The following is a 72,089-nucleotide window of genomic DNA, read 5'->3' as shown; positions in this document are numbered from 1 at the left end:
TTTATTTTGGAAGATTTGTCTTCACTTCAGAATGTCAGTAACTTGGTATATTTCTCTTATAGCCACCACTCTAGGTAAGAATCTGTAATGAATTGCTGAGGCATTTTACATGATAGTATTAATTCTAAGTACCACTGATCAACATCCTGTTTATGACTAGGTGACTCTACAATATTGAGAATTATGTATCCACATTTCAGGAATATTTAGATCTTAACAAAAGATGATGTTTTCAATGTCCAGATCAGAATGTATACTGTACTCTTAAAATTTAAGAGTTGCAGAAGATCTCTTAAAGAGATTATTTCTGAAAGCATGAATCCATGTGTTACAAGAAAATCTTCAGGGACAGGATTTAGTTATTCAAATAATAAAATGTTTATTTTCATAAATTTTCACAAAATTCTATAAATATATTTTTAGGGTGTAGAAGAGTCAGACCATATGTACTTAGCTGTCAACATTTATGTAACTTCCTATTAAGGGTTTAAGGAGTTGAAAATATTGTATTTATATTAGAAAACAAACAGAAGTAGAGAATTAAGTAGAGAGAAAACAAGCCACTTTAAAGTGGGAAAAAGTCAGCTCCTAAATTGTAAAGCACTAGTGAAATGTATTAACTGCTCACAGTGTTTATCATGTTAATTAAAAACTTGGAATCATTAATTCTACAATGGTAAGTCAGTTCATCAAGTTGTAACAGAAAACCAAGCATAAAGCTGACCAAGCATTAAGTGACGCTTTGAAGGCACTATTTATGTTTCCCCAGTCTCTGAATTTGTGAATTTTAGTCATTAATTCTATTAATTTCTGATGATGGTTTGCTGAAACAGGGACTAATGCATTCTACGATAAATGTTTAATTTTGGTAACCAATAATTATTCTTTAAGACTTTTTTCAATTAACAAGTAATTTTATAAGTCTCAAGCAAATCAGATATGTTTGTAGTGAAGAAATACTAGACTTATATTTTTAAAAGTAAATTACTACAGACACCAAAATTTTCAGTGTTAAAATAGGAACCAATTCAATTAAAACACTGAGTACTTTCAGTATTTTAACACCTTTATAAATTTATAAATATGTTTATAGTGTTGAGCCATATTCATATATCTGAATTGCTCATAGGATGTTGAGTCAGGATTAGTGCCAAGAATTCAAAGACAGTTTGGGCTACAATAGTGAGCTCCATGATACATTGTCTCAAAGAGGACAATAAAGGTGAACATCTACTAAAATGCTATTTAGCTCTGCTGAATATCTACCCGAGAATTTTCTTACCATAAGATAGCAATGTGAATCTCCTTCCTTTACTCTGATGTAACTGTGTGTATATCAACTCTGCATCAATACCTTCAGGGAAGTTCTATTTCAGCAAAACAAATGTTTGAAAATAAATCCCAATGTCATATCATTTTATTCTAGCTATGGGCAACTATATAGGGAAGATATTTTAACTGGTTAAGATATAAACTATCTCAGATTCTCTATTGTCACACACGTTACATTAAAAGCATGAAAAATGTCACTTAAAGTAATGCTCAGGGGTAAATGGCACATTCCCTTTCTCCTGACATGATCAACAATTCTTTCTCTGTCTGTGTGCTTGTTTGTGTGTGTTTATGTATGTTATCACACAGTTTCCTCCACAAAAGAGAAAATCAAAAGGGGCTGAGAGCTTCTAAAATCACTTACAATATGGATGTACCAATATAGTTTCCGTTTATATCTTCCCCAAGGCAATGAGCCTGTGCAGATGTTGTGGGAACTAACTTCCCTCAGTGTTTGAAACACAAATCACTAACTTGTTACCAGTCTTCATTGAAAGTCAGAATACAAAACAGTTTAAACACCTTAGCAGAGATGTAGTATAGCTTCTTCTACATTCCTTTAAACTATTGAGTTTAATAGTACAACATCCTTAAGCCTGCTATGCTTTTGGGAGGGGTACTTTTTTCTTCCAATATGCTGCTGAAGGATTTTTGAGCCAGTTGTGTTGAGAACCCTAGAAAAACACAGCAAACAAAATTAAGTAGGGCTCACAGAGACTGAATCAACAATCACAGAGCCTGTCAGGGCCGGAGCTAGGTCTTCTGCATATGTGTTACAGTTGTGCAACGTGGTGGTTTTGTGTGCCTACTAACACTGGAAGTGGGGAGGGCTGTCTCTGTTTTGTCTGCTCTTGGGACCCTTTTCTTCCCATTGGTTTGCCCTGACCAACCTCTCTATGAAGTGTTTTGCCTATCCTTATTGTATCTTGTTAGCGCTTGTTCAGTTGTTTTCCCAGGGAAGACTACTCTTATTTTGAAGGGAAATAAAGGAAGATTGGATCTGGGGGAGAGGGAAAGTAACGGGAAAATCAGAAGGAGTGAATGGAGGGGAAACTAAGGTTGTTATGTAATGTATGAGAAAAGAAGAAGAAGAAGAAACAGAAGATAGAGAGGAAAAACAGAAGAATCCGAAGATACAGAAGCAGAAGAAAATGAAGATAGACAGCAGAAACAGAAGAAGAAGAAAAAAAGAAAAGAAGGAGAAGGAAGAGAAGCTGGTATATTTTTAGATATCTTCCAGATATGTATACAATTAAACAATGTGTCACATGCATACTCAGTAAGATAAACCGACAGACACATAAATAGACAGGCAGACAGATAGAAAGGTAGATAGATGGCATATAGATGTTACATAATATTAGATATGTAGATAGATAGATAGATAGATAGATTTTAGATAAATAGAAGTTTAAAGTAAAAAACAAAAAGAATGTGGACTTTTAATGGATATACCTTGACTGCCTATGACTATTTAACTAATCACTGTATGAATGTGTCTGTCAAAGTGAGCCAGAAAGTTCTAATGCTTTTAATCATTCATTACCTATTGTTGACATGATTCATCGTAGTTAGGATGACATCATTCATTAAACTAATATTTTTTAATATCTAATATTTCAATACAGTGTTAAAAGACTCTGAGTTTGCATCAGAGGAGCATGTAAAGTCCTCCTTTATTTCAGTTTCAAGAGAAAAACCACAAATGATAGTAAAATCATTAAAATCTATAAATTCTTAAATGGTAATAAAACAATGGAGATGAATGACACATAAAAGTGAGATAGAAATTTGTAAGAATGTTACCATTTAAAAAGAGTATTGGCCAAGGCCAGGTATGACGAAGCACTTTTGAATCAAGCACTCTGAAGACAAAGGCACACACATCTCTTTGAATTTAAGGCCAGCCAATCCTACATAGAAATTTCTAGGAAGCCAGTCCTAAATATAGAGACCCTGTTTCAAAACAATAGGAAAATAAATGAAGAAAGAATACTGGAGTAAATCTCATTGAGTGGGAGTACTTGAGAAGAGATCTCAATAAGATGCAAGCCCATGGACTATGGAAAAGAAAATTTACCAGGAGAGAAAGAAAAAAAAACTTGGGAGAATTCCTGTGACTGCACAACAGGAATTTCTTTAAAAAAAATATTTTTATTTTACATATTTGACATCTTGCCCTTATGTATGTTCGTGTGAGCATGTTGGATCACCAGTAAATGGAGTTACAGAAGTTGTGAACTGCCATGTTGGTGCTGGGAATTGTACCCACATCTTCCAGGGAAGCAGTTAGTGCTCTTAGCCACTGAGATATCAGATGCAAGCCATGGACTATAGAAACCAAAATTTACCATAAGAGAAAAAGAGTTTAGTAAAATTCCCGTGACTGCACAGTAGCAATTTCTTAATTGATGTATAGTTCATTAATTACTGAACATCAATTAGAGTTCCTGTGACTAGGGATACCATATGGAAGCTGAGTAAATAAATGGGAAATGCCTGTAAAGATCTTGACTAGAACCTCAAAAACACTGACAGCTCTTACAATTTAGAATTCATTATCATCTGGAGTTATGCTGTACTAATCTTTCTACTTTCAGTAAGGATATCCTGACTATGAATGATCACTTATCAAGTAAAAGTACATGGTAGAGAACCACACTGTGAGGTATAGGTCACAAATTCTAGGAGTCATATCTCATGGAAATGACAAGAAATTGACTTGTCATCGATATACATGGAATTGAGAGATAAAAACAGAATACTTGATTAATGCTCTGAATATTTGCATGTAGTCTTCCAAACACGCCTGAGGATGTCTTCTCCTTTTAATATTCTTTAATTTGATGCAGTTAGTTTTGTGACTCATGACAACCCTGAACTTCCTTTCTGTCTTCGATCTTTGTGTTATTATGTCAATTTAGATTCTGAAAATGTCTAAATACCAGTTCTCATGTTGAAATTTTACCAGAATACTTCCTTTCTGTTTATAGAAATTTTTCATTGTTTCTATTTTTTTTATCACGCAATCATAACTGAAGGCTTTGATTCCTCACTCTAGACTAATGGGGACTAAAATAAATATCCATATTGTCAATTGGAGCTTGGTGGTCAAATATAAGATCAATATTCGTTGCAGACATTGCTTGATTAGTGTAGAAACAAAGAATAAAGGTACTCAAGTACATACTGACCCACCATTCCAGGTTATTGAGTTACTATTGGTTTGAGAGGCACTGATTACTGTTGAAAAAATGCTAAGCTCTTTCTTCACTTCAAATCTAGCACCTAAAAGTATGTGCTTGAATTACAGTGTAACTACCAACGACTACTTTATTACATTGAATGTGAAGCATATTCACCTTCAAAGGAGGAACAGACATACAATTTTGCTCTCAGTATTTAGAAGGAAGGGATAAACCACAGAGACGTCCTCACGAGCTTTAAAATGTTCAGAATTATGCAGTATTACTTCGTCATGAGTCATGAATGTTAGTGAACACAGAGAAGTATTTATGAAATTAGCACAAAATCATTTCTCTTAAATGGTAGTAGACTTATGCCGAGTTTTCCATGAAGAATTTTTGCGTGATCTAGCATATTTTAAAATTTAAGCCTTAAAATATGATTGTCATCCTTATTAATATTGGAGCATGTCATTGAGAATACCATAGCTACAACGTCATTTTATCTCCAGGCCTAGGAATGTAGCTAACTCTTAGACCTTGCCTGAAATGTGTGAGGCTGTTTAAATTCTCAGCACCACCAGGAAAAACAAATAAAAAGGAACAATTTTCTTTCGCATAGCAGATCCATGATCAAGATGAAAGTAGTAGTTTCTCCTTTCTTCTCTGTGGAAATTCTTTCCTTTAACAGGTGTATCCATGAACACACGTATGCTGTCTGTCATCTGCCTCACAATTCTTTAATAGAGGAAGAAGAAGAATCATCAGATTAATGGGTTTGGGAAGAATTGACTAGGCTGAGCTTCTAAGCTTCATATTTCTCATTCTTCTGGAGAGTTCTCCTACAGATAAAATAATTCAGTGCTCCATTAAGGCAGGTTCTGTTTTACAAGTCAATAAGAACTGGGCTTTCTCTCCATCTGACAAACTTTTGCTTTTCATGTTGTTTGAAAGCTGTATAGGAAAGATACGGGATATCATAGTATTGACTTGTGCCTTCAAATATCTTTATCTTACACGTCTAGCCAGCTATGGGCAATAGCCCTGAGAGGACAAATTTTGTGGAGAGAAACATTGACAGGAATGGAGGAGGAATATTTTAATGCTGAGTGACCCAGTGTGTTGCCATGGTAACAACAATGAGCCACTATTTATTAAAAGCTATCTTTGTGAGAAGAATTGCTTAAAATCCAGTAATTTTAGAAATCTATTTGTTTCCATGATAACCGTGTTATAGAGATGAGTCTGAAACACAGGGAAGGTGAGTGACTTACAAAAACGGAGTTAGAAATATGGCATCAGGAACTGGATCCAGAAATTCTTGCTGCAGTATGTTATGTACCATCACTGTGCTATAAAACTAGAAACCGCTAAAAGTAAAATAAAGAACCTGATTACAGGGAACAAGGGTAGGAAACACAATGTCAAGTTTCTGTGATAAACTTGCGAGGTTGACCTGCTCAGATGGGCTATCTAAAATCTCCTGAAAATAATCAGGTGATTGCCATTGATGGAAGTTGATTCAATGGGAGACTGGAAAATGATAGGGAACTTGATAAAGAGTTCAAAAATCTCTCTCCACTCATCCTTGTTTTACATATTTATAATATGCACAGCACAGGTCTCAGGATGCCTAAGATGACTGATTCTTTCATAAAGAGAACTTGTCAAGCTGATTAGCTGAGAAAGGCTCTCTTGACTGTTCAGCTGAGAAAAATTGAAGAAATTTTCTTTGATCCTGGAGGATATCATAATGGCCCGCTATGATGTGAATGTGTCTCCCCACTCTCCCAGAATTCAACCATGACCAGCATAATAATATATAAAACAAAGACATTTTTAAAAGTGATTGAGCCATGTTTCCACTCAGTTCATCATCGAGAGTAGGTATCCTCACCCTAAATGTGTTTGATCAGGAAGAAAATTCCCTATTTTTCCTTCTGTCTTTGGCCATTTAAGGAGTACTTAACAGCAATACCCTCATCAGATATTATCTTGATTTTTGAGACCCTAGCTTTATTTAGTGAGCTAAATAAGTCTGCATTCTTGGTACATTACTGAGTTGGTGTTCTATTGTTTTAGTCTCAGAGACAAGAAGGAAATTGCCACTATAGAACTGAGTGTTTCTGTAACATATTCTTGATATGTGCATGTGGTTGTAGAGTGGAGTATTAGGTAGCGTTGAGGAAACTCTTTTGTTTTTAGGGCAGATCACTGAGAATGAGTGTTGATAAAATTAAAAGCTATAAAGATTGTCCTCCATATTAGATTACTTAAGTTCCAATAAACAGCATGCTAGTGGAAATATGAACAATAAAAACAACATCTGATGAGCTTCCAGAAAAAATGGGAGACTGAAAACAGAAGCCACAGGAAGGTCATCTATTCCATAATTTCTGAAACACAGCTTACACACACACACACACACACACACACACACATTTTCCTGGAATTTATGGAAATCAAAAACCAAAGCTATGAATTAGGATACTTGATGGAAAAATTCTAAGCAGAAAAATGTCCAGAGCACTGTGTAGAGCTTCCCTCACTTAGCTGTAGTAAAGTAGAAGATGAAAGTAAAAGACTTTAAGAAAGAGGTCATAATCAATAGAGAAAGAGAGGATAAAGTGTTGGAAAATCAGCATCCAGGTTGTGTGAGAAATAAGTGTATTCAGAATAGTTATCCAATGCTGTGGCTAAGGAACTCATTGGTTAGGAGTTTTACAAGGAAAGAAAGAAACTAGGTACCATTCCCTAAAACAAGAGGAGAATGATCTCACAACATTTTGGAGATATTCTTGATACACGAGGAAGTAGGAGTTAGAAGCTTGTGGTCTCTGGACACTGATCACTGAGTTCACAAATGTCTTAGAACCTTTTCTTTAAGTCATTCTCTTGCACTCCGGATATGAGATGAGTGTGGAAGCATATATGTACATATGTGTGTGTGTGTGTGTGTGTGTGTGTGTGTGTGTGTGTTATTGGTTTAGTCAGAAATTAGTGCTATACAGTTGTCTATGCAGAGTAAGCATTTCAATGGAACATGATTAACCCCCTAGAGGTCATAGTCCTGACTGAAAATTTCCAGTCAAGATCTCCTTTGTTAGTGATGGGGGCTTGTAAGTCCCCAGATTACCCATGCTGACAACAACAGTTGAGTCCCAGAATGTAAAAGTCTTGCTGTTTCTAGGACACAGCATTTTACAGCAGCCATTGCTAACCTCTGAATCTTACAACCCTTTAGACATTATCATTATACCCAAATCTTAACTATCAATTTTCTGCATCACTCAGACTTTCTTCTGACTAATACCCCAGAGGAGCAATGGTTTAAAGATGGTTATGTTTTGCATCATGATTTTAGACGATTTCGTTCTATTGCAGCTGGATCTATTTGCATTGAGCTTGAAGAAAGCAAGAGACTCTGATGATGGTGAAAACATGTGACTGACTCTGTTCATTTCCTGGAAGCCAAGAAATAGAGCGAGAAAGAACAGCAAGATCAGGTGAGGATAACCTTCACTGACACAATGCCTTTGACCTAATTCTTCCAGATAGAAACCACAAAGAATCTTTAAGTTTTGTCCAAAAGAGTAATAGATGGTTTGCAAGTACTCAACATGTGAGCCAGTAGAAAGCATCTACCATCTACATTTGTAAGGTGAAGGATGAGCATAACCCAGTGGTTCCACTAAAATGTAGAGAGAATTCTCTAAAGAAACTCTTCTTGGAGTTTGGAGGGTTTGTGCTTTTTTTTGACTTGTGACAGTAGTCACACTATTATAAATTATAGATATGCAGTAGTAGCACTATGATCACCCCAAATCTCACCATCTGTGGTTCCTGCACCAGTGGCCAGAGTTGACCTAAGTTCACTTGAGCAATGTGTGGTAGACTTTAAAGGATATAGTCTCTTTAGTAAGAAATCTCTCAAGTCTGATCAATATTCTGACTATTAAATAGTTATTGCTAGCTATTCTTTGTTGCACACACAGTGGGGATTAGCAGCAAAAGCAGAACAATAGGAGAGATGCTTTGCACACCTTTTAAGAACCAGCCAGGTCCTACCCATTACATGCTCAAGATTTTGAAAGATTTTGTTCATAGATGAAAGCTTAAAAGCATGTTTATAATTGATGCCATAGTCGTCAATCACATAAATACTTAGAAGTTTCTTTGACTATGGTCAAAAGGTTATCATATGGCTGAAAATTTACTCAATGGTTAAGAGCCCTTGTTCTCGCAGTGGACCTGGGTTCACTACCCAAGACCCACCTAGCAGCACACAACTGCCTGGTACTCTTGTCCCCAAGGATGTGATGCCCTCTTCTGACCCCTGAAAGTATGAGACAAACATGTCATGTACATACACTTGCAGCCAAAACACATTTGAGTCTGAAATAGTAAAATAAATGCATCTTTTAAAAATTAAAGAAAAAGGATAGGCTGGGTGATTGTTTGAACTGATGGTAAACACTATTGCGCTCATGGATATGGTTTTGTAGAAACATGAAATGAAAGTGTTTAGAGACATGGAAGCTTACAATTAGATTTTTTTCAAATATGTGTGGGAGACCAGGGTATATGCAGTAGTGTCAGAATGGCTATGGGGAGCACATAAGAGGACAATTCTTCAAGCTATGAAAGTGGGGCCAAAGATGCAACTTAGAATCTTGACTGGTAGAGACAATAAGAACCTCAATTGTCTTCCAGAGAAAGCCACGTGCAGTGGACAAAGCCTGCTCAAGATAGAATACAGTGTACAGTTTGTAGAGCTTCAGGGGTTAGAATTCCCAAGTCCTTGGGATCTTACATCATCTTACTATGTGTGGTAGATCCTGGGCATTTACTGTTTGGGCTGAAATTTTCAATCTTTCTTTTACTTGTTGTTTTATTATCATGCCAGCATCGCCCTTTTGGGGAGTTTGAGTGCTTTTTCAGTATCATTGCATATTAATGGCTTGTGAGTGTCTTTGCAAATAACAGGGTCTTACGCTAAAACTGCAGCTGAAACTTACAGGTAATTTTGAGCTAACATTCTCCAGACTGATTGCAGTTTGTTAAGATAAAAATTACTGGGAAGGGGCTATATGCATTTTACAGTATCACAGAGAGTTTTATGAAGTAAACGTTAAATGTCCTCATAGGCTTACATGTTGAAGATTTAATGTGCCTGCCATGAGTGAGAAGTTCACTGGCAGCTGCATTTGAAGGATTGTGTCTTTCTGCCCTCTGTCTCATTCCTGTTTCCTGTCTCCCATGAGGTGAGTAGTCATTGTAACACACAGCTGCTGCCATGGTCTTCTGACTTTCTGCACATCTAGAACAATAGATCCAGCTGACTATGGACGAACTCCACTGAAACCTTAAGGAAAATCAATCCTTCATTCTCTTAATTGTTCTCCTCGGGTCTGTGTCTCAGTGATGACAAGTCCAGTAACTTGTACTATTAGGCAAGAAATGCTGCAAGTACCAAATGCATGGAAACTGAAACATTCCCCTGTGTCCAGAAAAGACACGGGAATTAGGCTACCTAAAACCCTGAGACCTCAGTGCTGGCACTGGTGCATCTGCAGAAGAGGAATAGACTCACAAAGGAGCATCCCGAAAGCTCAAATTTTACTATTTCCCTTGCTGGGTTTTGTAATTACTTTAGAACTGGTATTTTATTGTTTTAGCGCTCACTTTGGAATAACTAGACATCATTTTCCACCATTGTATTTGAAGATACATAACTTACTCAATTTTACAAGTTCCCAGCTGGAGAGAATTTGCATCAGGATGAATCAGACCTGAAATGGCAATCCTATAGATGAGTATTTGGGCTATAAATTTCAAATATGATTTTAGAATAAGTTAGGACTTTCCCAGTATATTTAGATTTTTTAAAAATGTATTTTATATGTGAAGAGCATGTGCTTTTTTGTGGCACAAGTACAGAAGTCTAGACTTTGAAGAAGTCCCTTTTAAAACTCTTCTGCTGTGCTCAGAGGATGACGTCTCAGTAGTGACTAGACATGATGATTTCTCCCGATTGTATGATATGGAATTGGGTGTCCTCATACAAAGGAGTGATGGGAATAATGGGGTGTATAGGGTTGTTTTCCTATGTCCAAATACCTCCCATCATGGAAATAAAATGTCGTTATCATTCACTAGTGCCTTGGTCCTTGATTTTTTTCATTCTAAAAGAAGGAAGAGCTACTTTTCTGTTCCCTAGTTTGTTACGTTTCCCTAGTTTGTTATAAAGACCATGACCAAAAGCAACAGGCAGGAAAGCGTCTATTGGCTTCCAATCACAGTTCTCCACTGACAAAAGTCAAACTCATAATTCAAGACAGAAACCAAGAAGTAGGAATGCTGTTTGTTGACTTCCTCCTCGTTGCACGCTTAATTTTTTTTTTCACGCTTAATTTTTATACAGTGCATAACTGCCTGACCAGATGGGGCATTTCCTGCAGTAAGCTGTACCTTCTATTAATGATTAACATCATTTAGCAAGAAAACACCTCTCAACACACACACACACACACACACACACACACAGAGAGAGAGAGAGAGAGAGAGAGAGAGAGAGAGAGATTTGCCTCCAGGCCAATAAGTAGTTTTTCAGTTAGAGTTCCCACTTTCCAAATGACCCTAATTTATGTCAATTGACAAAAAAGACAAAAAATAAAAAAAAAAAAACCTAACCACCATGGTGCTATTTGATTATAACTACACAAAGCAGACTGAAAAAGGCCCCTGTTTGTTGTCAAGCTCAGACTGATATGTTAAGTAAATATAGTAAGCTTTAGCATTTTTCCAGTAAATATATGATTTTCTATGGGAAAGTTCAGCTGTAATGGAGGGTTGCTGAAGGATAAAATACTCTAATGCAATAAAGCGTAATGCACAAAGGAGCCTAACTAATTTTCAGTATTATTTTATAAAAATTCAATGTGATATTTTGCTTTCTTATTTCAGTAAAATACATTGTGCATGATATATTTGTGTGTTTGTGTGCATGTGTATGTATGTATGTATGCATGTACGTACATATATTTCTAATCCTGGCAAACATTCGTAGTTAAATGTTTAGAGAAAGTAAAGTATTATTGCTTATATTCAAAATAATTGAAAACTGCATATAAAAGTGTTTATTTTATATGAGTGTTAGTGAAGCAATTTTTATAAATATAAAAAAATCCAGATACAATTATGCCCTGTTTACATCAGGACCCACTTTATGGTCACCAAGCTACAGAAATTTATGGGTTCTAATATGTTGAACTGTATGACCAGAATACTTTTTATTAGGAACATGGAGGATTTGAAGTGATACCACTTGATTTTTAAGAAAAATAAAAACAATAAAGGAATCATATCGATGATAAGCAACCTCATTGTACACATCGTGGAGAGTGTGGCTACTCTCCGACTTATCTCCTAAGAGAATGAACTGACTGAGAATTAAAGAATAGTCTCTCTGAGTTATCTCAAGAAGGCAAAAGTACACAGACATCTTGCACTTCCTATTAAGGTTCCTTTCTCCTCTTTCACCTTTACAAGCTGAAATTAAAATGAAAAAGAGCCCCTGCATGATGGTCTTTGTAACCCTTCTCATTCAATGTTGGATATCAGGTGAATAGCATGCAAAGAGGCTATGCTGTTGTCTTCGTCTTTAGTCATACACTGAGGTAACAGGAGAAGATTGCTATAACTACATCTATTTGTCCAGTTTGCAAGCCTATGTGATTAAAGAGGAGACAATTTAATGATGAGATTGAATGGCAGGTCAAGACACTTGCCACCAAGACTGAATTTGAACTCCTGGAGCCCGTATGGTTGATGGAGGTGAGTGAGACCTTCAAGTTGTCCTGTGTCTCCACTCTCCCTCAGCACACAATAAGTAAATGCAAGTTAAAATAAATCTAAGTAAAAGGTGTAACAAATTTAGACAGATGATTCCAGGTTAATATTGTTAAGTAATCAAATCTCAGATGACAAAGTACATACGAATACTTATGATGTGAGGCTCAAAATAATAACTCACAAAAATTTCTATAATAAAGATGCATTATGATGATACAGATAAACACAAAATTAACAGAATACAAGGCGAAGTGATATTTCATCAACCTCTGAATTGAATCCCTTGCAAAATTGTATTTCACATATTTTCTTTATTCTTTTTCTTTATTTTACTCTTCCTTTGATTTTACAAGGATCTTGCAAATTAACATGTCTACTGGCTTTATCTGTTCACTAAATGCTTTTTTCCCTTTGTCTTCTACCCACCTATATTTAGTGCACTTTATTAAAAGCCGTAGTGTTGAATAAGAATAAATAAACTTGTCCTTATTATCATATTTCACACCACCTAAAGTGATGCCAATCATCTGATCAGTGGGCCCATTATCTTCAGAGTTTTAAAAACAATATGACTTAGTTCTAGCCAAAACTTGAGTGTGTTTCAGAATTTATTCATGATGGATCTTTCAGGAAGCAGTATAAAGAGTTTTTAAAAAATTAAAAATCACTGAGATTGTAACACAAGAATTCATCTGGAAATACGGAGTATTAAAAAATTAACTTTCTCAAAATATCTCTTATTGGAAAACTTATTTCAATAAAAGTCAGTTCTAAAATCTAGCTAAATTTTAAAAGTATTATCAAATCCACAAAATATGGGTACAAAACCAAAACCTAGGCCTCAAGTGAAGCATGTGAATTTACATACATAAGAGAAAAATCATGTTCCTCCAAAACTGAGTAAATTACATTTGCATGCATAACACACACACACACACACACACACACACACACACACACACACCATACACACCACACAGAGAGAGAGAGCATGCACGAGAGAGAGTTAAGATATTATTGTAAGATACAGCAAGGTCTTGTGTTCCCAGACACTATATGCCAATAGAGATTCCCACTGAGCAAATTTTTTAAATTATTGGTCTCTAAAATCTATTCCTATTTGATGTTGAAGTAGCATTTTCTCAGTATCAAATTCCATGCCTTTTCTGCTTCCTAAAATTGCATTCAATGATGTAACTAGAGAAATTTTCTTTGATGAAAGATTAATCTTGCTAATGCATTTATTTTATAATGGCATTTTTTCTCAAAATAAATTAATCATATTCTATTTACCATATTTAAAGCTTTTAGGGGTTTTATTCAAGCTAGGCTCTGATTAAAATAATTTGCACTCCTAAATTGTTTAATTTTCACAACAGTTTTGCAAAAATATCACCTATTTTATGAATACCCAATTAGATGCTAAAAGTAGAGGTTTATAAAACATTATTCTTGGTATCAGTCTCCAGGAAGTTGTACAGCTTGTTGAATTCTAGTTGTCTCATGTTCCTAAGTGTCCATATTCTTAAGTCCTAGGAGATCCAGTCTTCAAGGGTTACTAAATTCCTCAGTTTAATTTCTAAGGCACTCAATAATCTTTTCTGCAAATTAATACTCTAACATTATCTTGCATGTCTCTTTGCTATCACTTTTGTTGGTGGTCTCTAAAGATGTTATTTGCTCTACACACACAAAAAAATGTTGATTAACAAAAAAGTATGAGAAGGTTCTTTATATATTAAAGCTAAAGAAAGGCCTACAGTTGTGCATTCGTTTGTCTAAAACAGTCTTTCAACTTACACTGTTTTCAGAAAGTTTTACCCATCTTATCAGAAAAAATAAATAAAAGAATATACTATTTAACAGAGTCGTCTGGAAAAGAACAGTCTGTAAAATTACGGTCTTCCAACACAATAAGTATCCTGTGGTTTCACTGACAAATTAAGGTTTTATATCTTTAGTACTTTCAGCTTCATAACCTACTATTCTTCTGTATTCTTTATTTTCTTCTTAATTACAACATAGCATATTTACCTGTTAGCTTAAATCACACCAGATCACTGATATTTTTCTATGTTAAATTCTCACACCAAAAGCCTAATGATACTTTTTGTTGAATTTATTTATTGGATAATTATAGTGTCAGCTGTCTTACTAGTTAATGCTGGAATTTCTCACTTTCTTATTTATACATTATTTCTTTCCCAACCTCACAGAAGGACTGATGTATTAAATAAATTTGGAATCCTAGGGATCATTCACTCCATTAGATTTTCCAAACCATTCTCAGACGGAATATCTGCAACAGCGTGAAGAATGTAATAACAATAAAATTCAAAATAATCATGTTTGAAAGTAGAGTGCTGGATGTTTAGAACTGAAAGATATCTGAGCTTATAGTCATTACATATATTTTTGAAAACTGTGTCCGGAGTATCTTATTCTTATTTGCTCCAAATATACTTCAAACATTTCAACAGGGAGCAAAAAACTGAAATAATAAGTGAGTAAGCTAAAAAGAAGTTGCAAGGATAAGGCAGGTGATTATAAAATCAATAGTAATCCAAAAATTAAGAGATAAGACACAAAATTACATTTCTTGACGATTAGGTTAAAAGTCAAAAGTGGTAGAATGAATGGACCTCTGTCTGATGAAAGAAGCACCAAACCAAATTCTTGCAAATGAATAAATAAAACAGTGTTACTAATGAGTCATGTGACACTTAGATCATAAAATGGAAGTCAATGTGGGTATTTTACTTCAATATTATGAGTCTTATGAAATAAACATCATTTCTCCTTTCTATTTATCTCTCCTGATCAATACTTTTTTTTTTCTCTGTAAGGTCACAGAAAAAGGAAAATTTGGTTTTATTTATAAAGCAAAGCCAGGTCCTCAATGTGTGCATGTCTACTTTGAAAATAGAACAGATTTTGTGTGTAGTGAAACTCATTGTTCCAGTTCTGAGTTTAATTCTGAAAATCAAAAGACAGGAAAAGGAAAAGAAGGAGTACTGTGAAGGCAGGGATGTGAAAAAAGGAAGGAAAGAGAAGAGAACATGAAGAAAGGAGAAAGAAACAGAGGGAGCGATGGTTTTCTAAGAAATATTTCATCTTGAGTTGCCAGTCTCCTACTCTAAACATTAGAGAACTCAATATGACTGTTGTGAAAATAAAATTATGAGCAGACTGCTTCCCAGTGGGTTTGCCAGGATAAATCATCTGCAAAATGTACCCCTAGACAAATAAATTAGTTAACCTGTTGAATAGAGTGTCTTACTGTTATCCATCTGGATGATAAATAGAGCCAAAATTATGTTTGGGATAATATAAATTTAGACCTTTCTTTGTTAAAAGAAATAAGCTAGAAATTTCAACTGAATCTTAGAGTCAGCAGTGTAATATATTCCAGGTCCTTTTAGGAACCTAAGAATGTAGTTTGTCTATTTACAATGCTATAAGGATAATCATCCACATAATTTGGAAATTGTATGGTGTGTTAGTAATACCACATCCTTTGAAATGTATTTTGTAGAAGCATCAATTCCCAGTTTCTCTACTTTTCCAAGCAGTACTTTCGGTGTTTTTTGTGTTGATTGATACTTGTTGGCTCATGTATTCAGCAGTAGTTTTGTGGTAAGAATATGGCATGCCCCCCCAAAGGCTCACCAGGTTATAAACACTTGGCCTCAAAGTTATTTGACTCTTGGGAAGTGGATGGAGCCTCATGGCAGAAGGTGATTACTGGCCACCAAGCCTGAGGTTTCATCGCCTGGTCTTATTTGATTTTCTTCCTCTGTTTTCTGAGTGTGATGTAAATGTGACCAGCATGTTTCTTGCTCCTTCTGCTATGTCTTCACAGATGATTGGCATGGCTCTCTGCCATGTCATGATAGAGAATGGTCAGTCAAAATAACCCTTTGTTCTCTAAGCTGTATTTAGCCAGCTATCTTATCATTTCATTGAGAAAATAATGAAAGTCCCTGTGTTTCTGCATGAACTGATGTGATGGTAGTTACATGCTATGAGATAAAGATCAGCAGATGAGATCCTTCACCAGCCTGTAGATTTATTTTATAAGCAGGATAATGTAAGAGAGAAGAAGCATTTCTTTCCCTAGGAACCTATGATGCTCTAACTCAAGATCTATATCTAAGACTCCTCTAAATTCAATGAAATATATGTATATTTAAGGTATGAAATGCTTTATTTTCTTTGATTTTCCCCATTTGTGATTCAACAGATTTGAAAAATATGGTAACGCGCATAAAAACATACACAAAATTTGGTGAATAAATATTTATTTAGTTTTTCCAAAATACCTATTGCTCTTAATAGGATACCTCTGAAGAAGAATGAGACCAAACAGACCCATGAGATTCACAAATGATATAAGATAAGAAGTCTTTTTCTGCTGTATACGCACACCACAAAAGCTAAAGTCTTGCTGGAGTCCCAACCCTAGATTGACACATAATTCAGGGAAGACAAGGATTATTGTGTTTCATATAGAGAAGACAGAAGTAGAGGGGAGTGAAAAGAGCTAATGACTCTGGTTACTTCAAAGCTGTCTTAAGAATTCACATTTTTTCCCTGATCAACTGTTACTTTCCAAAAGGGAATAAGAAAGTCCAATATTATTTCCTTCATTAATATACAGATTTTACAAGGGAGAATTTAAAGTCTTTGGTTTTGTATGACTAATTTTCATAAATCACAAGAGAATAATACCAGTGATCAATAGTACCAGGAACTCTCCTCCAAACCCATTCCAACTGCTTTTTACCCCCACCTCCTGCTCTCCACAGCCACTCACAGTATCAAATTCGAAAACACGAAGTGTGGAACCAGAAGGAAACCATTACTCAGGTAATGTTTCCTAACTGATCCACATTCCACTGTCGTTGTCAATAGAATCAAGAGGCTGACAAGCAGTGAGCAAGAAATCTAGGATCAATAGACTACCATATGCTTCGGGGAGAGGGTGCAATTACTGTCTTGGAAAGCACTCTAGCAAAATTTCAATATTAAGTCAATGGTCTAAAGGCCTCTGTTTTGATGCCTGCTACACTAGCTAAAATGAGGAAAGATATTTTAAATTGATTCTTGTGACAGGTTAATGTGTATGTATAGGGCAGGCAACTTTAAAAGATGTAAAATCCGAGGAAGTAAACCAGACAGCTCTCAAACCACTCCTCAGGAACCAACATTTATAACATGCAAATGAAGTGAAATAAGCCATCCTATCCGAGGAAAGGATTATTTTGTATTTGTCTTGTCCACCCATCCTATGATGTATAAAGTGACTATAATTAAACCCTTTTAAATTCTACTTATTGAATAATGCAAGAGAAATCATATGCTATATTTCTGGTTGGAGGAAATAGTCTATCTTCATAGCAAGTGTTGGAAATCACTATATTGATGAAGTCTATTCCTGCTTCAAAATCCCTCCTATTTTTAAAAGAGGACCAATCAATCCTGTTAAAATGATAATCTGATGTGCCTGCCTAGATTATCACTTCCAAGAGTCCTGAATGGCATAATCTTACTCATTTCAAACTAACAATAAAATGCTTCAAGTTATCATATGTGTGTTTATTAAAAAAACCACTGAGATACATTTGGGGGAGTTTTATTTTGAGCTGAAGTGTCAGCTGCACTCTAAGGAGTGTCCTGCTCAGTAATCTTTGCTCCTTGAGGAAAGGTGTTCTCGTTGTTCACAGAAAATAGAATCAGGCTGAGTTAACATTCATGCTCCTGATGACAGAGATCATGGCAATTTCTTTTCAGTCCTCTGTGATAGGAAAATTAACAATTTGATATTTCGGCTGAGGAAAGTACAGTAATTGGCAAAGCAGGAGGAAGCTTCCAAAAATGAAATACTTTGACCGACATAGTAAAGTAGATGGTAGAAAAGGGAAGAAACTTCAAAAAAATAACACTGATGTCCTCTAACCCCCAAGAAGTTATTAGTTCGTGATTATTTGTGCATAGGCAGGCGATCACTTCTAATGAGCTTAAGGTACAGATTAAAAATTGAGAAGAAGAAAAGGCCTCTCCCTTCGGTAAAGGAAAATATGGCCCTTTCCTACAACTTATTAGTGGCATTATATTCGTGTAAGTTTTTTAATGGTTTAGTCTTCTCTATGAATTTATAAAATTAAAAATAAACCATTCTTACAAAATACTGTCTTATGAGAGAACAAGCAACAACCACATTCTCATCACTAAATATGGAAGATAATTAGAGGAAAGGAAGAAAGGAACATGAGACTTTTCTGGCTGGGGTATGATTGTAGTTTTTCTTTTGTCTTATTGCGTAAAAAAATAGAATGACAATAACATAATATATTGTGTTCAAGTAGTGATGGGAATGTCTAGACATTCCAAACGCCTTTTATTAATCACTCATTTCTGGTAATGTTTTCAATGAGCAATGGCCATGTATTAACAGTTGCTCGGCTTTTTCATAGAGATGTTGCCCAGAAACTCCAAAACAGGTTATGCTGTAAGAGTCTTTGCAAGACTGCTGATCTAAAGTAAGTTGGAAGAGGGGATATGAATAAATAAATAGATGGGATACTATGTTTAATGAATATTTATCATATTTGGGGGTATGCCCAAGAGAGAAACGCTTGTGGGGAAATGAAAATACCACGTGATTCCTGATGATACAGTTTAATTATGCAAAAAGATGTGACTGAATTCATGGTGGAACACTACCTCATAGACTACTTGCCAACCATTCGTATCTGGATAATTAAGATATTGGCTGATAAACCAAGCAAATGTATAGATAATAAGAAGAAAACTTTAATCTTTGGAAATCATCGCACTCTTTCTCATGATTGAAGGTGAATGGTTGCCATAGGAAGCCATATTTCCAGTTGTTTAGGAGGGATTAGGAGGTGAGGAGCCTTTAGAGGAGGTGTGTTACTGGAACACTAAACTTGGACGAATTTCATCTTGCTCTCTCTGTGCCTGCTGTCTGTGAATCTGGATGGAAACTCTCAGCTATTTTCCAGTGTTGTGCCTGCCTTCTTGTCATGCTCACCACCACAATGGCTATAAATTAACCTCTAAAGCTGCATTCAAGCCCCAGCTAAACGTGTTTTTTAAAAAACGTTGCCTTGGTCATGACCCAAGGAAAAGAACACTAGCTTAAACACTTAGCTAATAGATAAAGCAGGATGTAGTAACACTACAGGTGGGAAGCAGCAAACACTGACCTGGATAAATGACCATTTCTTTTCTTGTGTTGGTTTCACTATATGGCTTGCTAACTATAGGACATATGTCTCAAGACGTCTAGACATTCCCATCACTACTTGAACACAGTAGTGTGTTCTGTTATTGCCATTCTATTTTTACACAATAAGATAAAAGAAAAACTACAATCATACTCCAGCAAGAAAAGGCTCATGTCCCTTTCTTCCTTTCCTCTAATTCTCTTCCATATTTAGTGATGAGAATGCAGTTGTTGCTTGTTCTCTCGTATAACAACAATAAAACATTATATGATACATAACATAAAATACTTGACATGTGATCATGTAAATTATCGATGGATTTAACAGAACTGAAAAACATGTTGAAAAGTGGAGAAAACAGTGATTGAAAAGTAAATCACAAATTAAATATATTTTATTATTTTGACAAATGTTAAGCATATAATGAATCTAATTTGAAAATATCACTAGTTTAAAATCAGTTAATACAAAATTTTAACTAAAACTTTCTAATCTTAATTTTAAAAGTCATTCTATTAAATGTGTTACCAATGAAACAAAACTATCTAGCATTTAAAAAATAATTTTAGCTTTTCATAGCTGAGTTATAATACTTTTTGTTTCAAATATTAATTTTTGGATTAATCAACTTATTCATGTTTGACTTATAGCTTTTGGGCTGGTTTTCTTCATCTAATTTATTGGTTTTGTTAAGTGAGCATAGAGGCCAGTAGATCACGGAATTTTAAAAAATGGTATGGGGTGAAAATAAATAAAATAAAGAATACTCTGTGTAATTTGGAGCTAATCCATTTTCACAGTGTTTCAAACTTGAAATGTTAATTTTCTCTGTTGTTAAATATTTACTATGTAGCTGAAAATAAGATTACTGAACAAAAAACTAATTAGATGAGTAAAACAAACCAAGTATGTGCAAACCTTATCATTAGTCATTTGGAATGAATTTAATATAGCTCTAGATCATAAGACCCTTTACACAATATGAGAAAACCTATTAGGCTACTCCATTTTTACTCACGGTATCAGAATATATACATGATTCTCTTACATTAACTACGTAGTGACAAACATTCAGTTCCTGCGGTGTGAATAATCCAATGGACTTTAGGTAATGCTGACCTTTCAAGTTTATATAGCATCTCATAGTTGCTTAGGCTCACATTTGAAGTTCTAAAATTAATTCCAAACTTTTACACAATTTAAATTAAAGATATTGAAATTAATTCTTTTTTATAAGCTTGACTTTGACACCCCCCAGACACAAAAGTAATTACTGGACCAAATTACATATTTAGTGCTTTAAGTGTAATACATTTTTGTAACAAATATCATGAACAGTTATAATATGCATCCAAAGTTTTTTACATATGAGATTCCATATGATCAAATCAAGGTATATTACTATCCCTTTATCATTTGTTTGTTATAGGATCCTTAAAAATCATTAATGATTATTTTATTAGAGTTATTATTTTCATCATGCACCATTTAATTTATATGAATTGATCTATGTTATACTTTACTGGTAAAAGGAAGCATTTTTATTTCCTTAATGAGGCACATCACAAACATTATTACAGTGTCAAGAAACTTTCTGGAGATTCACTTTGGTTTTTCTCTAAAGCAAATAAGTCATTATGATTCCATTGAAAATCTCTAAAGAGGATTCAGAAATGAAAAAGCTAACTAATGGCCTTACAAAAGTATAAATTGCTTTAGATTCTGATTTCATCTCATTTTACAAAATAAGTTGAAAAAGAGAATCTGGATTTCACAAAACTTAGATGATTTATATGATCAAATGCTCTTTAACCCCTGGAAATTTAACCTGAGAATGCTAATATTCCCCAAGACATCACTTATCCCTGTCACTTTGTGAAATATAATACTAAGGCAGTCAAGCATTGCTTCCTCCCAACAAACAAAAAATTGGGAAGAAAAATTAAAATCCTGACAGTATTATAGAAAATAGAATAATAAGTAATCTTAAATTCAGAGTAGGGTGCAATTGAGAATGGTTTTGTTGTCTGAAAAAAAGGGTTATAATTCTTAAGCACAGGTACAATGCAGGATTAATAATGAGGATCCCGGGGATGAATGCATGTTTTCATTGTTAAGCAATCCAATTATACATCGCATGGCACCTCTGCACATATACCCTAATAGTAAAGGAGGGATTAATTCTGATTGTGACTGATCTGGTTTGAAATTACAAATGTATAATATCAAGTAGAAAACCGAAGGAATTGGTTAATATCTAGAGATAGGTATGCCATTCTGATTTTATTTGCATATTCATTCTAAGGTAGTAGTTTTGTTCAATATTTAAAAGAAAAGTAGCTAGCTACTTTGAAAACAACATTATATCATAGTAAATCATTCTGTAGGTAAGCTGAGGAATCCTGGATTTCTTCACTTGCAAATTTAACCTAAAATTTAGTTATTGAGGAATCAGGTGATAATTAGTTAAGAAAGGAAGATGTGGTGGGCTTAATCTCTGTATATATCCAATGGTCATGAAATCCAACTTGAAACAATGAGTATAAGCAGACTTTCCTACATTTGGGAGAGGGAAAGACATAGGCTGCTTGGTCACTAGTGTCCATTGCCTCATGTTCCTCTATGTTACGTTTTCAACCAAAAGTATCCTAATTCTACATGGTACCTAGATGTCTTCCTATACAAGAGTTACCATGGGCATGGTGTCTCTTTAGAGCAATAGAACATGGACCAACACACAATCCTTTTCATGTTATAAATAATGCCAAGGATCTGAGTAAAAGAAAGCTTTCAGGTAGAAATATTCACAAAAACAAAACCACTTGAATTATAATGCAGAACCTGACATTTAATTACCATTTTCAAGATAAAACCTTAGTGCCTATTAATTAGATTTTTCCTCTCCTGTTAACTGCTCACCCTGTTAAAACAACCAGAATATAAAGAAATATGAATTATATTTAGTCAGCTTTTAGAACATCTGATGTTAAAACAGAGACCTTATCTCTTTATTTATATGTATGTCTACTTCTATGTCTACCTCTATGTCTATATTTATATCTATGTCTATATATCTTTATCCAAATCTCTCTATATATGTATCTTTATATACACACACACACTCACATACACACACATAAATATACATTTGTCAACTTTTGTCATGACTCCAAACGTTCTGCATATTCTCCCCATTCTCTAAACCTCCAATTTCTTTTCTTGCCAAACTCTCTCTCAAACTAACTGAGCACTGCTACAGTTCCTTACAGCCAAGCCACTCTCCAAGATTTCAAGGTCTTTCCTTCTCAGCTTTCTGCTAGCGAAGCTCTGTTCTACCCTCAGCTTATTCCGGTATTATTTTTTTTTCTTTTCACTCTCAGTTTTGAAGTTAAATATGAGGTTCCTGAGGTCTCCCGCTTTGAATGCATACCAAGACCTATGTAACTATTTTCTTTAAAGGCACTCATACAGTTTTCAGTGAAGAAAAATTGTGTGCTTGTTGTTTTATCTAGGAACTAATCATCCAGTGGAAGTGCCATGTATAAGGAAGCCATTTTGGTTTGCTCACATTTGACTCCCTCTCTCTCTCTCTGCTTCTCTCATTGTCTCTCTGTCTACCTCTGTTTCTCTGTCTCTGTCTTTCTGCCTCTCTCTATATATCTCTCCCCACCTCCTTAAAGAATTTTCTGCTTATGTTGTCTTATTGCTATTGCTAGAACTTCAAGCACTATATTGAAGAGGTATGGAGAGAGTGGACAGCCTTGTCGTGTTCCTGATTTTAGTGGAAAGGCTTTGAGTTTCTCTCCATTCAGTTTGATGTTAGCTGTCGGCTTGCTGTATATTGCTTTTATTATATTTAGGTATGATCCTTGTATCCCCAGTCTCTCCAACACCTTTATCATAAATGGGTGTTGAATTTTGTCAAATGCTTTTTCCGCATCACCAGATGATCATATGGTTTTTTCACTCATCCATTGTTGGTGGGAATGCAAACTCGTGCAGCCACTGTGGAAATCAGTGTGGTGGTTTCTCAGGAAACTGGGAGTCAACCTCCCTCAGGACCCAGCAATTCCACTCTTGGGAATATACCCTAGAGATTCCCTAACATACTACAAAAGCATTTGTTCTACTATGTTCATAGCAGCACTATTTGTAATAGCCAGAACCTGAAACAGCCTAGGTGCCCCTCAATAGAAGAATGGTTAAAAAAAGGTGTGGAACATATACACATTAGAGTTTTACTCAGCGGTAAAAAACAATGACATCTTGAATTTTGCATGCAAATGGATGGAAATAGAAAACGCTTTACTGAGTGAGGTAAGCCAGACCCAAAAAGAGGAACACAGTATGTATTCACTCATAAGTGGATTCTAACCATAATTAAAGGTCTTTGAGCCTATTATTCGTGATTCTAGAGAAGCTAAATAAGAAGATGAACCTGATGAAGATTATTTAGCTATCCGCCAGGAGGTAGGAAATAGACAAGAGTCCCAGGTAACCTCGGGTGCATGGGGGGGGGGGAGGGTTGATAGAAGGGGAGAGGGTTAGAGAAAAGGGAGTAGGGGAGGAATGGGGAAAGCTCGGTGGCCTGGGATGTGGTGGGGGAGGATGAATATGGGATCAGGGAAGAATATATTTCAACTAAGGGAGTCATTTTAGGGTTTACAGGAGACTTGATTATATATGGGATCCCAAGTCCAAGGAGAGATCCCCCAGATTGTTCTCTGGACAGAGGAGAGGGTGCCTGAACCGGCCGTGGCCCATAACCATACTGATGTATATTTTGCTTATCACCATAGATCCTTCATCGGACGAAGGACCGCGATACAGACGGAGACCCACATTGGAGCACCGGACTGAGCCCCCCAAGGTCCAAATGAGGAGCAGAAGGAGGAAGAACATGAAAAAGGAAATCAGGACTGCGAGGGATGCTATCACCCACTGATACAAGGGAACGGATCTAATGAGAGTTTACCAAGGCCAGTTGGACTGGGACTGAACGAGGACGTGATCTAACCAGATTCTCTGAATGTGGCCGGATTCTCTGAATGTGGCTGGCCCAAAGTCTTTCTGAAAAGCCATTGACTATGATACTGGGACTTGTTTCCTCTGCATATACTGGATTTTGGGGATCCAGTCTGTTTGGATACTCACCTTCCTGGACCTGGAGGGAGGGCGGAGGAACTGGAACTTCCCACAGGGCAGGAAACCCTGACTGCCCTAAGGGATGAAGAGGGAGGAGGAGAGGGAGTGGGGGGAGTGGGAGGGTGTTGGGAAGAGGGGCGGAAATGGAAACTTTTATAATTTAATAAAATTTACTTTAAAAAAAAAAGAATTTTCTGTATAGACCAGGCTACCTTTGAACTCAAGAGCCTGCAGCCTTAGCCTCAGAAGTGTCTGGATTACAGTTACACACCATGGTAATCTGTATTTGTCTAATTGTGGATTAAACACAAAGTTGGTCTGTGCATATGCTAAGTAAGCATGCTACCATTGATTTACATGCCCAGTTATTTGAATTTTGAATTTCTAAATTCTGACTAGGTCATGTGATCAGTAGGACAGAGTCAATACTGTGCCTCCAAAAGTTCTCTGTTTATTTAAACTGGTACAAATAATCCATGTCCGAAACAGGACATGTTAAAGGGTTTTCCCAGTAGATAGCTTCTCTGAATTGGGTGAATAAGTAATTTTAATCAGTTCCTTTAGCATTATGGAATTTAGTTGATACAAAGACACTAGTTAAAAAAACTTTACTTGAGATAAAGGGTTATTTATTCTTAAGTATGTCCTGAAGGTATATGATATTTTATTTTTTTCAGATAAATTTCTAAAGAAGGATCGCTTAGCAGTGATATACTATGTCCTTTGAAATCATTAATACATGTCAGATCTCCCAGGAGTGACTCTCAAACCATTTTCACAAATTCTGATTCATGTGGTCAGGACCAATTCTATTCCTCGGATATTGCTGTAACTGCTTCTGCTTGTGCAGAAACTGCACATTGAAATATGTGGACAGGACAAAAAAATTAAGTCATGTATTTGGAAATAAATCTTATTGCAGAGTATAACTTTTGGCTAATGCCTGCATTTTAGTCCTAGTCGCTACTAGACCATGCTCTTTTGTGATATAATATGAACTTGAGACCCGTTAGACATTTAAATTGCTCAATAGGTCAGCTGAAGCTTTTCTTTACCTTGGGGAATTCTAAAACTCTGTGGTTAAGTGTATAAAATATCTGACATGATCTCTTAGAAAACAGAGATCAAATTATAATTAAAATAACTTGTGGTTTACTTTCTTCTTGCTATTAATGTTTCTCTCTGGTGACTTGATAACCTCCATACTTAGCAATTAGCAATAATTAGATAAAATATATTTTAGAGTGGGAATTTTTTGATTAAATACTTATTCAGCAAGGTTTATTGACAAAAAAATTATGTGAGTCTTCAAAACAGTACCTTGCAATTTTAACATACTCATGTGCACACAGAAGGAATATTGCCAAGTATTCATTCTCACTGAAAGAATTTTATATATGTGTTGTGAGTGGTATAGGCAGTTATGAGAGCATGGGCATACAAAGAAAGCTTGTTTTATTAAGAAAATAAAGACCTTATAGCTAATCTGCCTTATAAGTGAAAGAATAGAGTTCAGGGAATAAGTGCCTATAACTTTGCCATCTCTAACTGAGAGTGAGGCCAACCAAAGGATACACAGATGGGGGAATGTACAGGAAGATGTGGTCTAGAAGGCAAGATAAACAGATTAAAGTAGGCATGAAGAAGATGAGTCTGAGCAATGATATGATTAGATTTCTAGAAAATTGTAAGTGTCAGCCCTCTTCCCCATAAAACAGCTAAAGAGCAATACACTAGGAAGACAAACTAAAGATATGTTAAATTGGTGTGTTGGGATGAAACAAAAAGCAAAAAGAAATTGGAATGAACAAATACTAGAGAAGATGCCCTGTGATAACAGGTATTTCTTTAAGGCAAGATAAAGATGAATACATGGGCATTAAAATGAAAAAGTGAACAGATTTGTGTGTTTGTCTGTCTGTCTATGTGTATTATTCACTATGAAGTCAACCTCTTTAATCATGAAAGGTAATCTTGATGGAATGATCAGAACAGAAGCTGTGGTTTGAGAGCTGTGCTGCATTCACACGTGTCGCTGAGGTTTGTAAGGATATTTAATTAGAAAAGGCACAAATGATTTTAAAGTTCCACCTCCAGATACCAAAGGAAATGATTCAGCAAACTAAACTAGAAACATGGTTAATAGACCAGTGTTCTCCATCCCATCCCAGTATTATCATTTCCAAACTAATAGGTGCATCAGGCTTCAATGAACATAAATTAAAATTTGTTAATTTTAATTGCCAATTAAGGAAATACAAAGATAAAGAGAATGATTACATTCAGAGGAACTCAAGATTGCAAGGATATAGAGATTTTTGGTTGAGACACTGGGGATCTGATTTTAGGGTATTAGAACTTGAGTCCCATGAAGGCAGTAATCTTAAGGGAAAAGATGTGAGAGTTGTTGGTGGGAAATGACTGTGTTGTAGAAATTCCAGGAAATACAGATAAAATAAACAGAAAACCAGATCACTGCTTACTGAGTCCTCTATGTAGAACTATAATGGTATAATAAATTTAGATCATAAAGTCCAAAGCAACAAACAGAAGTTCTTAAAAGCAAAGAGAGAGGATTTTGAAAAGGAGCCAACTCCAAAGTTGAAAATAAAATTGTGTAGTTTTGAAAGTAGAACTCTGTTAGACAATTTTAACTGACCTATGACACGGAACACTCAAGGATAGGTCATGTCAAAGAGCAGAATCATCCCTCTGATCTTGTGATCTCTGATATCATAAAAACATAAGGGAAAGCCTTATGATACCTGGAAAGAACTGAGTTATAACAGAGTTATGGACTGAACTTTCTATCAGTCTTAGGGAGATTTTCCATACTAGAAGGGAAGTGCCATGATATGGAATCACTGACAACAAGCATCATAACTGCTGTGTTTGTCTACTGTGGGTGAATAAAATATATCCTTTACAATGATGAATAACATAAGAAATAATAAGGAATAAAATAAAAAAAAACAACACTCAGGAAGTTGATTTTAAACTACCCTGGTAGTTTGAATATAATTTACATTTTATTTACATATAAATTTATAATTTATATATAAATATAAGCAATATAATTGCTTAAGAAACTCAAAATCCAATCCTAATAGCCCAATTTCCTGTGTGTTTTTTTAGTGGATAAAAGGTCGAAGGAAGAAAGAGAGAGAGTGAGTCAAGAGAGAGACAGAGAGAGGAAGCGAGAAAGTAAGGAGGGAGGGAAAGAAAGAAGAAAGGGAGGAAGGAAGGGGACGATGTGTCTTCCTTCTGTTTAATTTAATCCATATGAGTAACTTTGTTCAGTCAGCCATAGGTGTAGATGCAATGAAGGTTTCTAGAAGATTATTTTCCTTTATCCTGTCCCTTAACTGCCCTTCCTCCAATATTACTTTCTCCAGGTTAAAAAAAAATACAAACATCAAGGGATGCAACATTCACATTGTCCTTGTAAGGCAATAAATCTAAGAACATAAATGTAGCAGTAAAAAATAACTAATGGAGAGAAAGAGCACCCACTAATACACCTTCCCAAGACACTGAACTAATGATACTCTCTTTAATGAAAAATCCGTGAACATGCTAAGCCTCAGGTATTGAAGACTCCTTTTTCCATTTCTTCAATCGTACAAAGCTTTACTGATGAAGATGGCGCCGAGAAGCACCAAACCTAGAATGACAGCTTCAGCTTGAGGAATCCAGGAAGTAGGCAGAAGGCAAAAACAGAACACTAAACACCCAGTCTCCTGCTCAATGAGAGGAGTGATGATTTCACTCCAGCGAATGCACAGAATGCTGGCCTGATGAGCGGTGCCTCATCTCTGCTGGGGTGAAGCAAATCTCCAGTTGATGTTTTCATTAAGGAATTAGTCATTTCAGTGATCATGGGAAGAAGTTGATCACTTTGCTATCTGGAGATTTTCGATGTTTTACTTTCCAGACAAACTAGAAACAAAGGGATCTTTAAGAAGGGGTAGTGTTATTAGTGATGCTGTCTTCAAGTGAATCATAATCAGACAGAGAAACACGGGAAGGTAAGGTTCTGATGCTTTCCTCTTAATTCTAAAGTAGCAATTTCTTATTGGAACTCAAAATAATTAAATGACTGTTTTGTAATTAAGGAAAAATATATTTCCTGCTTATTCTTCATTAAAATAAAATGTTAGAATACAGCAAGGAAGTGAGCATCAAATAATAGGTGTTATTTGTTAACTAGTCTTATATAAACTTTCCCCTGACTCATTATGCATACAGCAGGAGAATAAAAGGTTACATAATTTGCAATGCTATTTAAATGATACCATTTCCCCATATGCAAAATTCGCTTTAAATGATTCTTAATTTCATGTGCAAAATACAACTGATGTCTTTGTACTCATGTGCATGTTCAATACAATATATGATATTACATACATTAAAGACCTGTAATAACACAGCAGTCAGTTTGTCTTTGAGGTTGACTAAAAATATATGCATATATCTTAGATAAGGAGACTCATGTAACTTTACAGATAGAAATTAACCATTTCCAGGACTATTTTAAGTACTGTAGTATATTACTTTCCATAATGAGGTTTTTGAGCTTTGCGGATTCAAAGAAGCAAAAGTGAGTGTCACATCTGTGAGGATGACGGTCTGATGTTCTGGGTTCTATCAACCTAACATCCTGGAGGGGGTGTGAGACAAGTAAAATGCTTCCTTCAAGTAAGTTTCAACCTTTCAAATACATTCTGAATTTGCCATAGGCATATTTCAAAAGTGTCTCTTAGAATCCACATTGAACTATAATCAACTTATAAGCAATATCTCCCCCATAATGCCACAGATGATAGAAGTGATGAGCTGCTGAGGGCAGTGTGACTCGAGGGAGAAGAAAATGTGTCATGAGTTTACCCTTTGCACAAGTCAGAAAAACAAATTGGGAGATTGCGCTGCAGTATTTCAGCTGGAGAAAACAACTTGAGCTGGGAAATCGTTTTCAGTTAATGTGCTGCACGTTTTCTTCATGTAAGTGTTTACTAATAGGCCTGAGTATTTTCTGCAAAGTGAGGCGGAGAGTCTCTGCTCTCTCCTGGTTCATATGCAGGTGCTTCAGCAGACGTCGGAGACTGAGTTCATCTAAGATCTAGTCAATATGAAGAAAGGTATAGTGACAGTAATTTGATATAGGTATGGGACTGTTCTAAGACACTGGAATTAAAAGATATTCTAATTCTATAGCATGACGCTTCTCTATGTTTCACATGAAAACGTGATAAATCTGTGAATATCTTAGAAAGTAAATGGAGATCTTCATTAGGACTGTAGCCACGAGAGACAATGTCTCTGAATGCTACGAGGACGCGATGCACAGAATTCTCTAATGGAGCACCAGGGTCTTCAGTCTTATTTATTTAGCTTCTTTCTGGCCTCAGTTAACAGTGTCTGATGTTCTGTTCTGGTTCCCAGCCTTGATATGCAAAAATATCTCTCTCCAAAGAATCTTTCAGGCTTGCTGTATATAGGAAAATTCAGGCCAAATGTTTTCTTGAAGTTACAGTTCCTCAGGCAATATTAGCTTTATATAATCAATACACTAGTTTGGCGTATTTGCTATAGCCCATTCTTTAACCTCTTCTGTGATTTTTTATCTTTTGTTGTCTTAGTTCAAAGTCCAGATGTCCCTAACCATTTTTCTTTTAGATATGAATATCAAATAATTGCCCACTGAATTATCTTTTGCTACATGATGACCTTTTTGATTTTTCTTGTTATCTTCAGTATGAATTATACAGCTTGGAACACATCTTACAGAGTACCATAGTCCGTTACAGATATAGGTTATATTTCTATTTAATTTTACATGTATATATACGTCATTTTTGTTTCGGAGTCTAGTTAAGGTTTGGGTTTTAAAATGATTTTGAGAAGAAGAATAAGTTTTGGAGAGTTAAGATTGACACATGGAGGCTTAACTTTTCAAGGGAAATAAACATGGCCGTCTGTCCTCCAGTCACCCTGTCTCACCGGGGCACCGAAGCGTGGATTGTAAATGGAAGATCCCCCACTGTTTTAGGATCTCAGCTGTACACAGTTGCAATATTTGAAGAGATGACAGCCTCAGCTTCCACCGTGAACTCCCTAGGACTTTCTTTTGAGTTCTCAGGTTTTATTGCTACTCTATTTTTAATTGAGTTCCTCAAATATTACAGCTATGACAGAAAAATAAAAGCATTGGTTTTTTACAATGTAACTTAAACATTTTACTCTTAAATAGACTTAAGGGTACTTACTCATCATGCCTTAATAGAAAAGAATTAAGGGAAGAGCTAGAAAATTGAGAAATAGAAAAAAGAATTATTTTAATAACTGTTTGTAAATAGTTCAATCATCAATTAATGCCACAAAATGGAAAGCAATGTGGAAAGTGTAAATTCAGAATCTTCACCGCAAATTGAGAGAAGTTTGCATTGCAAAATCATTACATCACTTGTTTTTAATTTTCACCTTAGCTTACAAGGACATTATCAAACAAAAACATTCCAGCTTAAACATAATAATCAATAAAAATATAACTTTGTTCAACCTTGATTCAATTTCTTTCATTTCACACAAATAATTGCTTGTATTTTTCTAATGGTTTCAGAGAGCAAATATTTTAACAGCTTGTATACATACATGGCTTTGGTTTTTAACATTCTGAGCCCTTTGAAATAATGAGACAAGAGAAGGGAAGAGAAGAAAACCACCCAAGGTGAAGGGTTAGGAGGGAAGAGCTATGGAAACCATGAAACAGCGTCAAAAGAGATGATGTGACCGCTGAGGTCACAGGAATGTAACCCACACTGAAGAATCAATTCCAGATTTATTATCTCGCTGACTGTATGCTGAATCTTTAATTAAAGTCGTAATTTTCAAAGTTTAAAGTGATGTCTGAATACACCGTGCCAAATTTGGGTTTGCATTATGGCTTGAAGTCAAAAAGACTGCTTGTATTCACAGTAAAAAATATCATGCAATAACTTAGTAAGAACAAGCCACAGGAGAGGCAAAAATTGTGGCCTAGAGGGGGTTGTAAAGAGTGTGAACTGTCCCCTTATCTACCTGAAAAACAGCTCCCAAGTCTTGTCATCATAAAATTGCACTTTTGTTATTACTGACATTATTTCTCAGATTTTCCCTTGCATTTAAAACTATATGCTCTTTTCTTATGTTTGTCCAAACTTTTTAATATAAGAAGTTTTGCATGATCTCCCACAGTTTCTAAAGAGTATCGGAGAGAGGATGTTTTATCACCATGTAGAGAAGTATTAGGAAAGAGAAGATAATGATAATATGCTACAGGATTAGATAATAATTTATCTGAAAGTAAAAATGTACACTGAAAATTGTATACTTCATTACCACACACACGCACACGCACATGCACACTAACAATTATAAGAGAGGTAGAATTTCTTGGAATAACAAAGTATTTGCTATAATTATTATGAAAATTGCTGTCTTTTACAACTTTAAATATATTTATTTTTAAATATCTCATTGAACATGATGTCTGACTATAAAGATCAAAGTGCCCTCATGTAACATGCCAGTTAATCCCATCACAATTTGAAAAGAGTCAAGTTTAGTGTCCACAAGGTTAAAAAAATTGAGCAAATGCTGTATGCTTTCACCTTCAGTTTTCTCATCTGTACTGAGGAAATTACTAATGTTACATGTAGATTATAACTATTCATTAAACCAGTTTACTTTAAACTTCATATTATTCTCAATTACTAAACTCCTCAAACTGAAAGATTTACCAACCTAACTGATTAGAATAGCAAAGGTAGTTTCTGTTAAAAGCAAAGGGAACTATGGATCGTCTTTGAAGACTCCTCTCAGCTTACCACCACAAAGTTAAAAGCTCTCTAAATATGATATGTTCAATCTTTCATTCTGACTTATGTACGTCAAGAATTAAAAATCTTTTATTCTTCGGCACCAGAAAGATGTTTAAAATTAAATGCCACTCTGTTGAAATTTTTACTTTCGTCATTATCAAACTTACCTGATTTTAGGAAGATGCGCCCGTAGAAAGAAGACCTCTTAGATCAAAGTTTGAAGCAAAACTTATTCTTAATATATTTTTCCATTTCTTCTTTTTAGCTGTATAACGTCAGCTCTTCTCCAGTCCCATTACAGAGGCCTCTTAAGGACAGTGAGTCCTGAACTGCGAGTCAGCCCTTCTCACACCTAGAAATAGCTCTGACTTAGTCCTGTAAACCGGGATAATTTGTTCAACCTGTCTCTAGTTCCTCATCTACGGAATTAAGTCCAGGACAAGCGGGGTTGAAAATCTTTTCATATCTAATAGGCAATCGTCTGTTCCATTAATGTGCACGTAATTTTTAGGAGAGCTTCAAATTTGATGTGAAACTTCAATTTGAGTGGGGAGCGAGGGAGTAATAGCTTGAGGACTCTTAATGCGGTTTTAACATGTTCCTGTCACTTTAAATTATTAAAACAAACCCCGTGTAAAGATTAAGGCTGAGCCCGATATCAAGTTCGGCCGCTTCTGTGGTTAACAAAAGCTCATGACCCGGAGTGCCAGAAGGGATGTGAGTGGGCACTTTAACTTCTCCATCGACCTTTGTGCTTGGGGTCTGAGATACAGGCGATTCGCTCTAGGATCATTGTCTCTCCCTTTCTGTTTCTCCTCTGAATTCTGTCCATAGAGTGGAAAACTGCTGCAATGGAGTGTGTGCTGGGCCGAATAGGACTTCTGGGAGCCGGGCCTGGAAGGGGTCCTGCTTCCACCACTGTTCCTTGTGGGATCAACACCCGGAACACTGTCAAGGAGTGAGACTCTGGTGTAGCAACAATTAATATGCATTTGGTGTTTATTTTGAGAAGTGGTAAGACCTTAGTAACTGTAACTGATACAATCTGAAACTGTTTCCCTTAGAGAGAGAGAGAGAGAGACAGAGAGAGAGAGAGAGAGAGAGAGACAGAGACAGAGAGAGAGAAAGAGAGACAGAGAGACACAGAGAGAGAGAATAAATGAAACCTGCAGCGTCGCTTGCTGTTATTTCTAGAAAACGGCCATCTAGCCTAGGAACATTTACACCAGCTGAGCAGAAAGACAAAGGTGTGAGTTTGTTTCTGCCTTAGCATTACTAGCACGCAGCTCATTTTCCAGCACAACCGCCTTTTACCCCCGTTCTTTGAAGACATATCAGAGAATTTCAGCTTGAAAGCACACTGCTCTGCCAGAGAAGGTCACGTGGCTTGAGATACTGATTTGTATATGAGATTTAAGTAATTCTTAAAATCCAAACGTTGCTAAATTAAGCATAAGGTATCATTCATTGATCTGACAGTTATATTTGAATCTCTGTCTTCCTAAGGTCTTTTTCTCATTGAGACACACTATTGCAGTTATTGCTTTTGAAATGCTTTTCTTAAAAGTTGCAAGCTTTCCCTTTAATCTGGGCCAGAACAGTACGATTTCCACAATTAATGTGGAAAATTAAGAACTCACAGGTTTCCAAATGGAATAATGTTCCTGAACAATAAGGCTGTACTTTAGTTACTTGGCTGTTAAGTCTTAAAATCAAAAGACCATTTCTTTGGATGTGATTATTAGAATATGTCACAGTTGACTTTATGTTGTTGTTGTCTTTTTATATTGTTTTTTTTCATGGATTCACTTGAAGAAACATTTAGATTCACTTATTGTCGAATCTAGCCATTGATTCTATTTAGCTATGCTATTCCACACAGTTTAAATGGCCAAGGCTGTTAATATCAAGAAAAATAAGACTTAAGAGATTTTACTCAACAAAATTATCTTTTGCTTTTCAGACTGTATAGGGCAACAACTGAAACGGGGTAAATAATAAACAACAACATGTATTTCTCTCAACCTCACAGGTTGGGAAGTCCAGGATAAGTGGACAGGCACCCATGTTTGCTATCTGGAGAGGAACCATTAATCAAATGACAAAGAAGTGGCAGAGAGTCATGTGCTTAGAAATGGTAAAAAGGGCAAGCTTGATATCTGTGATCAACTCTATCGTCACCCCAACCCTGAAGATACAACCCCCAAGACTCAGTTCGCTGCTTAGGCACCATCTTCTAGTCATATTACTTCAGAGGTTAAGAAAGACTAGCAAGCACAGGGATTTAAGGAAAAACCAAATACTACCACTCTAAAAAGGAAGAAAGAAAGAATTTTAGCAACAAAATGACTCATGAAACATTCTACTTTTGAGTACCTTGCTCAACTGTTATCAGCTGTTGGCCTGTGACAGATGAGAAAAAGAGATAGAGACCCAGAGATAGTCATTATACTGAGAGTGACAAACCTTGAAATGCTCGTCTCTTAAAGGAATGTCTCCATCAAAACCCCTCCTCCTAGGGTCCAGGGAAAGAGAGAATGTACAAGCAACAGAGCATGGAGGACACCAGACAAACAAGGCCCTCTAAATCAATATGATTGACACACATGACCTCCCAGACTGAAGCAGCATGCACGGGGCCTCCATGTGTCTGCAGATTTGGAGTTCTAGAGCTGAAAGTAGAGGTGGGTAAGTGCCCTGTTCAGTTTCCTCCAAGCAAGTCCCACTGGGGAGCCAGTTTGTTGCTACTCTACTCTTGCCCAGCAGTAGAAGGCCAACAGAATATGAACTCAGGAACATCTTTGTAGGTGTTCCTGTCTTATTACGTCCTTCAAGGGCTTTTCCTTTTTATTTTTTTTTAAATTTTATCCTATTATGTCCCACATTTATTTTTTCCTCTCTCTTCTAACCATAAATATTCTTTTCATACATATTGCAGCTTTCCGGTTAGTGTTTTTATGGGATTTCTGAGAGTGTGAACTAATATGTCTTTGTTTCTTGTGCCTTCTTTTAGGCTCTTTTATGTCATTTTTTTTCAATTCTGATGTTGTTAGCTTTGGCTTTGTTTCTATTTTTTATTTTTTATATTGTTCATTTCTATTTTATTTCTTTCCTATCCCATAGAAGCCTGTTTGCTTTCTGAGAGACAGAAAGGGACTAGATCAATTGGGAGGGGAGACAGGGAGGAACTAGTTGGAATAGAAGGAAGGGACCGCCTTAACTAATGTAGGGGAACATATATCTATTTCCAAGAAAAGAAAATAATCAGTATATGAACTTGAGCTCTTCACATACTCTTAGGCCCCAGAAAATATTATCCTAATCCCACTATTTTAAGTTCTACGTGTGGAAAAGATTTAAAAGTAACCATTGGAATAGATATTTTGTCTTAATTGCCCCAATATATCTTTCAAGTACCCAGTGTCACTGAAATCCTCAGAGCACAGTGTGACTCCTGTTTTTCCATAGGGAAGTGGATAGCACTGGTGCCTTCATTCCCATCCGCCAGTATTGATTCAGTGTTAAAACAAATGGAAGTAGAGCAATGATATGGTTAGGTCAGTCTTAGGAGACTTTGAAGTATCACATTTCAATTTGCATTCATTTTCAAACCCTTAAACAGTTATCAACTAGATATAAGAACTGAGAAGTCTTGCTGCTGTTTACAGTCATAAAGCCAATTTCGGGGCTGTTTCTAGGAATTGTGGCCTCTGGTTCCAGCTGAGTTGACAATCTTGTCTCATAGAGACATTTAGTGGGCAAAACATTCTGAACCTTAACAAGTCCCTAATGCACACATAAAAAAGACCGATGCCTGAGCAGCAACAATAGCACACCATTATGCTCTTTTTTTAACACATTTACAGCATATGATATTGACAGATAAGAGCTTTATGGCTTACAGTGCACTTCTTGGGGTTCGTATTATTCAAACTACCTGCCCCTTGGGACTCCACCACTTCTAAAAGGAAATATTAGACACTGTGGTAACAAGGACAGATATTTGTTTACCAGTTCGGTATCACAAAGCTTTCAAAAATAGTATACAATCTGTCTCTCAGTGTTAGGTCAGTGTATACTGGATAGTTCAGTGTTTCAGCTAAAGCAGATGTCTGCTAACAACATACAACTGCTATAAATTATTTCCTTGACTGTCATGTATATAAACCTCACAGCATTGACTTCACCCAGCACATCTGTCCAACTCCTTTTCTTTATATTATTTTTTTCTTGGTGTTTGAGATGAACTATTATATGGGGAAATGTCATTACCTTTTATATCTATGAGTGGGACAGCTTCTCTCAATGAATCTTACCAAGAGTTTGCACTAGTTAAATGTAGCTTTTATTCCAACATCTAAAACCACTGACAATATAGAATGAAAAATAATCATTTTTCAGAAATAAAAACCAAGGAATCAGCTCTCATAAACTGAGGATTATTTGAATTCAGCATTTAAACATAAATATTTCTTGTCTAAGACATACAAGAGCTCAACACACTCTAGGGCAATAATATTCAGAAAATTATAATTTAGTATTCTACAATGAAATATAGAAACATAATCATATATAAAATGCAGAAAACTAAATATTTCAAAATAAAAATAATATAAATTAACCACTATTACAAATCAATTAGACATCTTAGCAGCTGTAAAAAGAATATTGAAATAGATTATGGTCTTATTTCTTGGTATTACTAACTCACATATTTTTGAAAAAGTTGATGAGCATAGATAGATCCTTATATGCAAACATTATTCACAACAATTATAAAGATTAATTAAATAGTGCTAGTTTCACATGTTCTTGCATTACTAACCACTCTGAACCTATATAATATTATTAACCTCTTTGTTGAATTTACCTGCATTGTTTAAATTGCAACACCATACACCTCCATGTACAAAGTCTGGTAAGTTATTTGTGTCTCAGACAAAATAAACTTAAATCTAGCAGCAACTCAATTATTTAAGAATAAAGTGGTTTACATTACCTCCAGAAAAACACAGCAGAGCCAACTAGAAATTTCAGTACCTAAAAAAAAAAATCAATCTTTCAAATCTAATTTAAAGACCTGAAAGTTTCCTAATAGCTTAGTTATTAATGTTAATGAAATATGAGATTGAGATATGTATTCAGTAAGAATATTCTTTTATAATGATAAATATTAATAGGTCTAAGGCAACAAATTGATTCACAAAGGGCTAATCATAATTGGATAAAATTGGACTTAAATTGGGTAAAATTAGACAATAGGCTATGAATGTAAAATTTATTACCTATGGTAGAGAAAGAAAAAACAGTGAAATACCTGAGAGTAGAAGATGAACTAGAGTTCACTTGTAGTCAGGAAAGATAATGAAACACTGAAAATCACAAATATGGTGTCTTGATTGTATCGGAGACAAAGTATCTACCAGAAAATAAGGTGATTATGAAATACATTTTCTTAATAGTCTGATGAAAGTATTACTTTGACACCATAAATCTGGAAATGAAATGAAATGGGCTTTATCTAAGTTTAAAATAGGTTTCTTACTCCCCTACAATCTATGGAAACTATTCAGTTCTCTTCCTGTAATTCTCCTTTTAAGAAATAATCTAGAATAAAAATTGATATTCCTAATTAGGCAGTGAGTGTGCAATGGGAGTTTAGTCAATCAATTAATCAATAAACATTTTTTGGACATAAAAACTCAACATATCCATGAAGAAGAACAGGCTAGAGAATATACTAGATTGTACTTTGTAATACACTATTCAAATTTAAACAGAGAATATAAGTACTGTCCTCTCAAAACTTGCTATAATGTGTTTCTGACAAAATACATATCATAAGTATATTTATGTATTTCTGTGCATATAAAACGCAACAGTCAATAAGAGGAAACAAGCAACTCTAGACATCATAAAACACTATTGGTTTTCTTTGCATGAGTGACAATGATGTGAGACCGTGCAGTGTGAACTGACATTTTATAGACTAATCAATGCCAGGCAAACTAGGAAATCCGAAGTGATGTAGAATGAAGCTGGCATTCTTTATTCACTAATTTGACAGTGTGACTTTAGCACTCTTTCCCTTTAGGAGCTGACTCTCATAATGGTGGGGAGCTAGCTAAGCAGAAAAGAGGCCTGGCTGTGTCTAACAGAATGTGTCTCATTTTCCTTATGTCTCAGGGTGTAAGTGATTTCTTTGACATGGGTTAGATAGGAACTGATGGCATGCAGGTATATAGAGAAGAATGAAGGACTGAGGCTATGGCTAGAATGGAGGGAAGGTGCTCTCTTAGGAAGCTGTATGGGAAGACTTCCCTGGTAGGGGTCTGTTTAAGGAGAAACACAAAAGTAACCGGAGAGTTGCTGTGCAGCAGTTAAGGGAGTGATGAGAAGCAAACACACTGGAAACAACAGGAGTTGTTGAGAGTGTCGAAAAATACTCTGTGTATAGAGAGAGGTTCATGGAACAAGAAGATGACAAGTCAAGTACCTTGGAATGGCTGGAGTAGCGTGCGTGGAGCTAACTGGAAGGAGAACAAGTCTAGCTTGTCTAAACTCTGTGTTTACAGATAATGCCTGGATATGGTTATTAATCATTTCCCCTTCTACTGCTAAAAGAGTAACAGTTTGGATGATAAATGGTCAGCCTAAGAATAGTCCATTAAATAGGTTTTACTATGAATGGAGTAAGAAACCATGGAGAGCTTGTATTTTATACATACAAATGTTAACAGATTTTCTCTGGCCTGTGAACTAACTGGTGACGATAGGAACACAAAATGTAACATAGAAAATGACTAAAGAGTATTGTAATTATGTAGATAAATTTTGCAGTAAGTCAGACAATTGAAAAGAGGATTTGTCTTAAATATATAGAGCGTGTCAGTAGGACTCAGGCTATAGTTGGATGTAAGAAGAAACATTTGTTAATTCTTATCTTGTTGTGAAATTCTAGTGAGAAGGAGAATTTATGGGCAACTTTAAAGTAAGGAGTAATTCTTTAAGTAAGAAGAATTAACATGGATCAGGTTCACTGGGCAACAGAAACCAGGAACTCGGTTTATTTATGTATGCCAGTTTTGATGTATACAAAACTGGATCATGGAGATGGTGACGTGGGCCTTTAATTACAGTACTCAGGAGGTAGAAGCCAGATGATCTCTATGAGTCTGAGGCCAGCCTGGTCTAAATGAACTAGTTCCAGAGGCACCAAAACTACAGAGAAACCCTGTCTTGAAAAACAAACAAACAAACAAATATAAAAATAAACAAGCAGAAAGAAAGAAAGAAAGAAGAAAGAAAGAAAGAAAGAAAGAAAGAAAGAAAGAAAGAACAAAAAGTCCAGTCACACACAAGTAGATGTATGAGTCTAGTACAAGAGAAAGGGGTACAAATATAAATGCAGACATAAACCCCGGTGGAAACACAACTAGGTTACCCTGGTAGTATAGAAAAGACACTTCATGAGAAGTTAAGAATACATGAACAAGTGAAGCTGAAAGCAAGAGTCCAGTAAGGATGGAGAGCGATATGATCACAGGATTAGGGTGGACTTTTTAAGAAATGATGGTTTTGATCCCGGAATCGTCCGGAATCCCTGTGGTAGGGAAACAGGATCATGAGAAACTGGAGTGAAGATTCTCTTAGAATAGTAGTTAGCATTCACATCTCTCTTCTTAAATGAGGGAAAAGGACAGAGTGAGTGAGAGAGGGGGAGAGAGGATAGATAGATAGATAGATAGATAGATAGATAGATAGATAGATAGATAGATAGATAGATATAGATAGATATAGATAGAAATAGAAATATTGGTCCTTAACCCTAGGAATGATATCCCATCTGAAACAACAACATGAAATGAAGCCAGTAATGTCATTTGAACAGTTGATAGTTCACACAGTGAGAATTTATCTAACTCAAACATTTTCAAAGTGTGTTCTCCGGAATCTTAGAGAAATGTTAAGGTTTCTTTAAAGCACCTTGTAAATGAAGATGAATGAAAGCTATTTTGGTATGTGTATCACTCTCATTTTCTCTACAGTGAGATTGAGCTCAAAATAAGAAAACATAGCACAATAGATATACTGAGATCAAATACCAAATTTAATAATTGTGCTGGAAGGCAAACAATTTAAAAGAAAAACAGAAAAAGTTTTGAAAACCATTGTTTCATTCCTGAACCATATAGTTAGTACAGCCTTGATATCGTACTGTTGCAACATGGCAAAACTTTGAATTGAAAACACACACACAAATATTTCTACTGTTAACACATATTATTGATGTGGGATGTCCTTATGTATATGTGTTTCTTTTATTGGCTGATGAATAAAGCTTTTTCAGCCAATGATTTAGCAGAAGATATCCAGGCTGGAAGAGATGGCAAGAGTAGGCAGAGTCAGGTAGACAAAATGTAGCTGCCTAAGGAGAAGGACACACCTCATGGTGATATGCAGATTGAAAGAAATGGGCGAATTTAAGATGTAAAAGCTAGGCAAGAATTTGCTAGAGTCATTGGCCAGTGCTGCAATTGATATCATTTCTGTGTGATTATTCAGGTCTGGGTGGCCAGGAAAGGAACAAGCAGTCTTCTCCCACACGATTCTTCATGTTTCCCTGCACGCAGATCCTGTGCTATCGATTCCTCCTCTGTTCTACTCCACAGGTTATCACAGGCTCTGTGTCTTTCGTGTGATGAAGATGGGTATGTATTACTAACAGCTGTAGAGTTGTATATGATAGGTACAATTTCAGGACGTCAGTTTTTCCAAGTTAACTTTTGAAAGAACTTGCATTCTTGGGTGACTTAGAAACTGTTTATTTTTGCCTTCCCAATATTTTAGGCTCTGAGTGTTTGTGTCACGAAATCTGCACACAGGATTTGTGAGAAATATAATATTGTCCCCTGGAGAGTTTTGAGTCTTAGAAGAATGCTCCTCAATTCTTAAAGAACATGGAACATAAAACTACCAAAATCACAATGAGAAGAATCTGCTTCATATCTGTATTCTAAACACTACTCTTGAGAATAGGGCCTCAGAGTAATGAAAACGTAACAGATTACTATGCCAGCCCACACAAGGAGCATGAAGACTGTAAAATGTAAATAGTAAGGGATACAACTTTTCTTTAAGGTAACCACCTTCAGGTAACAGAACAAAGTCTGAAAGGCATAGATGTTTAACAAGTCACTGGGGGGAACAACTCAGAATTAACGTGCTAACATCACAACCACTAGACAGTGTATATTTATATAATCATCTTTCAGATGTTGCTTTAGTTTTCCCAGTAGCCATAATGGGGAACATATTTCACCCTTGACCAGTTAAAATAGAAATTGCAAATAAATGTCTTCTAGATTAAGCATTTTTTAAAGGAGTAAAAAATATTTCTTTGTATTGGGTCATGCAAAAATAGTGTCAGCATAGTGAAGACAGTATAGGGTAGAAAATGAAATAAAAATGTAAGGAAATATCAGTGGGAGTTGGTGATAAAACCAGCGGGACAGCCATGGTGCTCTAGACAACAGTATCACCAGCTGACTGCAGAGCAACAGGCAGGGAAAAGCCTAGTGGAGTGATAAAAACAGCAGGAGACATGGGAAGCATCACCAGGAAAGCAGGGAGGCCCCCAGGGGAGTCCACTGAAACGTTAATTGAAGTAACAAGCTTAGAGCCCAGGGGTTCAAAGAGCAGACTCCCAGAGACAGATGGAGAACCCTAGCAAGTAGGAAATGAAGAAAAACCAAAAAGAAAAAGAAAGGAAAAGAAAAAAGAAAAGAAAAAAAGAAAGAAAAGAAAGGAAAGAAGTGAGCATACTGTTGAAGGGATTGAGAAATATCAATGTGTATAATTATTGACCATCCTTGAAGAAAGTCTACCCGCTACCACGAATAGTCTAATAGTCACATGCTTGAAATATTGTAAAGTAGCTGAATTATATGAAAAATACTTCTATTTTTCCAATTCCATGTTAACTTTTGTGACCTCTATACTTTCAATCTCCTGTGGAGTGCTGCTCGCCTCCCCCACATGGCTCCCCGACCGCGCCTTAAAAATGGCGCTGGCTCTTGGCCTCTCTAATGGCCACCTTGGAGTGGGCAACTCCTTGTTTGGCATCGGACCACAACTCCTCTGTGGAATGATTCTGCGTCATACTCTGACGAGTTTCTGCAGTTGCCAGGGAGCCTATGAGCTATGCCCACGTAGCTAACAATCATTGGAGAACAGAGGCTTATAAGCTGCTCACACGGAGGGCTCGGGGAAGAAGATGTTACTTTGTAACGGAGATCCTGCAATAAAGCCGCTTGCTGGAAGACTCTTGGTGTTCCGTCAGTCCTTGCTGGTCGAGGTCGGGCGTGACAGTCTCCCAATAAAAACAAAACTCAGCCCAAAACCCCAAAAATGAACACTGTAAAGGGGAATGTAGAAAAAATAATTTATAGTTCTGTCGTGGTGTTCCATACAATGATTAAAGTGTGACCTCTGAAACTTTCGAAATTGGGTTTAGAAAAGAAGACTATGTCGAATAAAAAGGAAGATACACTGTTATTGTTGTTGTTGTTTGCTCATAGGATTTGGATTTGGAGCACGGCTAAATTATTATTAGTATTAGTATTAGTATTAGTAGTAGTAGTAGTAGTAGTAGTAGTAGTAGTAGTAGTGGTATCTCAGGACTTGGAGCACAGCTAAAGTCTGTAATAGCAGCTCTAGTTTTCTATGCGCAAGGCACGGACAAGGTATTTGCAGCACACATTTGTCAGAACAGGAAGAAGAAAGCTTTCCATTTCCTTTCTGAAATTGACAATAGGCAGATCAATAGGTAGAACAAACACACTTACGTGTGCGTGTGCGCCTGCACACACTTACACACACACACACACAAGCACACACAAAGAGAGATGAAAAGTCTGGTAGATTCTCAACTAAAATGTAAAGGGGACAACGGAAGAATAATAAAGAAGACAAACTCCTGGCATCTTTTTCACTCTCCTGACCTGAAACAAGACAGGCAATTTAAGTCAGAGGTCAGTAGGAGGAGTCTGTGGGCTGAGCCACCCTTACCAGTCAGATAAATCAGGTCTGAACCAGAATAGATATACCCAAGATTGTGGGTCTATCAACTTCCCTTACTTTGTTTAAATTGACCAATTCTAATTTAGGAAAAATTCCACTTCAAGAAACATCCTTGAAACTTCAGCACTCACTCCTGTAGAGACCAGGGACAGGATTTCCAGGGCTGCTTTCTGTACCTAACTTTCTGTGTGCTTTTTCACCATTAAGAGTAGTTTTCATTGGCTGATTCTGGGAAATTGTCTAGATTTTCCCAGCAGCTACCTGTTACACTCAGCATATGCCCCACTTTCTAACTGTTTAATTGGCTTAGGAAATGAGCCCTATCATGACGTGTGCATCATTAATTCAGTCTTCAGTAAGTATGAACTGAAGTTATCAGAAAAGAAAAATATCCACGTGCTTGGTAAACATTCTGCAAAGGCTAATTGACTGATTGGGATTTTTTAGTTTTAGACAGTTGAAAAATCATAGCTCCATAGCCACTTGAATCCTCTAAATGTGACCTAGTGCTTGTGACTACGAGGTGGACCTCTAGGATGTATTTCCTTAAGTGACCTATCTTCTGTTAACCCAAAATCTAAGAATAGCATCAAATTGTGTCTGAGAACTTCAGCAGAGACTCTGCCACTTTGCTGGAACCTTATGTCCTCATCTATAAGGTATGAAGATTAATGATCTCATTTTTGTTCAGTAACCAAAAAGAGTCCATATATTCACGTCCGTGGCAACACATATTATTTCTGGCAACATTTATCCATGTCCTTGGGCCATGACAACTTATATTTTGCTTAGAATAAATTTGTAATGACTCTGGATAAGCAATTTTATGCTAAAGTCTGCTAAATCATGAATATCTGTGTCAAACATAGCTGGCCAATACAGTTATGATACAGTCATATGGCACGGTACTTTTGGAAGGAAGAAAGAATAGTTAGAGTAAGACTTCATGGCTAGCCCTTTGAAAAAGAGCCTCTGGCTTCTATGACCCATATTGTAGAGGAGAGATTTTAATTTCTGAGGTTGGCCTTGTTGGAGATTCAAAGGGTAGAAGGCATGCAAGATCAGGGAGAAATTTCATTCTGGGGACATCATTTGGGCTTGGACTGCTTTCTGAACTGTAACATTCTACCAGAGGTCAGCATACAGAAGAGTTAGAAGTTTGCTCGTGCATATTAGACATGCCAATGAGACATTAAGCGAAAGACATGTGGATTGGAAATTTGTCTAATATAGTAGAGCAACTTCCTAGTTTGCGTGAGGCCCTGGTTTCAATTCCCTAGTACCTAAAATAAATGATACTTAAATATTATTTTTAACTATAGAAATCATGACATAATCAGACAGAGATGATCAGAAAGGATTATCTCAGATTTCCAAATTGTCACAGGTTAAATAATATCTGATTTTCTGAATTTGAAGGAGAAATGATTATAAAATACACTGAGAGATATAGAAGACATGTTCCCTTTGTCTAGAAACTATGCAGAACTGAGGGTTTTAGCTTTTTAAGTGTCTTATATGCTCAGAAAACAAGACCCAATCTTATTATCATGATCAGTATCAAGTAAACAAATTGATGAGTTATGTATAAGTATTATTTGATTACATGAGGTTGTTCTATACTGAACATTCATTACAGAAAGAAAGCACCAGTGTGATTTTCAAAACATATTTATGAAAAATTTATCAAGTTCTCAAAATGTTGTGTATTTTCTTTGTACAAAGAAAAGAAATTAAGAAAGAGACAAAGCTAATTAGGTGAAGTTAACTAAACTTGAATAAATGACATTTTGAGCTATGAAGGAGAATAAAATATTTTAGTTGACTGTAGAACAATAGGCAAGTAGGTGTGGAAAGACTTTTCATTCTCAAAGAGTTTTCATTTTATCAATATGAATCAATTTGGGAAAATCCTGAAAATTTTAAGTACAAAGTAACATGTTAATTTTATCCAAAAGTCTAATGAGAAGTTAGTTTTTTGTTCTATTCAATTTTTTCAAATACCATAGCACTATTCTCTGATATCATTTAAGTAGTAAGATCTATGGGATGCGTGGATAAAAGAAGAACAGTGTGTAAAATGTTATCCTTTCTTCTTTCTTTTTGAAAATTTAGATTTATTTTATGTGAATGGCTTTGCTCTCACTGTATATCTATGGACATGCCTGTTACCATGGGCATCAGTCAGAAGATGTTGAATTCCTGAGACCTGGAGTTACCAGTGTCTGTGAACACTCATGTATGTACAGTGTGAACACAAGTGGCCTTAACCACTGAACAACCACCCCAGCCCCATGTTATACTTTCAAAGAGCAAATTAAACCCCCATATTGTAAGCAGTTTGCTTATATGATCAGAAATAAATATGCTATTTATTTGTGATTATATTTACTTTCTATTTATATGAATCTGATTTAAGTAAAACCAAGTAAAACTGGAATACCCAATTCAATTTAACTTTTCTAACATATCTTTTCATAAAAATGCATAATGTTAATGACCCTAAAAATTTATAACTTTATATCAGTACTATTTTCTTTTATGATTGTCATACTTTTCTAAATTGCCATTAATTCCATGTTGAATTTTAATCAATATCTGTTACTTATATGTAAAAATACAATCATGTTTTTTTCTTAACACAGATATTATTTTCTTAATTTTATCAATGCAAAAGACATTGTTCTAGGACTTTCTTTCTTTTGTTAAGTATACATTTATTTAAAAATGTCTAATTAGCCAGGCGGTGGTGTTCCACGCCTTTAATCCCAGCACCAGTGGGACAGAGGCAGGAGGATCTCAGTGACTTCAAGGCCAGCCTTGTCTACAAAGCGAGTTACAAGACAGTCAGGGTTGTTACACAGAAAAATCCTGTCCCAAAAAAGACAAAAACAAAAAAAGAATTTTAAAAATGTCTAATTAGATCTTGCTCAGGTATTTGAATATGAGACGTCCCTCAATGATTTCTGTGGAGAAGGTTTTATTCCTGGCTGCTAGATTCAATCAAGAATCCTGGCAAATCATTGGATTAGTCTACTGACTGATTTATAGCTAGAAGGCAATATTGAAACTTATGAAAACTAGAAGAAGTGGGGACTTGGAGTACCTTGTGGCTAGACAGAGGTTGTCCCCAGCTTCCTCCTCTCTTCGGTTCCTGTTTGTCTTGGATTGTTTAGCACTATTACAGCCGAGAACTTCCTTGACACTCTGCCTCATGTCAGGCCTGCATCAGCACATACTGATCTGCACGGTTACCCTTGAAATCATGATCCAAAGTGTACCATGTGCTCCTTTAAAATGTTTATTCTCAGCTCTTTGTCACAACGACAAAGCATCTGATTAACCCAAAATTGGTGATGGAAGACAGGCACGCGTCAATAATTCACATCATAAGGTCAAAACAATTCCAACCTATAGGTCAATTTCATTTTTTACCAATTTTCTTTGTCTTCCACTATGCATATTTTCACACTTAGCTTGCTTTTTAGTTTACTAAGTACATAACCATTAAATGCATATTTTAATGCATGGCAAGAATATTTGGAACAAACCGAAAATGCCATTGTAGAGTGAATAAAAATAGCTTTTATTTTGATTTCAACTTCTAAGCTAAGAAATTGAGCAGTGAACAACATGAGAGAAAAATACAAAAGCGTTTAAGCCTCCTGTGGAATGAAAAGTGCTTGAAGAAAGGGGCTTTGAATATGTACAAAATATAAAGCCCTGTGCTCCCTGCTCCCAGCTCTCTCTCTAGCAATGGCCATAGATGTAAAAGCGCCAGGAGAATTTGGAATGAACTTTTTTTTTTTATTTTTAACTCTCAAGTATGTATTCATCCAGCATATGAAAAATTAAATGAATGAATGCAGACTATAAGCAACAAAGAAGACACTTCTATCAGAACTCGATACAAACATAGAGGAATACTTTTTAAAACTCAAGCAGAGTTCATCAGGTGTCATTACAGGAAGTGACACAAACCAATGGATCAAGGCTGTTTTCTAAATTGCTGCTGCTGATTTCCATTTTGACCTTCTCTACTTGTGTCTGCTGACTCTGGAGAGCATACCTTTCTCTCTTCCTCCCCGCATGGCTCTTAGTTTTTGTATATCATCTAAAGAACCTATCTCTCACTTACATTCCTGAGTTCTTAAGCTCACATCCCACTCTATATTAACCTGTAGAAGTAAAGAACGTCTGAAAACATAGCAAGGCACAATGTGCAATTAATACAATTTAGTTTGGAAAATTTATTTTTCCCTCCTTCTTTTTAATCTATTCTTTGTGCCTTTCACATCGTGGATCTTCATGCTATTCATTTCCCTGCCCTTTATATTCACCCTCTGCCCTTGCAAACTACCCCACGAAATAAAATAAAATTTAACAGAAAACAGGAAAAGAAGAGAGAGGGGAAAAACAAATCTCATGTATGCTGTGGTGTGACACAGTGAGTCACACAGAAAACTTTTAAATTCATATATCTTTTATGTGTTTATTGCCGAGAGTCACTCACTGGTCTAGTTCAAGGCCTCTGATTTCTGCTACACTATTGATTCTGCGCCCTTACCAGAACTATTGCTGTTTATGGTGCCCTTGCTCTCTGGTGTGGAGATCCAGTAGCTTTGGGTCTGGAGGGGCTGGTCCCTTTCCATGATCCTGGAAATCACATATGTGATAGATGTTGGAGTGGGCCAACACATAACCCTGGTTCCAGGCCTGGGTGGTCCCGGTTGGTCAGACCACCAGCTCTCCCTTGTTCTCACTACGAGGGTGAGCTCTCCTGCAGTGTACCTTTGCTCATTGCAGTGATGGGCAAGGAGTGGGACCACTTCTCCCGCCTTCATGTCCTGACGGTCAGAACTTCCACACCTACACCTACAGGGTACAGGGCGAGCTCTATTGTGCATCGCAGGCATGACATAGGGGCTACTCTCCCAAGTGCTGCCGTTGATGGGGGCAGGGCTAGTTTTCTGCTCTTATGATGCCAGGGTCAGCTCTCCCACCGGGCTCAGGGGTTGAGGGGTGGTAGTAAGGGCTGTAAAGGACTAGGATGGGATAGGGGCCATCTCTCCCTTGTGACCATGCCACCACGTGAAAGATGACGATTGCAGACAGCTCTCCCATGTTCACAACTACAGGGTTGGATTATCCTCATCTCCAGAAACCGGAATGGCTCTATTTTGCTGCCCAGGTAAGGTACAGGACCTGTTTAGGGAGAAATTCTTAATAACATATTTATAAATATACAACCGACAACAAATATATTGATCACCTTTTACAAAATGTTAGGTTGGAATGACCTCACCAAATACACAGTTTTATGCTCCCTAAATATGATAAAATTTGAATGTATGACTTGGAAACAAGTAAAATGTACTTTTAAAGGGGTTGGTTAGTCTCCATCATGAAATGAAACATAATTGAATGCACTAATAAAACAATTATTTTTATTTTGGTTAATTAAATCAAAATATGGTTTTGAGGTGGGTGTGGTGGCACACACCTTTAATCTTAGCACTTGGAAGGCAAGATAGGTGGATATCTATGATTTTGAGAGACCCTGCAGGTCTACAAAGTGAGTTCCAGGGCATTCAGAGCTGTTTCACAGAGAACCTCATCAAAAAGGAAAAAAAGAAAGAAAGAAAAAAAGAAAAGAAAATAGGGTTTTGTAATTTTAAAAATCAACTATTTGTCTGCTCTTTCAGTATCTCTATAATTGTATGCAATTCAAGATCGATTTAAAAATTAGGAGTTGGTTTACTTAGCAATGACATGGCATTCATTGTTAATGAACAAAAGAGTAAGAGTCAAGAGACAAACTCAGAGCTCTCTTGTATTAAAGATGTAGCTTAGCCTGAGCATTTAGATAATTCTGAAATGTCCTGTGCTTAAGGACTGAGGAGGGCATAGGTGAGAGACGAATACATTAATCAATACACAGAAAGTAATGGGCATCCTCTGAGGACTGAGGAGGACAGGAAGCTGTGTTCTCTGAGAGTCAGGAAATAGAGGTGGAGAAGCTTGGGATGTCCGTAGATGGTGCCCTTGAGGAGGCTGAACAGACCAGATGAGAGGGTTTTGCTGGTTAGAAATTAGGATTTACTAGGACAAGAGAAAATCAACATACTGAAAGACCCCAACCCTAGTCTCCCTCTTAAGATGTTTTGATCAACTAGGCCAGGGCAAGACAGGATATCTGTGGGCAGCAGAAGCAGTCTTGAGGAAAACACCCAATCCTTTGTGCATCAAAACCCAAGGGGGCAGAAACTGGCTGAAACTAGCTTAATTTAGACTTGTTTTTGTAGACTTGTTTTTGTTCAAATGTTGATCCACCCCATATGTTACTTTAATTTGAGTTGACCAATGGCATTGTTGTTGCTATGCTTCCCCATTATGTAACCCTGAGATCCTATAAATACTGGCTGGAAAAATACAAGGGGGGCTCAGTCACACTGGAGTACTGAGTTTCCCATTGGCGCCTCCGACAATAAAGAATCCTCTAGCTGTTTGCATCCATTGGTGCGGCTTATTGAGTCTGGGGGATCCTTCCAGAACCCTAGAAATTAGGGTCTTTCAATACAAAGCTGTGGCAAGGTAGGGCTGAGAGAAATCATAATACTCATTATATTCTATAACCAACTGGTGATTAGGATGCCACCAAATACAATGTTAGTAGCCTGTGTTATTTTGAAAGTTTCTTGGACAAACCCCTGAAAGAAAAAGTTCTAATGCCTGGAATTTTTGTGTGTTCATTTGTTTGTTTTGTTTTGTTCTTGTTTCTTTGTGTGTGTGTTGTTGATAATCTATGACTGTTGGAATATCATTACAACCTCATGTATTGTAACTCAATTTAAATCATATTATATATATATATATACATATACATATAAAATTTTTAATATGGATAAATTTCAAAATAAAGTTATAAAATATTATGTTTCTCTGGATTATCCAAATATCTGGAGCATTATTTATGTCTCCTTTCCCTGTCTCCCTTTTCCCAGTTAACCTTTCCACGGTTTTCCCAATTCTCTCTTCATAGAACCCATGTCTTAAAAACCTATTCTGTAAAACTGTTCTTTCTTCATCTACTTATGGTCTTTCTACTTCCCTGGTTTCTTTGGTTACTTTAGGATTTTTTAAAGAGCTATCATAGATATTAAAGACAAATTTAGAGGTGTTTGGAGTATGAGGTTTTGTGTGAATAAAACTGGTTATTTTTTGTTTCTTGAAACCAGCAATGACAATAGTTATGACCTAGCAAAATCAGTCTAGAAACCATGTCTGGGTATAAAAATATCCACAGAGAACAAAAACAAATCAAAGATTTTAGGCATAAAACTTGATAGTTCATCTGGAGAATCTAGATTTGGTAATCATATGATTGATGATGTTAACTAGAAAAAAAGCTTCCAATCACATGATGCTTGTGAAAGGCATAAATTCTATTCCTGACTTAAGATATGTTTACTTTTTAAAGCCTATCGAATGTTTAAGATACAGGTGCAAAAGTCTTGTAGATATATCACACATGGAGTTCACAGAAAGTGAATAGTTTTGAAATAATTCGCACAGACTCAGAAATAGGTTTAGTAATGTGTAGGAAGTGATATGGCAATTATTCTGCTAAAGGAACTTGAGGTTGTCTCAAGTTAGATCAGAGCATCAAGGTTCATATCATCGTTCATCCAGACATCCACTCACCCTTTAGTTTCTCCACTGTTCCAATGAATCCAGTGAGTACACATGGAGAATGCATCCGACAAAAAAAAGAAAAGAAAAAAAAAAAAAAAAAGCTGGCACAGAGCGCTTTCAACTCTCCAAAGATAACAACCTGAAACATATGTGTTGAGCAAGAGTTGTAGCAGCAAAGGCATCGATGGATGCCAAAGTGGCAGTACACAAACAACTTCGTGCTGTATTTGAAATGTTAGCTTCAGAAATAATGGTGTCAGGAATTAGGAGCAATGGAAAATGACTTGTCGTACTTGAGACATTCTCAAAACAGGGATTTCTGCCCTCTCAAAAGAGGTTCTGGAGCAAATTCTACTCATTTTCCATTGTTTGAGGGTATTGAGGGAGAACTGGAGTCTGCAGTGAAGATCTTAAGGAGAGCTCCAGAATATTTCACATTTTCAGAATCTAGAACTGGAAGAATAAGATTTAGTTGTATGCACACCACTCAAGTGTCGAATTTAGTTATACCAAAAGGCGTAAGCATAAAAATGAAGTCAGCAGTTCACATTTTGCTGACTTTGACTAATTAAAAATAGTAACATCACTAAAATGAATTTAGACATATGATGATCATAATTTTTAATTCATCGATATCAGAAACTATTGTGATTATTGAAATTATCAATTTTTAAAGTACACTATTTTCACCTAAAGTTATATTTGCTTACTTACATATAAATATTATTAACATGGAAGGCTACCAGGATGATCATCAAAATTTTTCTACAACTTAACATTATGCTACTTGTTATTAAACACTTTTACCATATTTTTAATATTTTTTCACTACTTTTATAAATAAGTACAGATTGATGGTTATATTCAATAATTCAGTTATATACATAAATATAAGAAACATGTATATATGGACAGTGTTCCTAAGAAATATTTATCTGTCTATGGCTCTTATGGGAGTATGGTCAGCCACAGAAACTTAGTTTTCTTCAAGATATACACACACACATTTTTATATGTGAGCGATACATACAAACACACAAACGCTCACATGAATTGCTTATAAAGCAACATATTTCCTCGAACTTTTTCAAGTAACTTTGCTATTAATTTGTCCTTCAGTTGTCCTTCTTCAGTACTTAACTCCTCCCTCCCTGCACCCAGGAGCAGCCCTGTTTCCATCCTTCTGTCCCAGCACCAGGCATGAGAAAGTTCTTTTCAAATTGTTAAGGAATCAAGAGATTTCCCAAAGAATATTGTTTATTCGTGTCAAAAGTAGTTTTTGGTTTTTACTCTTTTGGGCCTGCTGCCCAGCTCCCAAATAAATACATGAAGACTTGTTCTTACTTATGAGTGTCCAGCCTTAGTTTGTTTTGTTTCCAGCCAGGTTTTCTTAACTTATATTATAGCTATCTTTTGCCTTCAAGCTTTTACCTTTCTCTATTCTGTATGTCTCTTTTTAGTTCTTACTCTATAGCTGGCTGTGTGGCTGTGTGGCTGGCCCGGGGCATCCTCCTCTTTTTCTCCTTTTTCTTGTTCCTCCTCTCCTTCTCTAGATTTCTCCTTCTATTTATTCTCTCTCCGTACCAGCCCCACCTATCCTTTCTCCTGCCTCGCTATTGGCCCTTCAGCTTTTTATTAGACAGATCAGGTGTTACAGCTAAAGTAACACAGCTCCACTGAGCTAACCAATTCAACATAAAAGAATGCAACACAACTTTGCATCATTAAACCAATATTCCACAGTGTAAACAAATGTAGCACATCTTAAGGTAATATTTCACAATAGTCGTACTTGGTTTCCTCACAGGGCTTGAGGGTGGACCCTTTTTGCTAAAGATTCTGCACACTTAAGACCCAGTGTTTCAATGCTGGGAGTTGGTTCTGGCCTGGCAACTTCCTTCCTGCAGTCTAGTTTCCATAATATACTGTGAAAGCTGCCAAGGGATAGAATCAAACAGTCCTACCCAACTGCAACATCTGTGAACCACAACTGCTATCGGTTTGACAAGATATTCATAAAAATGAAATAAGTAGCACTCACATTTCAATAGCAACCAACAATTGTCTATTTGCATTTAAGGCCTACTCCGTAGTAGGAAATCATGCCTGATATGAAAACCTTGCCAGCTTCCCAGGGCTGGTGAGGTTATAGTCCTTAGAGAAGAGAATGGTACCAGTTTGCTATGCTAGCATAATTCCTTACCATGTTCTATGCTTACAGCCACAGTAAGTGTAGCTACCACCCTTCAGCAACAAAACTTCTTTTTAGAGGAAATGAACACCTACCTATGTTCTGACCTATCAGGTCAGACAGTTTTTTTTTATTAATTAACCAATAAAAACAACAGATAGATAGAAGATTCTCCTACATCAAACCACAGCTAAACACAAGGCAGAAATCGACACATTGAGGGCTGGAATAGCCACAATAGACATATCTAAATTGTACCTCTTATATCTCAGAGAACATTGATAAAGGGGAAGTAGAAAGATTCTAAGAGCCAGAATTACAGCCTTGCCTAGAAATAGTTACATAAAGATGACCAGAATAATGGTTATATCAATGAATATGTTATTGTGATGAGGGAGTCATTCCAGGGTTTCATAGCTGATCCAAGAGCTACAGGCAACTACCTGAAGAAGTAGGATTATCCTTTTCTTGGATGAGTTGCCTTATTGGTTATCCAATAAAAAAGTGGTCAGCCTTGGAATCAGAGGCACACAAACAAGAGAATTGGCTCAGCAGGTGCATCACTTTAAAGAGAACCCAGGACCTAGGTCATGCTAGGGACTTAGCACGTATTTTCCTCAAACTTGTTCTGCAGCTGGTCCTGGTCTTAAACTTGTGATGTACATCTCAAATGCTGGAACTACAGACAAAGGCATATATGTTCCCCATCCCACCCCGAGGAGAATGTAGAGAATGGCTTTCCATCCTTCCAAAACTTAAAAAGACTATCTCCTGTAGTGGAATTGAAAAACCCATTTCCATTCCCAATTGTCATCTAAAAATATTCGCCAATATTTCTGGACCCAACTCTGCATTTTCTGGTGGTATGGAAAAGGGATGTCTAGGAGAAAGGTAAACTGCTGTTGCCCAGTTGGCTTTGGAAGAGGTGAAGCAAAGTGAGGACTGCTTTCCTGAAGCTTGCGTAGTTCTGTAAATCATAGCACTAACTGATCTTTGCTTTAAAAAAAAGTAATATATCTAAGATATATGTTAGATAGTGCATATCTATATTTATACATGCATTAGATGCTTTAGATTAGTTATTTTTCCTCAATACTCCCAAAAATTTCAGACAAAGAGGACATAAAGAAGAGTTTGTTTTGACTCAGTGCAGCATGGCAGTGGAGGCATGCTGGCAGGGTCTGAGGCAGATGGTCACATTGCATTGGCAGAAAGGAAAAAAGAGATGAACGTCAGTGCTCACATGGGTTTCTGCTCTTTATTTGGTCCAGGACCCAATGTTTAGGGAATGATACGGTCTATATGTAAGTGATTCATCACACCTCAATTAATCCCTACTAGAAATCTCTTAACACTTACCCAGATACTTTCTTTTGAGGCAGATCTTGATCCTGTCAAATGGACATTAAGATAAACTGGCATATTTTTAAAAATTAATGTATATGAGTTTTAGTCAGTTTGAGATAAATTTGGGCGTATATACACATGTCTAATATGTTTAATTGTTATGTAAAACATTTGTTCATATAAGATTTTATTTATTTTTTTAAAAATTATTCACAAGGGAATTTTGCTTTATTGTATCATTATATTAATTCACAGGTCAACAATAGAGAAAGGTCCTCTCTAATAAAACCAAGGTTGGTCTATTATGGGTCCTTTCCATGTCAGACAACAGGGTTTCACTGATATTGTATGTGTCATGTAATTACTTGACTTGAATACAAAACATTAATGAAGACCAGTTTAATTAAATTAAGCTTTTCCCTTGTGGTAATTCAATCAAAATGCATCATACCTCATTATAATGTTATCTGTAGGAGTCCAACACTGTAAGTGCAACAAAGAAGGATTATTTTTAATGAGGGTAGCAATAATAAACTCACTTATCAAGTTACGAAGTGAACTATCTCAACTGAAATTTCATATTAACTTAGCAGCATATGCATTTCGGACCCTAATTAATACAGTCTGCTTATGTTTCTTTATTAGCATTAATGCCATTCATATAATTATCTTTTGTTTGACTAATATTTATGGCAAACATCTACTTAAACTTGCATAATTAAATTTACATAAATAATTAAACAATTTCTTTTTAGCTCAGCCATTGTCATATGCTTGCTGTAAAGACAATTCATTTGAATTCATAAAGTACGGATTGGGCCAGATGCAGTAGAATGAAAAAGAAGTTCATATACACTTTAATGGGTAAAATGTCTTCTAGAAAATGTTCTAGAACAGCTCAGTAAAACAAGAGGCTTCTAATCTAGTAAACTCAAAGAAGAATTAAATTTGTTAGTCTATAAGCAATGTTGTTTTTCTTCTGCAGATATGTGGTGGGTGCAAAATCATGCATATGTAAAGTCAGTACTCTATATTCTACTATTGAACTCTTTTCTGTTTACATTGAATCAATGCAGCTCCCTATGTTTAAAAGAAAATTATGGTGATCAATCCCAAAATAAATTATATGTTCTTATGGGATTATGTCATTAAATAAACATGTTTAGAAAATAGGTAAACCTATCTCTCAAGGATAATGTTTGAAAAATTTATTAATAATTAGTTTTAATTTTACTAAATTTTAGTCATACAATAGAATTTATGACCTTGTTTGTAATACTTTTATTACAAATTTGTCTTTTTTTTATTCAGTCTATTTTAAAACTTCGGGTGATATAGTGTATTGGAGAATTCTAGACTATTTCCGTTTATCAGTGTCTTTACAAAGAATACTCTAATTTTTCTTAGTTTTTAAATTTCCAGAATCCTTTCTTTCCCTGTCTCCACTATCAGTCTCCTAGCCCTGGTAGATTGCACAATAGTAATGGCCTTTTGAGCTTTCTGTCTTCAGAAGATTCATCTTTTCCAAAGTCACTGTTTATTGCTTAGAATAAGTTCTTGATCCCAGAAGTGCTACTATATTTCACGATAAATTTTTGTATGTATGCAAAAGGGGACTTATCTCGAGCACTGCTCTCATATGATCTATATTATTCTTTTCTATACACAATGCTCCATATAATGCAAGGAATATTACACAGGCATTCTGCTTGTGTTAACCCAGACCTACAACACATTTGATTCAAGACCACAACCCTTAAAATTCTTGTGTGGAGCATCTAAGACTAATATAAAACTGTTTTGCTATCCTGCCTCTTCAGAGAAGATATCTGGCCATGGTAGATATTGCCTTGGGAAACAAAGTTAGTTTACAAACATGGTTTCTATGTTTTTTGACTGAAGTAAGACAGGCTGTACCAGAAAAATCTAGACAGTGCTATATTGGCAAGGGACAATATTAAATAAATTCTAATATGTTTAAGATATATTAATTTGACACCTGGTTTTCTAGGTTGTTATAAAAAATTCACTCTTGAAATTTTATTTTATACGTATGTGTTTGTGTGTGTCCCTGCTTTGGTATGTGTAAAAGTGAATGGATGTCTGAGGAAAGGGAGTCTGGCAGAAAGGGAGTCAGATGCATTTGGCCTGAAGTTATAGGTGGGAATGAGATGCTCCAAATCAGATCAGTACTCCTAAAAAGCAACAAATTTTCTTAATTGACAAGCCATCTCTCCAGCTGTAAGGACATCCATTCTTAAAGAAACCACAATAACAACATAGAAACACAGTTGCTTCAGTTGCTTCTTACAGGGTTTCAATTTAAACATCTGTAACACATGATTCTCCAGGTGTATCATTACCCAGGATTGTGTGAGTGTTTGGAAGACACAAAATGTACAGACTTTCACTGTCACAGAGCTCCTCTTTCCCCTGTGATTTTCTTTCTTTTTCCGCAAAACCTCTCGATGTAGCTTTTTCTCAGCTCATTATGTGAAAAAGAAGCACACACTTGCATTGAGAACAGTGTCAATCATTATTTTAAAGAAAGCCAGATCTCAATTCTGACGTTTCCCTCGCTAGTGTTGGAGATGCTAGCAAATTTATAGTTTTTATAAAATGCATTATTTCTTCTATAAAATCATTTCTATTAATCAGATAATAATCCCAGTCACGGTCTTAATGCATTATCCACCAACTGGGTACTAATAGTTTAAATAGTTTCCGTTATTATTTTAATTATCCTTTTACCTAGTAGTTTGAGTACAATCTAGTCATTTACAGGAAGTGAAGACTAGAAAGGAGATAAACTTGTCCAAGATTACCAAAGTTGCTATGCTGTGGATATAATCTTAATAAATAGCTTAGCCATTTCTCTAATCTCAGCTATTGTTTTGAAATCTTCTCTTAGATATGTGTTTATTCATTTTATAACGTTTTCAAAATATAAAATTCTTTTCAATAAAGAAAAAAATGTCTTTTTGAGATGTAATTAATAGCAGGACAATCACATCATTGTTATATTTTTTAAAAATGTAGACCAATTCTTTCTATCAGGGATACAATTGTAAAGAATAGATGAAGCACAAGGAAGAAAAGTAGGAAGGAAGAGAGGGAAAGAAGAAGGAAATAGGTGGGGAGGGAGGTATTTGGAGGCTGCAGAATGGAAGGATCAGAGATTGGAAGAAGAACAATAAGAATGGGAGGAGAAGGAAGAATAAGGAAGCCTTGCTGTTGAGCACAATAAGTCTATATAAAACAGTGTTTTGATTAGATGAGAGAAAAAAATAGCTGCATTCTTTATCATCACAGAAAATATTTCCTAATGCATCTATCTGAGATGTGAAGGAGTTAGAAGATCTTTTTCTGAGATTCTACACAATAAAAACAATCTGAAAACTGGAAAGAGGAAAAGAATCTCAATAGAAAAATATCTAGCATTTTATGATGTCATTGTACATTTTAGTGTATTGTATTTTTACATTAAAGATGTGTATGACCATCTATTTATTTTAGTATTTTTATTACTTAGTGTTCATTCCTATCATATCTTTCATATGTGAAATGATATTATGTTTGATTTTCCTTCTATCATGAATATGCCCACTTACAATAATGTTTTCAAAATGGTAATTAATACATAAATAAGTTAAGAAATATAGCATGAAAATGTAAATAGAACATTCAATCATTAAGAAAAGAAAAACTGAGTCATGTTTGTAATCAACTTTCTCATGAAGGAGAGGACAATTTTTTTATTTTCATATGCACATGCAAATGTTTATTTAGTTCTACAGTATTCCGTGGACTGATATTTATTTTCAAGTGTTTTTGGAAATAGACTTTAGAGAGTCTTAGAGTGTGGAGAGATATTTTAGAAGCAGAAGAATTGTTTGTGTGAAACTGAGAACAGTACTTGAGGCAATTACAGGTAAGGGGCTGACTGGTACTTCCAGAAATCTCAGCACAGACAGCAAAGCATACGCTACTTTCCAAGTTCATGTCAGCTATTACCAAAAATGCCAGTGTTGAGATGGTCCCGGCTGACATTTCAGTTTCACAATACTGATAGCACTGTTCTCTAGGTACTTGCATGGAAATCTATCAATCAATTTTAAGTAGAATCCACCATTCACAATATCCTAGTCTTAATCACCAGTTTGTAAAATGGCAGTTATTGGTAGAACAACATGAGATAAATATATTAAAAGGAAACACTTCAAGCATTATATACAGCTAATATTAAAAGGTATTTCAGAAGTTGAGTTTAAATATTAAATTAGTTCTTTCAAATGACAAAATACAAAATTTAGTTTCTCTCACACAAGTCATTAAACAAAATTTTCCAGTTGAAATTCATGTGGAGTCATATAAGCAAAAGATTTTGGGACAGATCCCATAGCCCCGGGGCAGGACTGAGAACATGTAAAGGATAACATTCACAAAACTCATTAGAGTGTTCCATAATTTTCTGCCTGCACACACATTCATACATGTATTTTCCCGGAAAATGAAAGAGGGATGTGGCTGTGGGTAAGGAGTTCAGAGCAAATCGCAAAAGTTTACTCATAGTTTTCAGACTCATGCTTAAATAAAGGTCTACTGGGGAACAAAAATGACAGAGTAGAGTTTATGAAATTTATGAGGCAGAAGTAGTAGAAGAGTAAATAATTAAGAATATAAGATCCAAAGCTACAGGAGCTCCATGAAACAGGGCAACAACAGAATATCCAAGAGGAGTTCCACTGAGGGCACATTATTGATCGTGTAGCAGGAGCCTGGTGGTCTTGAACCAGTCCAATGACTCAACGGAATGGACACGCACAAGTAAAGAAACATAGATTAGACAGCACATTGTGTGACTCAAAGAGCCCTGTTACAGCGTCCATGCTGAGCTTCTTTTTACTTGTTTGTTTATTTGTTTTTGTTTTTTTATTTTACTTCTGAATTTTGTTGCTGTTTTGTGTGTGGGAGAGGTTACAAGGGCAAACAACAGAACCATTGAAATGGTAAGATGAGTGGGACCAGGATGAATAATGTGGAATACAAAAAATATCAATTAAAATAGATAAAAAAGAAAAAGTACCGTTTAAGACGATTTGACACTTGGGGAGAAATCAAATTATGTTCTTGATCCAAGTGAACTCAAAGAAAAAGAGAAGAGTTTAAATAGAAATCCATATTCTATCTTATTGCTCATTTCGTTGTTAAAGAAAAACAAGATGAGCTACACACTGATATTTTAGTGAAGATGTTTTATTGCAAATGTTACTGCATGCATTCAGTGTGAAATTACACACCTAAAAGAAACTATAAATAATAATAGGATCGATTTTAAATTTGTCTTTCCTAATGATTCAACTTTTAGTTCAACCCCATTTATTGATTTCCTGCTTTTTGTGGTTTTTATCTTATGTTTCTAAATCACCAAAAAGGAATATCACACATTTCTCAGCTTTATTAAACTTAAATTTGGAAACAATCATGTAAAGGGATCAATTTAATATATTCTTGTAAATTTCAGGCAACACTATGCCTGAGGCTTATTTAGACATTGGTAGGAAAATATCTCATTCACATTGGACCTTCAGTATTTGCTTCTAAGAAGCGGCAGGACTTTATCTGTTCAACTGCTATTGGATGCTCAGATAGTTAAGATGATTATTGAATCGGAAACCATGAGAAGATCTAAAGAGTGTAAGAAAACCAGTAATCCTTGGATGATGGAAAGTGAAGCAAAAGGAGGCTGAGTAAGGAGTCACGACGAGAACCACACTTAAAAACCTATGCTACTCCGTAGAAAATAGGGAGAGCTTAATTACTGATCATGATTAGAATACTTTCAAGTAGAACATTGAGTGACAGAGTAGAAAGATTTGGGACACGTTGAGGATGTGATAAGTAAATATGTCTTGCGAAAGAGAAGTATGTGAAACTGGGCAAACAAGTATAAAATATGGAAAATGTACTTTTAGAAAACGTATACAGGGATTCCCTAATTCCCTGATGTGCGCACGCTTGAGATATGGTGTAATGAAGAGGTTCTAAGAGGAAAGTCATATTTACACTGGGTCGGATCCCTTATGAGAATAGAAAAAGACATTAGCTATATCAATGACTTCTTCGTTCTAGATGGGGATAGTTACGTTGATTGTTAATTGGACATGTTCTATAATCACCTACAAAGAAACATTTGGATTCACCTATCACTCATCAGTTAGTTACTTGATGGAGTTAACTGATGTGGAAAGAGTGGTAGCATTCCAAGGACGAAGGATCCTGGAAAGCATCGAAACAAAAAGTTAGTTGAGTATTGATGTGCAATGGTATATTATTTGTATTTTGATAAATAAATCCTGCCTGAAGAGCAGAGGCAAAGCTAAAGTCACTAGAGGTCAGGCAATGGTGGCACACACCTTTAATCCCCATATTTGGGAGACAGAGACAGATCAGAAGGATCTCTGAAGAGTTCAGACATCAGAAGAGTTCAAAGCAACCTTGGACTATAAAAAAATCAATACATAAGCAAATCCAGGTGGTGGTGACTCACACCTTTAATCCCGATACTAGCAAGTCACATGCCTTTAATCCCAGTTCTAGAGGGAATATAAAATAAGAATAGAGAAAGGTTTAGACAGCTTAGTTTGAAATAGTCCCATCTTGGTAGATGTAAGACTTATCTAGCAGCTTGGCTGTTTTGGTTTTCTGATTTTCGAGTTGAATCCCAATTTCTGTCTATGGGTTTTTATTATTTTTATTGTGTTACACTGATGTACATTGTTCTCTGATTCTTGACTGTGACTACACTGTGACCAGTTGCTGTTGTTCTGGCTGTCAAGGTTCTCTCGAAATCATGGACTGTATCTAAAAACTGTGAGTCAAAATAAATATTTCCTTTTTAAGTTGTTTTGGTGAAGTATTTTTGTCACAGCAAAAGTAGCCAGTATCCAACACACACACACATAAACAAAAGTCACTTAAAGTAAATAATGCGAAATTATCTATCTGAAAATTATAAACATGTCTCACCAGAAATAAACCTTGCCAGTCCCTCATCTTGAGACTCAAATCCTAAAAATTGGGATCAAATGAATGTGTGACTTCTAAAGTACACACTCTATGGCTGCTCCAGCAGCCTGAGCCTGTTGGAGGAGCTTACGCGTGCTGTGTGATTACTTAACCTACATATGAACACAGTGTGTTTATTGAATTGCTTCACTCTCCTGGAAATTCGCTGCCAGTGACTTTCCAACAGTGTGGAATATGTTCATCCCACACTCTTTAACAGCTAATTCAGTCTCTTACCATTACATTACATATGACAACTACATGTGTGACAGTTGTTAATGTTGAGGAAATAAGAGTCACTCGATTATTTTGCATGCATTTCTTATAACATCAAAGGTTTCCTAAATAACACTGGGTCTGATTAACTTTATTAAAGTACTCATGTAAAGTATTCATCAGGTAAACTCTTATAGTTTGGTCTAAGACTGTCGTATAGCTTACTGCTCTGCTAACTGTCTATAGATTATCCAATTGCTTGTTCTGGAAAACAGGGTCACTTTTCAGATTTTTATAACCTGCTCATGGTGGGTGGATCTTCTTCATTCTTGCTTTGAAGCCCCAGCTAGCAGAAATTCATTGCTACAAGCCTGAATTGCACTTAGGAGTTTTTCCTGAGGCAAGACTATAGCCTTTTATTATTTTGTTCTTAATGCATTCACAAATGTAGGAAGCACAGCTTAGAATAAGCATTGGAGAAACTGGATTGTCAATCACGCAGGCATATTTTCTTCAATGAAAGAAAATGAATGACATTTATTCACCTGGAATTCCAGAATGAAAATCTGTCAATCAACCTGATGATTCTTCCCTAGTGTAGTAGGAGTCAGCTTCCACCTGAATCGCCTGCACTCACCCCAACATCCTGAGCATTGTTCAGGCCCTGTTCCTGCAGTAAATAGAACACATCCCTGTGAAGCGGCCACATGACCTTGGCATCCTCCACCAATGAAATCTATGCTTACGCCTACCACATATCCTTTCTCAAGGCCCTAGTCCTGAGTTCTGTTTGTCTGCCAATAGAATTCACTCTTACTGTAAAGGTCACAGGTTCTACTATGTTTAAATGTGTAAGAAAAATATACCAAGCAATCAGTTCCTTCAGGGCATGATTCAGGGTTGGCATAAATGGCACTGTGTCTAGTTTCGTTCTCTATTTCTCATGGACTGTCTCTACACAGTCTGTGAGGCTAGTTGGGGTTCTGTAAGAATCTCCAGCATACAAAATATTCAAGAATCTATATTTTCAAGCCTGAGAAAACTGGTGTCCAGTTTCTTGCTCTTTTCATTATTTCTATACTGGTGCTAGAGGATATTTGTTGATTTTATTTCAATAACTTAGTTTTTAGAAGAGTTGACATATTTATTCTTCATGTATACATCAATCTCGCTCTAGGCCCCTACCATCCCTGTCAATCCACTACCTCCCTATATCACTATTTCTTTCCTAATATTATCCACTGAGATTAAGTAGGACCGCCAGTGTCACCATGGGTTTGGCTCAGCCGCTTGTAAACGACTAAAGATGTGGTGGACCTGTGAACAAGCATTCCTTGAAAGAAGCTATGCGTGCCAAACTTGGCTTGAGCTCTGTCTGCAAGGGCTGGCTGATCGAATAGAGCTTCAGTGATGTGGAGAAGTTGGAGTGTTGCAGGTCTAGAGGCTAATTCCAATTTACATTGAGTTATCTTTACAAAATCCCCCATTGACTGACTGAAAGTTGTCAGACCAAATATCCTGTGACTAGCAGTTACAAAAGCATTCAGGTTGAAGTAACTTAATGAAACCCAAGGTTGCTACCAACCAGAGTGCTAAGAATGCTGTCATATGGTATCAAAAGCCCTTTCCCTGATGGACCTACCAATGGACTTGAAAAGTATCTCAACTTAAGGGTTTTTTTCTGGTTGATTAGTATAAACAGTTTATGAAATGACATCTTCATTGACACATGGAATTTTAACTAACTTAAATCTGTGTTCCAAGTTCATGGCCACTTTCATTTGCTTCCAAAATAAACGCCTTCATCTTCTCTGAGGTGAGTGATGCATTTATATATCAACACTCTCCCCTCTGAGTCTGTCGATAACCATTAATTGAGGGATAAAGAGAAGGACTGGGTGATGCCCTTCTCCTCCCTTGACATATTATGGCTAGAGTCTGTCTTGTGTGAGTCCAGGGCAGGTGACTAAAGCTGTTGTAAGTTAGTGATTGTGGTTTTCTCCCATCTAGAAAATGGTATTTTGTAGCCTTTTACCCTTGCTGTTGGTTCTTACATACATCCAGTCTCCTAAGATTCCCTGAGCATTGGAGAGGTGGTGGGTATGGCTTGCTTAGAGGATTTCTAACCCAAGCTTTCATGTCATGAAACAGACAAATGCTGACGTATCTACAGAAGAGAAATTTAATCAAATTCTTTGTAAGCTTGTAAGGCACCTCACTGTTCACTACAGAGTTGTTCTCCAAAGTAGGTTGCATCATTCCTTTTTTGTTCCACTTCAAAAGAAAAGTATTTTCAATTTACAGAGTCTCTCAATTCCTGTCTGTTACTCAGGGCCATCGACTATCTCCCTTTACAATACACACCCTCAACAACAAGCTGCTTCACTAAATGCGGTCTCGGAACACCTGTTCTTCTTCAAGCAGGCACCTTACAAAATCACCTGGAGAAAGGCGTTCTCCCAGAAAAAGTGCAGGAAGCTCTGCTTCTGAGAATATTATGCTAGGCATAAATTTTGTCCTTATTCAAATGTTACACAACTTAGTATCTGCCAAATTGACATTTTGCATGGGGGATATTTTCCCAAAAGAAACACATTTATTTCTGTTTCTGATACCAAACACATGCACCCTCTTCTCGGTAGTGAAATGAGACAGGAGTGAGCATAAAAAGATATATGTTTCTATGAGAAAAGAATTAGAAACAAATCTGATATAGATCTATAATTGCCAGCTACACTCTCCAGTTGCTTGTATGCTCTTCAGCTCAATATGCTCTGAGTCAAAACAATGGCTTCCTGTGCTGTATGTGGGTTTTTTGCTTGTTGTTTGTTTTTAATCTTTGCGTTTATTCCTTTCTGCTTTGTAACTAACTGCATTTACTTGAAATCATTTTCCAGAGTTTCTAGCCACTGGCATTCTTTACACACAGAGAATGCACTCTTTGAGTCTGATCTCCAGACCATTGTACCAGGTTTTGACGATTTGCCTCAGCAGCTCACAAGATTTTTAAACTGTTTTACTGTTTGTCAATGACAACAATTATTATTGTATCGGTTTGGGGGAGTTAATTTGTTTCTCTTGCTTAAGATGATAATTTTGTATTTTGAAAGTGAATTCTGAAAGTAAATCACGTAACTTAAAATAATAGCAAGTGGACCAGACATAAGAAAACATAGTCAATATGTGATTTGCAATGTTAGCTCTTTAGTGTGTTGACTTAGAATCCCCATTCCACTTACAAAGTTATTAATGGCAGGAATGATTTCTTTAAATAATGCAGCGATTGAGGTTTTCTATTTGAAGATTTCTGTATTTTATGATGTAATTTGAAGTCAGATGACTTTAAAAAGGCAGATATAACCTGTTCAGTTTGCAAATGTTATATATACATGCCTTTATTGTGATTCTTGGTTTTAGATAATCAATGTATTTCTTCTGGAAAGTAGTATTTCTCCCACTTTCAACAACTTTGGTTGCTTGTAGTTTTCTATTTAGGGTTGAGGCTTCGTGGGTTTCCCTACATCTGCTTTGGCATTGCCTCATTGTCCTTGTTCAGCTCGTGGTTAGACAGCCATGATGGTGAGAATGTGCGAGTGTAGCTTCTGACATTACTAGGAGAGCAGACTCATAGCAGGCTGCTTGATCCTCTGACTCTTTATTTTATTTTATTCTATTTTGGGTTTTTGAGACAGGGTTTCTCTGTAGCTTTGGAGCCTGCCCTGGTACTAGCTCTTGTAGACAAGGCTGACCTCGAACTCACAGAGATCCACCTGCCTCTGTCTCCTGAGTGCTGGAATTAAAGGTGTGTCCCACCACTGCCTCTCACTCTTATAATCTTTCCTTACCCTCTTCTCCAGTGTTCCCTGAGACACAGGTACAGAAGTGTTTTACAGATATACCAGTTTATTTATGAACATTTGTGTATATATGCCTACATATGTGGAGGTTTGAACAGGAATGGTCCCTATAGACTCATGTGTTTGGATGACTGGCTATAGGGAATGGCGTTATTAGGAGGTGCAGCCTTGTTGGAGCAGGTGGTGCCTTGTTGTGTGTTACTCCTCGGTGGACTTTGAAGTCTCAAATATTCAAATCAAGTTCAGTGTGTTATTCACTTCCTGTTCCCTGTAGATCTAGATATAGAATTCTCAGTTACCTCTGCATGCATGTCACCTTGTGTTTTGCCATGATGGTAATGGACTGAACTATGAACTGTAACTCAGCCCCAATTTAATGTTTTTTCTTGGTTATGGTGTCTCCTCACAACAATAGAAATCTCAACTAAGATAACATATATGGTCCAGGCAGTAGTGGCACATGCTTTCAATTCCAGCACTCAGGAGGCAGAGGCAGGCACATCTCTGTGAGCCAAGGCTAGCCTGGTCTACAAGAGCTAGTTTCAGGACAGGATACAGAGAAACCCTGACTCGAAAAAACCAAAAAATAAAAGATAATAAGTATGTATGTAATAATTGAAGATAGTTCATGGATTTGAAAGAAAGCACGGGGGTATATGAGAGAATTTATAGGAAGGGGAGAGAGAGAGGAGAAATTACAATTATATGATAATCTTCAAAATAAAATTCAAATTAGCTCTGCATATTCAGACATGCATATACCTAAAGGACAACAGTGATACATGATACTTAGTCCAACTGGGTCCTTTGAAGAACAGTTTCTAATTTAATATGGCCTCAATTTCCCATCTGAATACAATAATAAATGTAAAACATATTTGTGGTCATTACTTCCTGGGTTAGTGAAGAAAAAAAAAAGAGAAAGTAAAACATAATAAAAACAACTGCAACAAAGTGCAGATGACTCATTTTCTAAGCATGATAATAATTTTTGTATGTGACAAGTATGTGCTTAATAGGACCCTAATCCCTGATGAAAACTTAACACACTCTCAGTACTAATAAAATCCCATGCATTATTTTTATTATTGTAAGCCTATTAGGGCTATCCCAGTTGGTGTAAGACAAAATATATCCTGATGACTTGAGGAACAGAGAATCTAAGCAATATTGTTGCCCTCTTTGAATATGTTTTAGAAAATACAAGCAGCTAAAGATGTATTAGAAACTAAAGAAATGTGATAATATTTCAAAAGCACAGTGATTTCAGCGCATCAATAGTTCAGTGATGTCAGCTTAGAGGATGACATGTTATAAACAAGTAAAATGATTGGTCATTTTGTAATATTTATATTATAGTAGATAACATTTATATTTCAATACTTCCATAATAAACATATACCAATTTGAATTCAATAAAATGGTCAAATCCAGAGGACTGATTATTAAATGGTTTAAAGTAAAATGGTTTGCTTCCCAAAGACTGAATTTTCCCCTTTTTCCCCATAAAGGGCAGTCACAAAGGAAGCTAAATATATTTTCCTTTGTCCTTGCCTCTAATTACCACTGGAGAATAGCAGGCAAATCACAGGCAGAGAATTGGGAGGCCTCTACACTGTCGCCTGAACTCGTTAAAGAGCCTCTTTCATCAATGTGTATTTTCTCCAGCCCTTCCTTATACTCAGGGATTTCATTTATTAATGTTCATCAGCATCTGCTAAATACTAGAACATCATGGGAGATGAGCCCGGTCCAACCCCTGCTGTGATTTATTCGCAGCCAAAATAGAAACTTTCCAAGGTGCAGTGGGTGTCTAGAGGCTCTAAACGAGCTGGTGACATGAAATTTGGAGGTAATCTAAGACAAATAAACAGACAACACATTGGAAGCCTGACTAAGAGAATTCATGAACGGATCTGAAATAGAAAGTAAAAACTGTAATTAGATACAGATAGATAGATAGATAGATAACCATCAAGCCCTTGGGCCATTCATACTTTAGAACAAGTGAATGTTGTTCTAACTTCTCTTTTGAAGTAATCATGAACTTTTTCCTGATAGTGGGGTTACAGGATGGAGTAGAATTACAGACGGACCCTTTTCTCTCTTTATTTCACCCTTTTCCTTTAGGGCATCAAGCTTAACTTCTCTTAGGCAGAACTAGAACAGGGATTCATTTCCGTGACTAAACAGTTGTCTCAGTTTGTCATCCCAGAACTTGGGAAACTAAGGCATAAGAATAGGCAAAAGTTCAAAGTCAAATTGAACTACATTGAGAGTTTTCTATAGCTTAAATTATAGAAAGAAAATTTGTATCAATGAAACAAAAGAAGCAGATGACTCGTCAGGATTTCCACAATTTCTCAAAGATGTTATTTGATCCAAATTTAAGAGGATGTTTCAAACACCATGGAAGAAAGAAACTGAGAAGAGGGCTCGAGTGTCTGGAGGATTGGGACCGTGCAATTGGGGGAGACATTAACAGAGTACAAGTTCTGAAACGCTCTAGAGTAAGGCAAAGGTTTTAGGCTTTGTTCAGATAGTTTTGTAAAAGTGATTAGCAGACATGATTAAGGATTTTAAGAGGAAATGCTTATTATAAATTGAGAATCTGTAGCCTATAAATGAGTTCTAGCGCAATTTACTGAAACACTGCTCAGGCAGGTCATCGTCCTTCACAATCTTGAGTCAAACAAGATTAGTTTTCCCCCAGAACAGGGCCTCACAGGTTGTATCCCATTACTGAGAAGGATGAGGTGAAAGTACTGATCTAGGCTACATGTGTTAGTGTGTGGTCAATCTGGGCTCCATGAACCCAGATTGTGTAGATGTGTGTGTGTATATAACTGTACATACAAATGAGTGTTTGACTGATTTTTCAAGTAATTTCTAGAAATGAAACTTGTACATATATATAGTTATCTTAAAGAAATTCAAAATCTTAAAACAAATGGGTTTCCTAACTGTATAGTTAAGGAATAATAGTTCTTTGGGGATTGACTATAGGAAATATGAAGTAAATATGTAGAGCTAATCTGAAAAGTAGCCTTTAGGATTTAGTTAATCAACTTTTCAGAATAATTTTGATATTTATGACAATAAAAAAACAACTAAACCCTCTACAAAGGATAAAATTTGCAAAATATGTTACAAATTATTGCAAAAATATTAACAAGTATAAATTATAGTATTTTATTATAAATTATTAAAAAGCAAAAAAAGAACTTTTCAATTAAAATATTTACCAAAAATATGTAAAAATTATAGATCAAACTAGAACAGCAATAATAATACAGTACCAAGATAAGCTTGATATCTACAGGTAAGTATTTCCTGGACACTAGGTTCATTTATATGTATGATGCTCCAGGTCCTAATTTTAAATTTCTAACTTATTTCTGTAAACTACACATATACATATGTATGCTTACATAGATCTCTCTATTAGTTCTAATATTCAATTTAGTAAAAATCCTATTTATATAGACAGATGTAGGGAAAAAGAGAATTGAGATGCTTATAATGGACTATACACATACACGCGTGCACTCGCACACACACACACACACACACGCACACACATTATTACATACTAACCATTGGCCAAATCCATAGACTTGGAACACATGATTGCCCAAATGAAAGTCATATCTACTTCTCATGGACGTATTGAAACAAATTCTGCCATGGTACATGGTTTAATATATATTTTGTGTACTGCTACAGTTTGGTTTTGTTCTTTTATTTATGTTAATTGTGAAATCTATGGCAGTTCTATGTCTTGAGTTCCATTATTCTCCTGTTTAGATGGTACTGACAACAGTCAAATCCACCTACTCTAAGGTCGGTAAATTATCCCCCAAACAACAAGTGTGTGTCCCTCTTCCACACAGGTGAACTTACTGTATGCCAGTACATACTTTCATTCATGAGATATAAGGATGTGTCAAACTCTATGCACTTTATGGTTAAAATAACATTGTTGAGTAGTTACCAAAACTACCAAGTCTGGTGTCAGCAATGGGGCTATTGGGCCAACTGTTTTAGGTAACATGTTGCTCACGTCATGATTTAGGATTTAAATTTATCTTTCCACTCAGACAGTGAAAGGTTTGTGAAACACTCGTTTAAAGAGCAAGAAAAGGCAAAGGCCTCAACTAGCTACAATTTGCCCCTCATTTTAAGAATATATTCTTTTACCAACATGAACCAGTCATTAGCATCATGGCTTTTACTGTTATGGAATGTAAAATAGAATACTTTTATTTTTCTTTTGCTCTCTGATGAAGTCACCAAAGCTTCTTTGAAATTCTAGAATGTAAGTTATAAGAAAATGTATGCCTTCTTTTTTATAAATCATTTTATGTTCAAAACTTTTAATGAACAGAATCTAACCTGTTAAAGTTTTCAATAAAATCTCATATTTATTTTAATATGTTTTTCTTACAATTAGAATATGTAATCTCAATAACATAATAAATGTGTAGTAGGAACACTTCCCTCCTCAGATTTCTTAGGAACTGATTACATTTGCATGAAAACTCTTATTATAGAACTCAGAATTACTAGGACAAAATATCCTTAAGGAGCATCCAAGACCACTTACTCCATTTAAATCCTCTCCAGCTTTTCAGAAAATATAACTCTAAGAGGGTTACTGTGCCTTAGTAAATATAGTTCATACCATGAATAATCAATCATAAAAATTAAGAGGGTACAATTTAAAAGATCTTCCTATTCTCACTAGAAACACTGAGAGCTGTCATTTTTACTTTTTTAAACTGTAGAACTATCCAGAAATAGAAAATGCATATTTGATTTTTCTTGTTATAAAAAATCAACGGCTTTATTAATCAAGAAATTTGTAGGCCACAGTTGGGGTGGTCATACTGCTTTGTGCATAAACTTTGTTTTATTTCTGTTGGTTTGAATAAATATTAAAATGCAATTGGTTTATTTGAAAAGCACAGACATTGTTTGAAAAGTTCCATTGCTAAGTTCCCATTGTGTCACAGCAACTTTGCCAAAAACAGTCGATTAATCTAGTATTCACTAATAAGTGATCACTAATATGGAGGAGGTACATACTTTAGGTAGAACAAACATATTCAAATGAATTTCCTTTAGTTATAGAGAATCTTTGTGGATCACAGCAAATACTGCTTTAAGCATATGCAATGTTAAAATGCTAAAATGAAGGAAAAGTTGAAAATTTTAACGTGTTTGAGTTTTGTACTGGCTCTGCAGTAATGAGCTTATTTTCTTCATTAACAAATATTTTGTGTTGCTTAAACATCTGTGATTATATTGTTGAAGCTGAGACTTTATTAATCATTGAAAAAGACTCATTTGCCATGAGTAGATGATGATACTCTTAACAATATTACATATACTAAAAAAAATTGCTAGTTTTATTTTGCCAATAATACATAGTGACCATTAAAGGGGTCAATAGGGAAAGGCAAAGAATTAGGTCTGGCTATTTATTCTGTTAATTGTTTGGTTTATAATTTCCATATATAGTAAAAGAGTAATACTTCTTTAGAGAACTGATATAAGATTTTTATAGCAGGAAAGAAAGTAAATTTGGAAAAATAAGACAATGGAAAAAAGTCAAAAAGTAAGAATTAGAATCAAAGGCATAAAAACTCAAAACAAGAAGGCAAATTCTTTAGCAAGGGAAGGACATAATAAAATTACAAAAGCTGGTACACATTGCGCTACTTCTCCATAACACTGAGGGAATACAACTGCCTTGGATATCTGATCTTTGTTAACACAGCAATATCCAAAACTAAAATTAAGCCTTGAGATTTTTCTGAGTTTAACACCTGTGTTGTGGATTGGAAGATAAAAATGAGGGTTTTGTATTCTAAGGCAGAAGAGTGACCTAGACAACAGCATAACTAAAGCCAAGAGTAAAATTTTGCAAGATCTTTTAATTTCAAGTGAACCAATGGTGAGCATTTTAAGTGAAACATGAACTATACTAAGTCAAATTGATT

This window comes from Myodes glareolus, chromosome 23 (genome assembly GCF_982192425.1).
Source record: "Myodes glareolus chromosome 23, mMyoGla1.1, whole genome shotgun sequence".
Classification (NCBI taxonomy): Eukaryota; Metazoa; Chordata; class Mammalia; order Rodentia; family Cricetidae; genus Myodes; species Myodes glareolus.
Note: the sequence above shows the minus strand (reverse complement) of the source record.